The sequence below is a fragment of the Xiphophorus maculatus genome, chromosome 18, assembly GCF_002775205.1.
Source record: "Xiphophorus maculatus strain JP 163 A chromosome 18, X_maculatus-5.0-male, whole genome shotgun sequence".
NCBI classification, from domain to species: Eukaryota; Metazoa; Chordata; class Actinopteri; order Cyprinodontiformes; family Poeciliidae; genus Xiphophorus; species Xiphophorus maculatus.
This window is the reverse complement of record NC_036460.1, coordinates 266,646-337,677: the sequence shown is the minus strand read 5'-3', so window position 1 is coordinate 337,677 and position 71,032 is coordinate 266,646. Positions and strand designations below refer to the sequence as shown.

Here is a 71,032-nt window from a genome sequence, read left to right as displayed (position 1 = left end):
AGCTTAGGTTTTCTTCATTGAACTTATCATCACTTAGTCAAACTTATCTCAGACTTTATTTAGTAATTTGTTGATTTTACTTTATATTTGCCCTAAATTAGGAAAGACGAAGCTTCTTCAGGTAACCGGCTGTACGAACTGACTGTGATTCTGTTGTGATAAAATGAAACTTTTCCTAAACATTCAGCTCTGATTCGTGTTTTCCCAGAGATTTGACATCAGACACCATTTTCTGGATGACAAACATTTTGATGTGAACCAAAGGAATCAGACTTCCTGTTAAAATCATTTTCTGTCTCTACAGGCTTCACAGTCAGAAATAAACTGGAAGGAAAGTTTGATTCCTGCAGCGGAAAATGATTAAAACCTCTTTAAAGCAAGATGGCAGCCGTCCGTAATGTGAGCTGAAGTAGGAGTGACAGACCTGCATGGAGTCTTCAAGTCCCAAAAACACAGCAGGGCCTCCGGGCAGCGAGCTGTGGATGCCATTATGAGGTGGAATTTCCCTTTAAACACAGACTTTGAGGAGGAGAGATTCCTGCGTGTGATTACAGTAATCAGAGAGCTGCTCCTGGCTGTCGGCAGCCGTTTGACTGAAACGTTTCAGAAGAAGCGTCTGATGGAGAACGTTTCATCTCCTGGTGTTTCCCTCCAGCCTGACAGGCGTCGTCTTCAACCGTTAAAACTTTTATTTCTGCTTCTGAAAACCAGAAACTCTGCAGCACAGCAACAACAAACACCATCAAAAGCTGATGTATTGATTCATGTGTTTGTTTTTATCTCCTCTGACGTTATGACAAACATTCATGCTTGGTTTTCATTTTCATATTTTCAGCTCTTCTTACTCCGTTTGCTTAAAACGAAACTAAAGATTTATTTGTTGCATCCAATGACAGAAAACTGTGAATTTGACTGAACTTTATAACGAGAGGTGAGTCTGCAGACCAATCATGTTGGATGTTTACTGAAAAAATGAAGAATACAACTAAGAAAACCCACAGGGAGCCAGAGCAGAACAAAAACAGGGAAAATACGAGATCTAACAGGATGAGGCGGGAGGAACCAGCAGGAGAAGAGATTAAAAATGGAGAGGTGAACAAAACAGCTGATCTGATTGGCTAACGGGTCGCAGGTGGAGGAGAGAGAGAAAATGGCACAGGGGGCGAGGGAGAGCACACAGGAGACAAAGAAATGAAGAATAACTAGAAACATAATTAATCCAGAGTAACAAGGAACAAACATAACTAGAAACACCAAGAAGAACTGAACTAAAGACACGGCAGACTGGCCTAATCAAAGTAACAGACTAAAAGACACAGAATACTCAAACTAGAAATACTGAAAGCAACCAAAGACGCCGACATCGACATTTCCTCTGACTGTGAACTAAACCCTGGTTCACCTGGATCAACCTGGGCAGAGCGCCTCACCCAGGAGAACGCTGGAACTGAACCTGCAACCCGCTGAGCCTCAGTCAGTTCTTCACCATCAAACTGGGGCTCACTGCTCCAAATCGACCAGCAGGATTTCAACCAGCAACCTCTGCCGTCGCAGAGTCACGCTGAAGCTTTCAGGTAAATGAACTTTGACCTCAGGCGCTTTCAGACAGACTGAAGGTCGTCTGAAGGGAATTGAACCGTTTCTCCGTCTGATGAAGTTCAGACTGCTGACACAAAACTGATGAACCAAACACTCGAGTGAACTGAAGCATGGCAGGAGAATACCAGAAAATATGAAACCAGAAAATATTAAAACAAAAAATATAAAAACTAAAAATATTAAAACAAAAAATATAAAACGAGACTTCAGGAGAAACACAGGATCATCAAACAACTTTATGACCTCCAGAAAACAGCTGGACATGTCAGCCTGCATAGTGTCTATGTGTGTGTGTGTGTGTGTGTGTGTGGGTGTGTGTGTGTGTGTGTGTGTGGGGGGGTGGGTGTGTGTGTGTGTGTGTGGGGGGGGGGGTGTCTGCATGTTTCTCCAGATAAACTCTCCACACACACAAAGACAGGAAGTCGCTCCTCTCACATCATCATTTATGAGCCAAAGTACTGAAGTAACGGCAAACTCTCGTGACCTTTGACCCCACACACGCACCAAGGTTCCTTCTGTTCACTTTCATTCCTGAAGCGATAAGCAAACTCCCCTCAACAGCTTGTGAAGATGGATGACCTTTGAACTTTACATTCCTGGCTCTTATTTGCCCTCGGCGTCTCGACAGCAAAAACGTCGGTTCTGACCTGAAACCGGATCGATTGATCAATAAGAATCAGCCGATGAACCGATCAGCGTATCGTCTCAGCTGGTCCGCTGGACTCACGCAGATCAACCCAACCGAACATCCCACTGCTACAGCTGAGGTCAGAGGTCAACAGAAAAGAAGAGCGATGATGGCTTCCATTTCAGAGGTCCGGACCAGAACCAGTACGGACCCAAAACAAACCAAGAATTTCTCCTCTTAAGGGGAACGATGATCCACAGAAACCAACAGAATGGAGGGTTTGGAATGGCCTAGTCAAAGTTTGAGCCCAGCTGAGATGCTGTGAAATTAGTTCAGACGGGTCGTTTATACTTCAGTTTGATGATCTGACCATTCTGACCCATTCCTCTGGTTCGGTTCTGCCTGGTTCTGTCCGGTTCTGCCCGATTCTGTTCGGTTCTGCTTGGTACTGCCCAGTTCTGCCTGGTTCTGCTCCTTCTGTCCTTTGGTTATAATCAGAGTTCTGCTGCAGCCGCTCATGGCGATCCGGTCGGAGCATTTGTCACAGCAGAAACATTGTTCTGAACTTTATCACCACAAACCAGGCAGCTTCCTGCACACACACACACACACACACACACACACACACACACACGCACACACACACACACACACACACACACACACACACACACACACACCGTTGTGTTCGTGAACACTGCCCTCATGTTAATTGCAGCCTAAGGTCAGAAATTTTGCTGCTTTCGAGGTGTGTGTGTGTGTGTGTGTGTGTGTGTGTGTGTGTGAATGGTAACTCTGAAAGTCAATATAACAGCATGGTGCTGTGTGTAATTACACCTCATTACTCTGTGTGTGCGTGTGTGTGTGTGTGTGTGCTGTGTGTGTGTGTGTGTGTGTGTGGGGGGGGGGGGGGTGTGTGTGTGTGTGTGTTGGTCATGCTGACAGGAAGTCACAGCTCACATAGAAACAGATCCAGACTGAAATAAATCCACTGACAGGCGGCAGCAGCTTCATGGGAAAAAACTCTGCTGTGTTTTCAGTCTGACAAGTGAAGCAGAGGAACGTCCAGCATCAGGAACCGTTCGGCAGCGTCAGGAACCGTTCGGCAGCATCAGGAACCGTTCGGCAGCGTCAGGAACCGTTCGGCAGCGTCAGGATCAGCTGCTGGGTCAGGAATGACGCTGTGACGGTTCGGGTCTCAGGCAGAGCAGCTCTGATTGCAGCTTTCTGGCTGATCGCCGACCTTTAAAAAGCCTGATCTGATCATTCTGACCTTTTGTTTGAAAAGTTGCTAAATGTGGCGTCAGAGTGGCTGAGTTGGTGGCGGTGGGGGTGAGTGTCGTAAACCGCGTGGGTCTGTCAGTTAGCAGCTGGTTTTCAGATACGATCAGAGGGTGAGATCAGCTTCACATGTAGCAATAAGACCAGACAGCTAACGTTACCTAGCTAGTGTTGCTAACATCACTGGCTGACCTTTTCCTGTGCATCATTTCCAAGTGACAATAAAAGTTTGAAGTACAACCTCCCGACCTTTACAAGCCGCTGTACGCTTCCTAATGGATGTTGTTTTTCAGACATTTTCTTTGATTCATGTAACTAAATGATATGAGTGAAGATTTAGCAAACATCTTCTCCTGCTCCCAGACAACCAGAGCTAGCTGCTGTGGACAATTGTCCGTCTCCATGATAAGTTCTGGATGTATGAGGATGAAGAAAAGTCAGTGACCCGAATTCATGAATTCCATTTATTAATACCAGAACACAGCTGGTCCATAGTTCATGCTCTCCTTAAAGGCTGGCAGAACAAAATGGCTTCTCATTCTGTTTGTTAGCCTCTAGCTAAGCTTAAGAGGGCGTTTCCTAACATGTCATGTCCTTTAGCTTTAGCTTTGCAACTAGCTAAAAGAGATAGAAGAAAAACACTGAATTATTTATTTCCAACATTTTTACGTTATTAGTTTAAATGAAGACGGAGTGAGGACATCCGTCTTCCTAACAGAGCTGAGTGGACCAAACTTCAAGACGATGGTTGGACTCGAACAGGAACACTGTAACTGCTAAGCATGGTGGTGTCCCAGTCCCAGTCCCAATTCCAGTCCCAATCCCAATCCCAGTCCCAGTCCCAGTCCCAATTCCAGTCCCAGTCCCAATCCCAATCCCAGTCCCAGTCCCAGTCCCAGTTTACCTGAGTTACTGGGCGATCTCTGGCTGCCGCGCCGCGCCCCCTCAGGCATGGTGTGAGGATTTGGAAAGGAGCAGAAACCTGGAGAGAAGCAGGACAGAAACGGCGTTAGAGCCAGCGGACGGCGTCTTCATCGTTCTTCATCGCAAACAGGAAACCAGAGGAAGCAGAAACCCTGAAAACGCCGCTGGCTCCACCGCCATGGACGCTCTCGCTCTGCCTTTGTGTGAAAAATGTGAGCACAGATGTAATGTTTGGCTGGAAGACAAGAATTCACTGTCTTCATATTACCCAGTGTGTGTGTGTGTGCGTGTGTGTGTGGAGGGGTGTGTGTGTGTAACGGCCTCCTACAAACTCATTAATACAGTTACAGTGTGACCCAGTTTGTCCACTGGACACAAACAAGTGTTCCTGCAGCTGTCTGCCTCGGTACCAGGGTTAAGGGTCATAGTGGGGGGGCGGTCCGGGCGGTCCAGGCCCGGATCCCAGATCGGCAGGTTGCTGGTTGAAATCCCTTCGTAAGCCTGGGATCTCTGCTGCAGCAGATTTCTGATCCTCAGAAAAACAGAAAAGACTAAAACCAACACGAAGGTTCGGTTCAGTCCGTCCCCTGGGTTGATCTGGACCCGGCAGACGGTTCGTTCCACAGAACGTTACCAAAAAATCAGATCCAGCTTTGAATCTTCTGTATCTTTTGAAGCAGAGTAAACTTTAATCGGTCTGATAAAGGAGGTGAGGCCACCCAGGAAAGGCCAAGGACCAGAACGTAGCGGAAGAATTTAAAGCATTTGGCATTCAAATTCAACCAGCCTCATCTCATGGCCTATCATCTGAGCTCCCACAATGCATTGCGTCTAAAGGTCTTTGTTCAGATCCAAATCCGACTCAAACCAGAAACCAGAACTTCAAGGTTTTCATCTCGCTTCGTTGGTTTTCCAACATTGACCCAGCAGGACCAGAACCAGAACCAGGACCAGAACCAGGACCAGGACTAGAACCAGAACCAGAACCAGTACTAGAACCAGAACCAGGACTAGAACCAGAACCAGCCTCTCCTCCCTTCGATCAGCTCTGGGCCCGGTGATTCTGCTTCATGGGAGCTGCTGGCAGTTTGTCATGTGACTTTCTTTGACCAATCAGCAGTGAAGCTGCAGAGGCCACCCCCAGCGTCTCCATGGCAACGGTTGCCTTCACAAACTGGACTCAAACATGCAGGATGGAAACTTGGAGGCAGAAACAGAGACTGATCAGAGTAACGCTGCTGATTATTATGGGATGGAGCGGGTTCTGTGAAGCGGGTCATCAGAACCAGAACACAGAGCTGGGAAGTTCCAACAAATCTGAGTTTAACTGATGAATTAAAAATGAGTAAAAAAGCACAAACAATCAGACAAAATGTTAAAATAATGGACAACAACCCAACTGTGACTGTAGATAAAGGCTCATTGTTCATCAGCAGCAACAAAAAGCAGAGATGACGTCATAAGAGGCCCAGTTGGCCCGGGTTCTGAGAGAACACAATGTGAGGAGGCATCTGTGACCCAGTAACACACTGACACAGTGAAGCATGCTGGGATATCCACCACTGCCATCCATGTTTGGTTCCAGAAAAGACAGGAGGTTTAATAACGCAGAACGAACACAAAGACACATACAAACCGAGACAAAAAACACCAGAAATAAAATACTAAACCTGAAGGAATTAACCTGTATGGTAACTCCCACAGGTGAGCAGCGCTAGCTACGCTAAGTGCGCTAACCGTTTCGAAGTTAGGAAAAATAGGGCTAAACAAAAAGAAGGCTCTGCTATACCATAAGCATGCTAAAAAGGAGCTGCTAACCCATAAACATTAGCTCTGCTAACGTTAAACCAACATTCTATTTAGTGGAAGCTAATGGTAAAGCGCTAAATTCAAGCTACGTGAGTATGTCGCCCTCATGAGGTTAAATCTGTTATTACCTGTACGGTTTGCGCTTCAGGAACTCAGTTCTACAGCAGCTGATTTCTGCTATGCATGCAGGACATCCGGAGGTCTAAAACCGCTTACTGTGGAACAACAGAGATGCATTCTGGGTACAGAATAACTGTCACTCACTGCAATGCATCATGGGTGGAGAACCTGAGGGGAGCAAGAGGAACTGCTGCGTAAACAGAATTCAAAATAAGAGCATGAAAAAAAGGTCTGAGGATCTCTAAACAGTCGATAACCAAAACCTCGACACAGATGCTGAACTTTAACTGAAATTTACAAAACATTAAAACAAGAAAATTTGAGTTTTAGAATTTATCTGGAAAAATGAATTGAGTGCTAAATGTTTTTAAAGCTAGCAAAATGTTAGCTATTAGCAGGTTAGCAGAAGTGCTCACTGTTACACAGAAAATAAGAACTAAAGCTAAAGGAATGAACCTGTATGGCAACACATTTTAATCAATAATAAAGAACATGATCAAAACAGCAACTTGTTCTGATTCGTCTCGTAAAGCTTCATGGTTCTGATCGAATCGGACCTCAGGCGGGTTATCTGGTTTATGTTCCTTCAGGGTTTTAAAGTGACAGATTTACAGTGAGACATGCTGTACTGAGCTCGGTCCAGAACCCAATAAAACCCCTGATCCGCATCACTTCCTCCTGTTCCCCGCCAAGCAGCCAGAACTTCCTGCTATCATCTGAGCCTGATCAGAACCAGAACCAACACTGACTGGGTTTCATGGCTCTAAAGTTCTGTTCGGGTTCCTGAACTGAAAAACAACCAATATGAGAAGCTAACATGTAGCTTCAGGGCTAAGTACTTCCTGTCTGAATCAGAACCAACTGATCGGGTCTTTATGAAGTTCTGCATTTATTTCATCTGAGCTGAGGTGAGAGCGTGATGGGTGATCGATTTATCGAGCCTCCCCGCTCCAGAACCGGAACCACAGAAAAGTGCTGCTCATGTTTGTCCCAGAACCCAGCAGGACTTCCTGTTTGACCCGTTTCAGAACCGTTGAGGTGAAGAACTGAAGGCGCCTCCGTCGTTTCTGTGTAAGCTGAGGGGAGAAGTTGCTCGTTTAGAGTCGCGGGTCGGTTCTGTGGTCTGGGTTCAGAACCGGGCCGAGAGAAAGTGCTCCTCCAGCCTAAACACAAGGCTGACGCTCCGACACCCGTCCTCCTGACAGACGTGGGCCGGGCTGCTGTGTGTGGTCCAGAACCAGAACTGCTGAGCGTTCTGATGCGACCCAGAACTTGGAGCTTTCTGTGACAGATCGGACCTGAAATCTGAAGCCGGGTTCTACAGGAAGCGTTTCAGGGGTTCCTCTGGGGTCCGAACTCCAACCCTAACCCATCCATCGCTCTCTGACCCAAACAGGAAGAAGCAGACCCGTCACAAATACTCACATTCTCCACAGCAGAAGTACTGACAGCTGTCTGAAAAAATACTTTAGTAAAAGTACTTTAGTACTAGTAAAAGTACAGGCTGGACTGCTTAGTAAAAAAGTTTTGAAATGTACTTAAATGCAGAAAGTAAAAAGTATTTTCACCTTCAGACTTATCGAAATGACTTTTGGTAAGTCTAAAGTACTTTAAAAAGTTCTAGTTGTACAAAATACATTATTTTATTCTTTTGCTGACGACATGCTGTTGTGTAGAAATGAAAATTAATATCGATACGGTTCAGTTCTTCAAATCTCAGATCATTTGAACAAAACTTCACATCACTGTCTGTAATAACTCTTATGAGACTTCGTGAGTTACAGCCGGACTGAAAAACCTTTGAGACCAACATCTACGCTTCCTCTCACCAGCCTCATGACATAAAACAGCAAATTCAACTCTGTTGACTTATTTTACATGCAAACACACATCAGTTACAGCAGAAATATTAAAGTGATAGAAAACCTGATGCAGGTTCTTCCTCTGTGAGATTCTGACACTGGGAGCAGGTTACTGGTTTCCAGTCAGCAGCTGGTTACAAACCTGAGACCAGCAGGTATCAGTCAGTTATGACAGATCTGAACTTTGACCTCAATATGAGAAACTTCAGACTGATAAGAGGAACCAAAGGTAAAATAACCTGAACAGGTGATCAACTCTAAACCACTCTACCTTTTTACTCTCTATGTTATTTAAACACACCTGTTGCCGTGGCAACCGCCTGCGCTCCACAAGCCGATCAGAGATGACGTTAAAACGTTCGGTCCGTTAGGATATCAGGTTTTCAGGCTGGATGATTATTAATCCGGCTCCCTGATCAGCTGATTCAACTGCTGCTCTGATAGTCAGTCGGCCTTTGAGTCCATTTTTTATTTTCTTTAATGGAACCAAAACACACAGAATTGCACCAACACCTAGTTGAAACAATAATTACTGAGATTAATATTTTTGTTGGGTTAATAATTTAAAGACGTTTTGTTGATTTTTGTATTCTTTAGTTACAAACGTTTTGTTCTCAGTGAATATTTTGATAAGTGCGTCAGAAGAGGTCGGCTGGTTTCTGACCGCTGAGATCCACGTGTTGAGCAAAACCTGAGTTACGACGACATTGACGACATTTAATTTCCCTTTGGGATCAATGAATATTTGTAATCTGAATTCTGAACTCACTCTTTGCTAATCGTTGTCTGAGTAACAACATGGAAGGATTTTTAAAAACGAGGCTCCGGCGTCTCTGAGTGACTTCCTGTTACTCAGATTACAGTAACAAAGTACTTTTACTTTTTTCCTCTACATCTCTGGCTGAGAGTCCGTCAGATGCGAGTTGTGCAACTTTCCTCAGAGGGGAGCCATGAAGCACGACCTTTGACCTCCCTGCGCTCAGCCTGGACGTCTCCTCAGTTTGTTTTCAGTTCTTTACACATTCTGGTTTGTTCTGTGTGAGAAACCAAAGCAGGACGGAAACTGAATTTACAACCTTGACCTGTGACCTCTGTGACCGCAGGAAGGTTACAGACGCTCAGAAATATGAAAACAGGCAAGATGAACCTCATATTCATCGTTAGTAAGGGAGAGCAGGCTAACCCTAAAGTGCTACACCAATACGCTATTTAGCTAAAACTAATGCTAAAGCATTACACCAATACGCTATTTAGCTAAAGCTAATGCTGAAGCGCTACACCAATACGCTATTTAGCTAAAGCTAATGCTAAAGCATTACACCAATACGCTATTTAGCTAAAGCTAATGCTGAAGCGCTACACCAATACGCTATTTAGCTAAAGCTAATGCTGAAGTGCTACACCAATACGCTATTTAGCTAAAGCTGAAGCGCTACACCAATACACTATTTAGCTAAAGCTAATGCTGAAGTGCTACACCAATACGCTATTTAGCTAAAGCTAATGCTAAAGCGCTACACCAGCATGGTACTTAAGCGAGCTCTTATACATTTTAACTACATGCTGTTTAGCAGACGCTAATCAAGGAGGATGTCTAACTTTCTCCACACAGGACGGGATTTGAACCAAAGACCTTCTTGCTGTGAAGCAACAATGCTAACCATATTAGAGTTTATAAACCCAACAGAACTACAAATCCCATTTAGTACCATGATGAATGCATTTATTTTTCCACTGAGTAAAAGGAACTACAGTAAAGGTGAGATTGTTTTAGACATCTTCTCCACTTTCTCAATAACAAACCCGGTTCTGCCCGAGGTACCAGCAGAACCGGAACCGTTCATTCAGTTGGCGGGCAGGAAACTGAGGCTGAAACATGTCAGACAGAATGTTCTAGAAATCCAGCTGAGAAAATGAAGGAGATTTCCACAGAGAGCTTCAACACAATAAGAGACAAAAATAGATCAGCCTTCAGTCTGCTCTGTTTGCTTTAGCTCTATTGTCCTGTGATGAATTCTGGGAAACGGAGTCGTCTCAGCGGACAGTCGGACATCAAGATGAGACTCCATAAATGTGTCAGCAGGACACATTTATGTGTGTGTGTGTCAGACACACACAGCTGTTTCCGGCACACACACATCACAGCGTCAGTATTTCTGCTTCACTCTGACAAGTTAAAGCCTGTTTTCTCCGTCATTCTGGTCATAAAGTTTCTCTGCTTCCTGGTGCAACATGTAGTGATGTTGTAACGATTCTGTCGCTGCAGGGACTGAAACATAAATCTGTGTTTGAGTGACTTCACATTACCCTCACCTGGTTACGATCCAAGAGCTTTTTTTCATTTTTCCTGAAGCATTGACTCTGTCGGGACTCAAACCCACAACCTTTGACTCTCTTCTACATAGCTAAAAGTCCAAGGCGCTGTCCGCTGCGCCACAGAGCCTGCAGAAATATTTCCATGTGAAAACGTGGGAATTTTTGCGTCATGTTCCAGGAACAAAGAAACGTTTTGTTCCTTCAGATGATCATCCAGAGAACTGACTCGTTATCATACCTGATATTTATTTCTGACTCAAGCTTGACGTCTATTTTAGATTTTATTAAAGATGCTTTGGCCTGTTTGGGATTGAAACCATCAACCTCCTGACCTCCACAGGTCAAACTCTTATATAGGAGTTTAAAACAAACGTTGGTCTAATTTTAAACCAGCTTTTTTCAGTTGCTGTGGAGCGAAGGAGCATGTTTGCTGCGTGTTTCTGTGCATTTTGCTGCCATGTTGTGTATGTTATTTATGTTGTTTACCGAGCGGCTCTGGGCCAGAGTCGCTGTGGTATCCAGCTGTCGCCGGACTCACACACACTCACACACTGTGCGTCACAGCAGAGCCTGTGTCTAACCTCAGAAGATGCTAAATTGTTGGACTAATTATTATAAACGGCAAACAGTGGTAACCCAGGAAACTACCCTCCCACATCCCATAATTAGAGGCTAAATATTAAAAGAGCTTCCAAATAGTTGAGATGGTTGGGGTGTGTTTGGTTCTGCTTGGCTCCTGGAGTCTGGGTCGGAGCGGACCGCTCAGAGGAACCAGAAACACCGACACAGCTTTAGCTCCAGATATCAGGATTTACCGGAACACCGGAGGACAACGGCGCTGCTGGGATTTGAACACGCAACCTATGAATCACATCGTCCAACAAGTTTCCACTGAGCTACAGGAAATGTTGGAATTTGGGTTCTGAATTTCTGACAATCAACAACATGGCAGCAAATTAACCAGCATCCAACTCAGAGGAAAATGAAACTGATGTTAAATATTCTGATGAACATGAAACCTAAAGTCCAGCTGCGGTCACTCAACAGGATAATCTGATTTCATCTCATCGTCTGAACGAACAGATTCTGATCTTTTCACCCAAAAAATCAATTTGTGTCACTTCCACTAAATCTGATCTGATCTGAACGGTCATGTGGCATTTTATCCAATTTTACATGCAGAATTATGACATGAGCCATAATTCTGCAACAGATGGTAAATCAGGACAATGGCTGAAGCAATTGTTGCCGATACTTTGGATGGAGCTAATCAACGTTAGCTCCCGTTGCTCAGCAGCGTAAAATTCAGTAAACTTTCAAACTTAGCACCGCTGTTCACCTTATCTTTCTCTTACACCGTCTGACTCCAGTCACATTTAATTATGCAAAAAAAAATCAGATTTCAGGAACAAATCCGTGACGATAAAGAGCCTCGTGGAGCTCAGCTCACCTTTTTCTGTCCAACTCGTTTATGGACCAGAGCAGAGATCCAGCTCTCTCTCATTTCTCTGAATGGTTAAGTACGCTGCTGTTTTCAGTAGTAAATAAAAGTGGATGTGTTTTGCTTTGCCACCGCGTGTCACTTCCTGTTTCACTCTCAACGTTTCCATCAAAATGCTGAGTCAGCGTGGCAGAGGATCGCCAGCGGTTGCCAGGTCTCATCGGCCGTTTTCTGTCTGATCGAATGATAAATCACATCCTGTGTTTTGGGCTTTGAATTTATTTGATCAAATTACTGAAACATTTAATGATCATAAGTTAAACTGGATTCTGGAGAACGACATCATTTCCCTTGGATTGTGTTTTGGTGTATAATGGACGCGTACCGACCTAAAACAGAACCAGAACCCAAGCAGAAGGAGACGACACCAACGTTCAAAGTTTGTGTCAAACAGCATCAAGTGCAGAAGTGGAAGTGCCAGATTTCATTGATGTCTAAATATGGAAACACTGCAGTGAAAAGTGCAGTGAGAGCAGAAATCATGTCCCGGTTTGCAGCTCTAACATCTGGCTGTGATTGAGTTTAGAGAGTAACGTCTGGATCTCTGCTCAGATTCACCAAACAGCAGGAGAAACTGCTTCCTGTTTATCATAAAAATTCTCCTCACGTTCCTCATCCTTCATCCGTCGGAGCCGCATGACTTTGGTCAAAGTTGCTCTCATGATTCCTGGAACGGCTGGTTGCTTCCAGTGAAGTCAGAGATGAGGAGGTGATAAGGAGGATTTGGCCTTTTAAGGACAAGAGAACCAAACGCCTCATTAATTTATGATGTGATCATTATACTCTGATATTCCACTTTCTGTTTGATGGCAGATCAGGTGGACGCGTCCAGCAGAGACGGCGATGGACAACAATCCAAGCACCTCATTGGCCAGAGCCCAGGAAGCAGAATCAGAAGAAAATCAGCTTCTATCGCCTGAGGCTGCAGGCCTTTGGTTAGGAGACGATGAAAACGCAGAGTCCCTCTGCACATGGAAGCATGAGGAGGGGTCAGAGGTCACAGACACTTGGCATTCTGGGACGTGATGATGTGATTACTGACCTCATGATTGAAATGCGGGACGTTTCTTCTGAGTTAATACAGAAAGGGGAAGGAGAACCTGAACACACCGACACAGTTGCGTCCCGATACGATGCGTTCACTGACCTTCGTTCTGTTACTGCATGAAGGAACATCAGTTGTTTTTATGAACAGTTCTCAGCTGACTTATTCACTTGTCTCTATTCTCTATGAATCATTCAGACATAAAAAGCAGCGCTGTGAAGCAAACAGCAGAACAAACTTTAAATCGATTCTTAGAAAACGTTACAGAAAAATCTCAGGGTTGGTTCCTAATGACAACGACTTCAACACGTTTCTGGTTTCTTCCAGTCAAACTTTGCTCTAAAACAGACATCAACAACAAACAGAATTAGAAATCTTTCCAAATATGTCCAGGCAACCAAAGTTGCCTCCTATTGCCCTACAGCAGCGTTTCTCAATGCCGGTCCTCAGGCCTCCCTGCCCTGCATGTTTTAGGTGTTTCCCTTCTGCTACACACCTGGATTGAATCTATGGGTGATCAACAGGTTTCTGCAGCACTTGATGTTCATGCAATCATTTGAATCAGCTGTTCAGGAATAGAGGCACATTTAAAACATGCAGAGCAGGGGGGCCTGAGGACTAGAATTGAGAAGCGCTGGGCTACAGTCAGGGATGGCAACTCCAGACCTGGAGGGCCGATTCCTGCAGCTTTTAGATGCATCTCCACTTCAACACACCTGAGTCAAATAATGAGGTTGTTAGCAGGACTCTGGAGAACCTGACTGCACTGAGGAGGAGATTCAGCTGTTGGATTCAAGTGTGTTGGACCAGAGAGACGTCTAAGAGTTACAGGACACCAGGACTGCCCCCCCGGGCCCCCCGGCCCTGCAGGAGGATGAAGCTTTAGGACAGTTTGGGATGAACAGCAGGCTCTGTGGCGCATTGGACTGACCGCAGCAGCAAGACATTGAAAGGTTGTGGGTTCGAGTCCCACCAGAGTCGATGTTTATGACTCCAGTCAAAAGCTTTTTTAAAAATAATGTTCAAATTTAACAAAAGCCCAAAAGTGACGAACCAAATTCAGATCCTTACGGCCGTCAAACGAAACACATGACAGCATTTTTTAAAGGACATGCAGAAGTAAAGATGAGGATAAAGAGTTGAATTATGGCTCAAATCCTAAATGTTTGTTTGTGTCAAAAGGTCCAGAACAGCAAAGTGATGAGTCACAGAACCAGCTCTGTGGTCAGGCTGCATTAAAACCTTAAAATATAAAAACATTAAAATATACATTAAACATAAAACATTAAAATATAAAAACAAGCTCCATTAAAACAATAAAATATTCTTCATACAGCAGAAACAAACTACACGTTCCATCAAACCTCAACACTAAAAAGCTTTAAAAAATAGACACCGCTAGGTTACCTTAGCCTAGCTGATTTTAGCCTAAGTAAGCTAAATTTACCATAGCTTAGCTTAGCTTTCCCTAGCTTACCTTGGTTATGTTTATCTGACCTTAGTTTAGTTTACCTTAACTTTACTTAGCAAACTTTATTTCAAGGGAAATAAAGGGCGGGAAGTCTGGGCCTCCCTTGAAGCTGCTAGCCCCGCGACCCGACCTCGGATAAAGCAAAGAAAATGGATGGATGGACTTTATTTCAATCTAAATTAATTTAGTTTAGCTAATGTTAGATTATTTTAGCTAAACCTACCTGATTTTAATTAATCGTACTATACTTTAGAATAGCCACCTTATTTTAGCTTCCTAGTTTAACTTACTTAGTTTACGTTAGCTTAGTTTAGCGTAACTTCTCCTGGCATAATTTAGTTTATTTTAGAATAGTTTAGTTTATTTAATATAATGCCAGCTTATTTTACCATAATTCAGCTGACTTTATATTTGGTTTAATTTATCTCTGCTACCATATTTTAGCTTCTTAATTCATCTTATCTAAGTGAAGCTGATCTTAGCTTGGTTTGGTTTAGCATAGCTTAGCTTATTTTGGATTAGTTTAGTTTACTCTAGGGAAGGTTAGTTTATTGTAGCATAATTTCGCTGACTTTGATTTAGCTTAGTTATTTCAGTTTATCTTTAGCGTATCTGATCTTAGCTTAGCTGAATTCAGTTAATCTAAGTTATGATTAGTTCATTTCTGCTTCATGTAATCAAAGAATAAATCTATAAACTCTTTTTATGACAGATCTAATCTTTAGTTCTTTTATATGTTTTCCCTTCTGATAAGTTGGAGGCATTTTTGTGCTAAGCTAACGGTAGCGCTGCTGTTTCCTCTGTATGAATGAATGTTGATCCGTGTGAACATTAAACTCTCAGTTGGACAAATGTCGTCGTTCCTCCTGGGAGTCTGTTCTATAAAAATCTTTGTTTTCCTTCATCATGCAGATAAAATCGTCACATTTTCTGATTTTGGACGTTTTTATTTCTTAAACAGCGTCTGAGAGGATTTCAGGCCTGAAACTTCCCTGTTTTGCTGACAGATGTTTGCTCAGTGTTGGAAGTTCCCTGTCATGTTTTTGTTTTAATAACTCCCACTTCAGTCGGTTTCTGCAAACAGGAGAATTTTTTATTATTTTGACCAAAAGCAGTCGCCGTTCCTCTGAGGAAGACTTTGGATCTTCGTCTCATGTTGTTTTCTGTCTCAGTCCTGCTGACATTCCTGGATTCTTCGTCTGTGTGGGAACTTTTGTTTTTAAAAGAAATGTTTGAAAGATGAGCCGGAGAGGCCAAACAGGATGACGGTCAGATGAGACCCCCCCAACACACACACACACACCCACATACGCCCCTCCACACACACACACACACACGCACACACACACACACACACACACACACACACACACACACACACACACACACACACACACACACACACACACACACACACACACACACACACACACACACAGCGACATGAGGAGTGAAAACTTCCTGACAGAAACAGCCATGAAAGTAGAACTGAGGCCCTAAAGAGGAAAACGTCACGGATTCACCTGATCTGAAACTCTTCAGTTGAGTTTTAAAGCAGCAGAAAGCGCTCAGCGCGCCCCCTACAGGCGCTGAAACACATTACAAGTAAAGAACTGTTGGTTTAAAATCTGAAATGATCAAACTTTTTAATCTGCAAGACATCTTTCAGGAGGATGACCTGAGGTCTGACCGGAAGTCAGAATGCATCATCATCATCATCATCATCATCATCATCATCATCATCATCATCATCATCATCATCATCATCATCATCCAGAACAAACTTTTCATTATTTTATGTCATATTTAAATCAGGGTCATATTTAATAAATAATACTCTGGAGTATGAAAGTTTCCTGTGTGGGAAGCAGCGGATAAAACCAGGTTCGGATGGGACCTCACCTCGGAGCCGGACCGGACCGGACCGGAGACATGGACCGCCCTGCTGCTCGGTTCTCCCGGTATTCCTGCGGATCCACAGGTCGCTCCAGGAAAAAACGCGATCCCGAACCAGTCACAGCCCCAGTCCGTCCAGTCAACTGGGCCAGCTGTTACCCAGCAAAGGCAAACAAAGAATCCATCCGAAACCAGTCCAGCTCACGAAACCAGACGGGCAGGAGTTCGGTGAACCGGCGGAGGAACGGAACCAGAACCAGCGGGCTGGAGATGAACGGAACCAGCGGGCTGGAGATGAGGAGCTGCGAGCGGCGAACAGACGGAGGGGAGGGGGGGGTGGACCCGTTAGGAGCGGGGGGGTCGGGGGGGAGGTCCAAACTCTGGCTGGGAGAAAGGAGAGACGGTTCTGACAAACTTCCAGCCAGAACTCCTCAAGAATCTGCAGATTTTACAAGTTTACAAAAAATGGAGCAAGAAAAACTGATGCATGGATCCATCGGATCCACCGGATCCATCGGATCCATTCATGCTGCAGAGGAGTAGAGATCCAGTCAGGAGGTTGAATCTGCAGAAAAATGAATCTACTGGATCAGAAAGAGTCAAAATCAGACAGACAGACAGACAGACTGATGTGTTTCATTTCCAGGTTTTTCCTCTGACTCAGCGGCTGCAGGAGCATCAAACTGCAGCTGCTGAACAACATGGAGGTCGTCATGGCAACCAGGTGTGCAGCCAAAAAGCAGGAAGTGGGACGCTGCTGTCCCTTCGTCTTCATTGGAGGTCAGAGGTCAAGTGGGGTTTCTCAGAGTCAGAACCGAAATAATGGAGCACATCTCCATGGCAACGCCTTGACTGGTCCTTGGATTCCAGGAAGTTTCCAGGCGGTTCAGTGGAAGATAAACCAGTTTTATTTAAAAAAAAAAAAAAAAAAACAGACGAGGAAATATGAAAAATTAAAAATTACATGAAAGAATATTTTTAAAATAAACATTGAAGTGGAACATATAAAAGATCCACAAACTTTATTAATTAAAAAAAAATACAAAACAAGACAGGAAATAAATATATGACAATTTAGATTTTATCCGTAAAATGAAATAAAATAGTAGAAAAAAAACTTTTTAATTGAAACATTTAGATTTGTATATAGAAATAAAATAAATATGGAAAATAAAAGGAAGATCAACAAGATTTTCATATGTATATATACATTGGCTCTAGTTGCCTTTGTTTTACAGTAGATTAACAGAATGTGCACCAAAGGTCGAAGGTCAACAGGCCAGGACTTGAAGTCATGACCGCCGCATGGAGGAATTATTACCTAGTAGAAAAAAATATTTAATAAAAACATAAGAAAAAAGATTCAGAACCTTTTAGTACTTTTTTAGATTCATGTAAAAAATAATAAAAAACACAAAGAAATTAAAAATGAGAAAATCCACAAAAAAACAAAAGTTTCAACATGTGGAAAATGTTTGTCACTACAGAAAACATCTGCAGACCTGATCTGATTAAAAAGCTGCATGAATGTAGATGAAATGTTTTATTTTATTTATTCGATCGTTTTGATTCATGTCTGCAGGCCGACTGAGAAAAACTTCAAACAGAAACACCAGTCAGAGCTTTATACTGGACACACACGCACACACACACCCGCGCGCACACACACACAGATGGAGAAAGTGTGAAACAGCGCGGGTCAACGGAGCCGGCTGGCACCATCCGCTCAGTGTTTTTCCAAACTCAGACATTCCTCAGCTCACTTTCCTCCCAACAATTACCCTCCAGACTGTCGCTGTGTTTGTGTTGCCTCTCCAGAGGTCAGGGGTCATCAGGAAACAAAAGGGAAACCGTGGCAGCTTTACATTCTGGACACAAAGTCTTGGAGTGGATCGGCTGTACGACAGTCAGAGAGGTTTGTCTTTCAGATCCAAACCTCAGACTGAACACAGGAACCGGGTCCTTCGCCGCCATGTTTTATTGTCAAACTGCAGTTGGAAAACACACAGCTTCATTCAGTCTCCCAGCAACCAGCACAGCCAAGCATAGGTGCAGTTTGGAGGTGTGTGCTCCGACCTGCAGTCCATTTCTGTTCCCTGAAGAACGAACCATTAACACACTTTCACACACTGACGGTGGCGAGCTGCTGGGTAGTAGCCACAGCTGCCCTGGGCCAGTCCGACAGAGCAGAGGCTGCCATGAAGAGCGCCCCCTAGCCCTCAGACCAACACCAGCAGGCATGGCGAGTTAGTGCCTTGCTCAAGGACACAACTACAGAGACAGACAGTGTCTCAAACCGGAGACAAACTCCTACCTCCATCACTACAACGCTAAACAATGCTAAACGCTAAACTAGAACGGCTGTTAGTGGAAGCTAATGCTAAAGCGCTAAAGTGCTAGTTCAGTTGAAAACAATCCGCCCGCCTTGACAGACTACGGCATGTTCTCTAACGAACGTAGATATTGTGTTTATGTTTATATCTTATCTACTGTCTGGTTTTTTGGATGGAAAGAAAGAGAATGCAAGGACAGGAAATGGAACTGCTGCCCAAACAGCCTTCAGAATAAGAGCATAAATATAAAATTCTAACTACTTGAAAAATTTGTAAAAGCCAAATCACCAAAACTTCAACACACATGTTGAACTTTGTTAAGCTTACCAAACTGGAAAGTAAGTTAGCGCTTTAGATTTTATCCATAAAATTAACAAAGGGGAAGCTAACAGTGCTAAATGTTTTCAACATTAGCAAAAGAGCAAAACGCTGAATGAAAAATTAGCTCCACTATTAGCACATTAGCAGAAGTGTGCCCACCACAGGTGACCATGCTGAGTCATTGGATGAAATGTTGCTTAGAGGGAACATGAACGAGTTTATTTCTTTGTTAGGATTAAATTTAGGCTCAATAAGTAAAGAAATTCTGAAAACACATTTTCCCTCGGTGGATCTCTGCCTCGGCCTGATCATCGCTCAGCTGATAAACCCCATGAGTTTATCATCATTATTCTTGTGGGAGAAGACTGGTCCTGTTTGCTCTGGTCGGGTTTGCTGCTGTGAAACCTGACGTCTGTTTTCTTCTCCTCCAGCCTGGACGGGCTCTCAGCTGGATCAGAACCTCAGTCAGAACCTCAGTCAGAACCTCAGCCTGGACCTGCAGAGCAGCAGCTTCGCCAGCAGGTTTCCCCGCTGATATTCCATCTCCAACGGCCGACCACATTTCCACTGCTAATGACATGGCGGCAGCCATGTTGGCTTGGCCAGCGTCTCATTAGTGGATATCTGAGAAACGGCGGCGGCCCGGCGGACCGGAGCGTCTCCGTCTCCGCTGGTGTCTTCTCTGCAGACGGCTGCTAGAAATCAATATTTACTGTTTAATGGAGAAGACTCTAAGAGAATAATCAAAGTTCCTCCTCATGTTTCAGATCCCAAATGGGAAAATTTCAACAACCAAGCAGCTTCTGTTCGCCTAAAACCAGTTTGGGTTCCCAGCAGCCGGTAAACGGCTCCAGTTAAAGTCAGGTTCACCATCTTATCAGTTCTTTTATGTCACAATTTTAACCTAAATATTTAATTGGCAAGCTAAAAATTTAGCTTCAAACTAAATATTTTTTGCTAAACTAAATATATCTTAGCTTTAGCATTAGCTTCTGCTAATTGCTGTATTTGGATGGTGCTTCATCATTAGCAGAGCTAAATTCATGATTAGTGTTTTAGGGCTAGCACCAAGTAGCTAGCAGCATTTTTATTCTCAGGCTTTTATAGATTTTTATTTGTGTTTTTGTAAACCATGCAGCTGTAACTGAAATGTGATTTTTCTGGTGACTTCCCTTCCTATTCTGCAGGCGCACACAGCGCCACCTACAGCTTATCTCCATGGTTACTGCATCATTGCAATAACCATTGCTTATTATTGTAAGCAATAATAAACCACTGTTTATGATGAACCCTTTTCATAATAAGGGTTCAAATTGTTTTATGTTGCTACTTTCTGAAGGAGTTACGACCAGGCCTGTGGCTGAGTTTCTGGTTTGGGTCAGGCCGCTTCATTCTCAGCGTTTCTGTGGTTTTCAGTCTTAATGAGTTTAAACGTTTAGATGCTGCAAACAGCTGATTGGTCGAACATCTGCAGCTCACCTGCACACACAGCTGAGGAGCCCGTCTTTACGGAGCGCTTGGCTCGGATCGGTCGGTAAAAAGCTGCAGATTTTCTTCATTAAATCTGAATTCTGCGTGCGTCGTTTTACGGTCTTTAATTAGGCCGCCGAGCCGAGCTTCAGGCCCTGCTGCTTATTACAGACTGAGCTCCAGTCTGGCCTAATCTCTCCCCATCTCTGCCAATAAGCACTTACAGCTGTGGTATGTGTGTGCGTGTATGTGTGTAGGGGGGTGAGTGTGTGTGTGTGTGTGTGTGTGTGCGTGTGTGTGTGTGTGTGTGCGTGTGCGTGTGTGTGTGTGTGTGTGTGTGTGTGTGTGTGTGTGTGTGTGTGTGTGTGTGTGTGTGTGACTCCATCAGGACCTCCAGGGTGAGGACTCTCAGTCCGGTCCTTCCTTTGGGTTCGCAGCTCATCGGAGCTCCTTGCAGCCAGAGTTCAGGTTCTGGTTCTGGTTTCTCACAGGTCAGGCTCTGGGGTGGGTGTGTGAGTGCGTGTGTGTGTGTTGGTTTCATTGTGGTTTCTGGACCTGGACCAGAGCAGCGAGCCTCAGAACCACAAACATCACGCTGGCCAGCAGAGAGAGAGACGCTGAAGGAGGAATTCAGTTTCTGAGGAATCATGGAGGAGAAGGACGGAGCAGGAAGACCCAGAAAAACAGAACAACTGGAACAGAGAGAGAAAAACCCAAAAAATACAAAACAAAATGACACAAATTCTGCTGCTGAAGGGAGGATCTACATGTAGGGGGCGCTGTAAACCAGGTGACCAAGAAACTCTGTCATCAAACTTTATTTATCTGCAGCTCTTCACCTCATTTCTCAAGTCTTCCACAGATTCTCAGTCAGATTCAGGCCTGGACTTTGACTAGGCCATATGAATGTGTTTTAATATAACCTGTCCCATAATAACTGCAGCTCAGTCTTAGGCCTTCAACTCTACCTGTCCTCCCACAGCATGATGCTGCCACCACTGAATAGAACCAATCAGAACCAGAGGTTTTGTCTTTAGATGGTCCGTTCCTAATCATCGATTTTTAAAGAGTCTGTAAATAAATAAATCCTTCGGAGCGACCGTCGTCCTGGTTTTATCGTCTCCTCTCGCTTCCTCGTCTCTTCTTCTTATCGTCTCCAGGAAGTGAGCCGCTTCACTTCCTGTTGTCTCTCCGTTCCTCCTCTGGTCCAGAGGCCGTCCATCCTGCAGCTCTGACCAGGAAGTCAGCAGGAAGTGACCTAGGCCTCCAGGCGACGATTCCACAGGAAGAAACCTCAACAAGAACATTTACAAAAAAAGCAAAAGGCAGAAAATGGACCAGAACCAGAACCAGAACCGCTTCCGTCTGAAACTAATCATCTCTCAAGCACGGCGGTGGCAGCATCATGGTTCAGACCAAAGCCATGTTTCTGAACCGACATTTTAACTTTTCCATATTAGTCTAAACATTTTCTTAAAGAATAGTTGAGAAATTGTGAGGCGGGGTTTTGTGGAGAGGCTGTAAGAGGTCAGTATCCGACTGAACTACAGTGAACAGTCCTGAAATCTCATCATGTTGATTCATTTACTGAAGCTGCTGAGTTTGATCCCTTATTCACAGGACAACAGTTCATCAGTTCATGTTTCAGCTATTTAATTCTGGATTAGTAATTATTAGTCCTCATATATTTAATAAATCAGGGACCATTTGAGGTGGTTTTAATCCAACTTGTCAGTAGTAAATAATATAAATAATCTGATTTATTCCAACTAAGCCAAATTAATAAAATCTGACAACCTGATTGTTCATGGTACAGCTGTAGTTCACACTCTGACCACTAGAGGGTGGAGAAAGGCTTTAATGTGGGGCACATGCATGCAGTAACAGTGTACATGCAGGAGGAAGGCTGAATTCAGGCTGGACCCAGTTTGATGCAAATTCACGACAACCGTCCAAAACGGGTTAAGAACCCTGGAGACGACAAAACGCTTTCTGATTTTATTTTAGTCTTCTTCCTCTGACTTCCAGCAGCTGAAGCTCAATCAGGCTGGATGATGATGAAGAGGACAATCATAAAAAACTAATTAACCAATGAGAGCTCGGCTGCAGAGCTAATATACTGATCCTGTGGGACGGCGGCTGCATGAGCTCATCCCAGAGGATTGATCCAGAGCAGCAGCTTGGTTTGGTATCTAAACAAAGTCAGGAGACGTCAGATCTGATGATGGGTTAGGGTTAGGGTAGTTGTTTGTTGTTGTTGGAAAGTGTTTCTGTTGAGGTAAACGTTTAAACTGTGGGACGTGAGAAGGTGAAACTTCCTGTGGTGTCCGATCTGCAGACAGATTGGTAGAGTCTGAACGACGTGTTGAGTGTGAGAGTCGGCATTCCTTCCAGACATGTCAGCACAGTTTCTGCTTCCTGGCAGTGCTCTTATAACGCAGGCATGCTAACTGCGGCAGGATGACTTCATGGATCCGGTTCTGTTGAGTCAGCCTGATCAGAGTAACGTCTGCATCCACAGAAACCTGAACCAGGAGGCTCCAGAGCAAAGAGAGTCTTTATGATACAAACGGGTCGTTTGGGATCAGAGGCGCCTCCTCGGGTACGGCCTCGGCTCCGTTTGGTTCAACAGGAAGTGAAGAGGATAAATCAGAGGCTGGGCTGAAGGAAGGTCTCACCGTGTCGCCTCTCAGGCGTCTTCGTCAGCTCTTCACTCTTCACTCATGTCTGCTGCAGGTCGGCTCTCCCTGCTCTCCTCCTCACAGTCCAGTACGGCCAGACTTTTCCCATCAGCGCTAAGCGCAACGAATTCAGAAACTAAAATTTATTTTAAAAGCAGCTTTCAAAGACAGAAGATGCATCACATTTCAGCTGCAGGTTTATAAAAACGAACAAAACGCCAATAAAGTCGTGACATAAAAATCTGGGACAAGAAAATGCAGATGTTGGCACCGCTAACATTAGCGACGCTAGCCCTAAGGATTTAATTCTAAACATTAGTTTAGAGCCAAAGTGCTAAACCAACACGGTAGTTAGCAGAGGCTAATGCTAAAGCTCTAAACCAACATGGTAGTCAGCAGAAGCTAATGCTAAAGCACTAAACCAACATGGTAGTTAGCAGAAGCTAATGCTAAAGCTCTAAACCAACATGGTAGTCAGCAGAAGCTAATGCTAAAGCACTAAACCAACATGGTAGTTAGCAGAAGCTAATGCTAAAGCTCTAAACCAACATGGTAGTCAGCAGAAGCTAATGCTAAAGCACTAAACCAACACGGTAGTTAGCAGAAGCTAATGCTAAAGCACTAAAAAACATGGTAGTCAGCAGAAGCTAATGCTAAAGTGCTAAACCAACACAGAATTATTATTGGGCTAATCATTTTCAAAGTTAGCAAAAGTAATAAGATCCACATTAGCCCTGCCTTTGCTAGTGGAGCTAATCTTTAGCCTAAGTAACCTGAAAATGGAATGTGAGGGAGCAGCGAGAGTTTGGTTCAAATCATCTGGAGCCCGGACATTCAGAGCTTCAACCGGACCGTAAACCACCGAGTCGTGTCCTTTTGTTCACAGGTTGCCATGGAAACGCCAGACTGTTAGAGAACCAAATGCAAATCTAGAGGTTGTTGGGCCGAGTCCCGGAACCAGAACCAGAGTCTCAGTCGCATTTCAGAGACAATTCAGAACATGAAGGCTGGAGGAGATGGATGGATCCATCCATCCATCCATCCATCCATCCATCCATCCATCCATCCATCCATCCATCCATCCATCCATCCATCCATCCATCCATCCATCCATCCATCCTGCTCTCTTCCTCTCTCTAGTAATTCTAACTCTGAGTTGAGGATCATTAGATCATCAGTTAAACTGGAAGCTCCAGTCGTTCCTTCGTTTCTCCTCCCACTGATGGAAAGTCTGAGATATGAAGGTGGAGGAGGAGGTTGCCTCATCCCAGACGGCTAAAAATACCTTCATGACGTTATCATCATAAACCGTCATAAATGTCTCAATATCCTAAAAACAGAACGCTCAGGAAACCAAGACGTAACCAATCAGGAAACATCCGAGACTTTGGGTTAGAGGCAATGATGAGGAGTGAGACGTTGGGTGATAATGTGATGAGGAGTGAGACGTTGGGTGATAATGTGATGAGGAGTGAGACGTTGGGTGATAATGTGATGAGGAGTGAGACGTTGGGTGATAATGTGATGAGGAGTGAGACGTTGGGTGATAATGTGATGAGGAGTGAGACGTTGGTGTCGGGGTGATCTGGACTGGTGCTGGAAGTGAAGCGGCTGAAGCTGAAGCTGAGCGGTTCTGTCGCTGCGTGTTTGTGATGTGACGTCTGTTCCCACGGCACCAAACGACCTCGAGCCGCGACTCTCTGCCTATAAATGGCTCGTCTGGTGGCGTTTTGGTGACCGGTCAGGCCGTATAAGGACAGAGAGAGAAACGGACTGAAGGAGGTGAAAGAAGAACAGAAATATCCAGGAAGCCGGAGTCGGTGGAGGAAAAGCCTTTGAAAGGTTTCAGTAACTCTCATGGCGGTTTTCTGTCAGACTTTATGGTTCTGGAGGAATTCTGGTTCCCTCTTTGTTCCGCTGCAGCTCCAGTTCACTGAGGTTTGCAAACATTTGTTTCTGCTCAGCTTTCTGAACACAGCATTCAACCAGGGTTAGGCCTGAGCTTTGACTAGGACGTTTGTTCTTTTTCAGCCGTTCGGAACAGAAACACTGAGCCAGCTGGAGCTTCGATAGAAATAAATGCAGTGATGATAATGAATGATTGGAGAGTAGTAGGAAAAGGTAGCACACCTCACAACTTTACATGGACTAGTTTAGTCAACACTGACGACGTTTTTATATTAACTTCACTTAGCTTAGCATTTCTAAGTTAACTTAAGTTGTCAGAGCTTAGCTTACTGCAGCTTAGCTTCAGTGTTCTTAGCCATTTTTACTTCAGTTAGCTTAGTTTATGTAGCTTAGCATAAGTTACCCAGCTCATCTCATCTTCCTCCTGTTAGAGAACAAACCAGACGTCAGAAATATTCAGTTTATGTTGCTGCAGTCTGGTGTGTGTGTGTGTGTGGGGGGGGGGGGGGGTTTCACGCGTGTGGGTGTGTGTGTGTGTGTGTGTGAGCTCTAACTAAGTTACAACCCTCAGTGAGTCATGGACCTGGTTTCAACATCCCTAATTTAATCCTGAACATCTTCAATCAAATTAAATGTAATCTTCATCTGGAGTTTGCTTTAAATCGACGGATGTAGCAGAACACTAGCAGGTCTGTCATCGCTGATTTAAATGATTTATTTCATTTTAAAACATTTTACAATATCAACAGAATTCATTATAACATTCAAAGTAAAGATTTTTTTCTCATTTCTGCAGGTTTAAATTTCCTGAAAACACATTAAAAGTCAGACCTGTTAGTTTTATTCTGACAGGATCTACAGAGAGACAGCAGCTGTTTAACCTTTGACCTTCAGCTCCTCATCATGTGTGATTGGTCAGATCAGGAGATGATGAGAAGGAGAAAACGAGGCCTTGGTTCTGATTAATTGATCTCAGGAACAAAACGCAGAAAACCTGAGAAAACCTGAGGAGTTTTAGTTTGAATGTTAAACCCAGAGCTGCTTCCCGACCCAGAATTGCGACTCGGACCGGGCCGCCGGCTGTCAGGATATATCTGTCTGCGTCCTCACATACCGCCGCACCTCACACAGCTGTTACCCTCCAGTACGACCCGGCAGAGCGCCTCGCATTCTGCAGCAGGCAGCAACTTCAGGGTAGAGGCAGCATCCTGGCAGGGTGGGTTCACCTGCAGCCGGGTGGGCTCACCTGCAGCCGGGTGGGTTCACCTGCAGCCGGGTGGGTTCACCTGCAGCCGGGTGGGTTCACCTGCAGCCGGGTGGGCTCACCTGCAGCCGGGTGGGTTCACCTGCAGCCGGGTGGGTTCACCTGCAGCCGGGTGGGTTCACCTGCAGCCGGGTGGGCTCACCTGCAGCCGGGTGGGTTCACCTGCAGCCGGGTGGGTTCACCTGCAGCCGGGTGGGTTCACCTGCAGCCGGGTGGGTTCACCTGCAGCCGGGTGGGCTCACCTGCAGCCGGGTGGGCTCACCTGCAGCCGGCTCGCCTGCAGCCAGGTGAAGACACCCAGCAGAAGTTGGACCAAAACCTAGAGGAACAGTTTCTTTACTCTGATTCATCTGTTAACACAAACAGGAGATTTCTTTGGGGGGCAAAGTTACAGTGAAATGTCACGTAAAATGAGGCTTAAAAAGTTTGAATGTGTTCAATCTTCAGGACCAGTAATGACTGACTAGTAAAATGCTCATCAAACATGTTTTCCTCTTTAAACAGACGGTTGAGACAAAGAGGAGGAAAACAAAATTTAAATGTTCAGATATCAGTTTGGTTCAGAGGCACCGATCTAATATCTGCTCTTTACATTTAAGGCTCTAAATAAAAACAAGCTTTATTGAGTAATCCCAGTTAATAAAATTCCTCATAAATATTCATTTATTGTAGAGACTCTCCATACAAGTTATGCATTATGTAAATTATAACTTAAATTTGGTTTTTCCGTGTCCTGGATCCTTCAACAGGCAGAAATAATGAATATCTGGGAAGCATCATAACTTAAACTAAGCGCTCAAAGTGCCAGGGTTTTATAGAAACATATTCAGATTTTATTTTGTGATTTTAAAGGCAAGAAGTAAAGACTTCTTTCTTTTTTTTTACCATCAGCCGCTCTGCTCTCGGCTCCCACACGCTGAGCTGTCAGCCACTCGCAGCGCTCAGCCACTTTCTCCTGTTTCAAATTTAATATAATTATTTAAATATGATTAAGATATTTGCTACATTCGACAAACAAGCCTAGGTCTATCAAAGCAATGCAGTCAGTTTTTCTAGTTTTGAGGCAGTTTATCATGATTCAGCCAAAGTAATGAAATAATAAACTACAGTCTGATTTTTACTGTTAATGTGTTTCTTACTTTTGAGCAGTGAAAGGAAATAAAAGGTTTACATGTCTGTTACTTACTGGAAGGTTTATTGTTTGTGCTGCAGAGCAACAGCTAACAGCTAACAGCTAGCCGGTACCGGTCCTGCTGTTGCTCCGCCCACACATCGGACCGGACCATTGTTCTGATAATGAGGGGGGCGAAAAATAAATTTTAATTTCTTTCTTTGATGAATAGCAGATTCATTACTTTCTTTGTTTCTTTTGCCTGTTCATATTCATAATTTTTTAAATACTAAGGTTCCTTTAAGGATTTTTAAATCTACGTTTTCCGAGATTCGGACGCTCCTGACTGCCGACCTCTCCGGGATTTCCGTCACATTTTGGTTCTGGACCGGTCCAGCAGCTCGTCAACAGAACCACCAGCGGTCAGAGTCTCTGACAGACAGCATTCAGCTGAGCTATGATACTTCATCTGTTCAGTTAACACAACCGAACCGAGTGTCACTCGGTTGATCAGAGGCTGTTAGCTGTTAGCTGGAAGCTAAGAGTCAAAGTACATGTGCGTTTCAAAGTCATGTTGAAATCACAGCGCCATCTAGTGGCCTGGCATACAGCGGGTTGAAGGTGACTTGTTGATCTCATCTAAACGTGGAACTTCAGATGAGATGTTGGATGTTGATTGAACTTTTCTTCCGTCAACATCTGGAAACACGGCCAGCTTCACAGCAGCTGTGTCACTAAATTTAGCCTGGGACAGAGGAACTCTGGGAACCTTTGAGGAAACGGCTCTGGACCTTAAGGACGTCTCCAGATAATCTTCCACTTTATTCTGCAGAATCTCTTCATGCTCATCCTGTTTGGATTTTTCTGCGACCTGAATGAACCAACGTTCTTGTTGTTCTGGTTTCCATCTAAAGCTCCAATAGAATAAATAAAGTCAAACTCAGACCAAAGGACAGTTTCCATCTGAAATCTGCCCAGGCTGAGGTTTAATCTTTTCTGTTGCAGAGATTAACAGAGATTAACGAGGTTCTCAGAGGATCATCTCCAGATCTTCCTCAGTGACCGTCTGAGCTACAGCCGCCATCAACCAGTTGATATCATTTCTGTGGATTTAAAGCAACATTGTCAGCAGTTTGACCTTTGCTCTGGTTGTGTCCATGTTTCTGCTGTGGTTCCTCGGAGCCTTCTGGGTTTTCCGCTCTAATCCAATTGACCAGTTTAATCAGATTATCTTGTTTGGAGCGTATTTCAGCTCAGATGAGATTCTTCTTGCAGATAAAAGCTGAGTTTGGATTTCTGCAGCGTCATTTCCAGGCTGGAGAACTAATTAGCCCTCTGCTGCCCTCTGCTGCCCGCTGCTGCCCGCTGCTGCCCGCTGCTGCCCGCTGCTGCCCCCTGCTGCCCTCTGCTGCCCTCTGCACAACGCGACAGCTTCTGAACAACCAAACTGTCTCAGATTTCCCTTTTAACGCCTAAAACCAGACGAGTTTTGTGTTGTCCATCATTTTGTTCCGACCAATCATCAGTTATTAAAATAATAATTATGACATTCACTTGCATTTAATTTAGTTTAATATTCAACAAGCCATCACACATCAAGCAGATGAATGCATTTAACTGTTTCTTCACCGCTGACTGCAGCTCCAGGAACTACATAAAAACAATGAAATTAAATGATTGCACTTAAATTATGAACGATTCACTGAACAGTCTCACAATCTCCTGAATTGTTCACCAGTAATCACGTCTCAGGGTTGTGATGTTGATCTGGAGGGTGAATCCATTCTCTGCTGATATTCTGTCACTTAACATTCCTCCAAAGTCATAAAGAGTCAGCTCCAAAGGCAGTGCAGACAGTGCAAGAAAAACAATATAAATACAGGATCGTCTTTATTACCAGTTAAGTCCTGGTAGTATTCCAGTTCAACCATCTTAAACCTGTTGAGAAGATAAAAGGGGGGGGGGGGTGTTGTTTTGTTTTTATAAATTTTGGCACTACTAGCATTCATCCAGCAGTAATCTGACAGCAAATGGCGGATAGGCAAAGGAAGTGAGGACTCGAACTCAAGACGGCCATGTTGAGGTCCGAGGCGTCTGAATACGAACTGCAGCTCTAACCACTATGCCACACAATGCCCCAAAAGTCGCTCTTTGTTCTTGAATTACCAAAAACATCCAGTTTCTTGAACATCTGCTGCAGCATCTGCAATGTTGCTCATCGTCTTTGTAGACCTGTGATTAGACCGCAGTATCCTCCTCTGCATGAACTTTTGGCAGCATCACTTCCTGCACAACCTGCTGATCTGCTTCAACGGCCTGGTTTCTGCTGCGGCGAAGGAGCCTCCTGACTGTTTCTCTGAACGCAGCATCCAGGTTGAAGAAGAGAAGCGGGTCGAGGCAGACGTGGAGCAGGCTCAGGAACAGCGTGGACTCCTTCCCCAGAAACAGCTGCCTCTTGGTCTGGCAGTTCTTGATGACCTCGGCCTGGGCCAGAGTGTACGGCGTCCGCACCACATGGTAGGGAACGAAGCTGAGGGTGTAGGCCAGCGCCATTGCCGTCACACTCAGCACCACCCTCCTGGCATCCAGCCACAGTTTGGGGTCGCTGTGACTGTGCAGGAGTCTTTTGAGGGCCAGGGCGCTGGAGATGAGCACGGCTGCAGAGGCGTTGAGGAAGAGGGCTGTGTTGAGAAACACGGTCAGAGTGTGCCAGTGGAGGCTGATTTTCTCCTTCAAAGATGAACAGCTGAGGTACTTTGTCACCTGAACAGAGAAAGCAGAAACACTTTCAGTTAGAGGCCATGGAAAATCTAAAGGACCTTTGGGACCCTTCACATCAGCCCTGTTTAGTCTGCCTTAATTGAACTCTGGTTCACTTGTCTTGCAAGTCTGGTTCTTTGTGGGAGGTGAATGCACACTTGGTCTCCGATGTAGAACAAAAGAATGAATTCTGGTCCATGTACAAACTTAGATCTTGGGTCAGTTGAAGTGAACTTTGGTTCTTCTGAGACCAAGACTGGTCCAGAACCCTCCATTCCTGGAGGGCTAGGCATTTGGGTTTAATTTTTTTCATCCACCCAAACTGTCCACTGCATTGCTACAGCATAACTATAACTTCCTCAGCCAAAACCTTTTCAGTGTCACGTTTTACTGAGCTGGATTTCCTCTCCCATTGAAAACACCTGGTGTTCACTTCTCCTGTGGTCAGGGTGGAAATTTGTTTGGTCTGTTGTTATAAGACCGAAGTCAGACTCAGAAAACTTTGCTGCTGTTACAGGCGATAAGACCTCACTTCTATCATACATCTGATATCAGTAGAAGTTGTGGTACCTTGTAGTCCTTTGTGGGAAGCACCATATTGGGCACCATGATAAGCAGCAGCAAGATCCAGACCACCATTGTCAACAGCCAGGCGAAGCTGGACTCCTGCAGCCGCAGAGAGCGCGCCGTGTGGTGGTCCTGCAGCAGAACAGAGTCATGAAACCACAGTCACAGACACAGATGGTCCTCACTGAATGTCCTGCTCTACCTTCAGGTAGCGGTCTACAATGATGAAGGCAAGGAAGGCAATGGATGCGTAAAGGCTGATGTATATGATGACGCCGCTGGCCTGGCAGTGGAACACCATGAGATTCCATGATGCTGAGCCAAGGTCCTTAAGGATCTTAAATGGGAGGGCAAAGAGCAGCAGGATGTCGGCCACAAGCAGGTTGACCAGGTAGACGTAGGTGCTGTGCTTCTGCTGAGACACAACCAAGACATCCAGAATGTCAAACATCAAATTAAGTCAAACTATACCAGAGAGTAAGCCAGGGATCTGTGAAACACTCAGCTACTTCATCCCTCCATAAGCAACCATGGCTTACTCCCAGGTACTTCACTTCGTGGAGGTCCACACCTGCTGAAAGTGGACGTCCGCTGGACACATCTGCGCAAAGGTACATCTTTATGATTGTATACTGTGTCGCACAGTAATCTCCTCAGCGTGTTCACATCTAACTCTTTTTTTTGTGTGACGGCGAACCGATAAGGTTAACACTCTTTAGCTGGACTACCACTACAGTGACCGCACTTACAGGTGTAGAGACTACCTTGGTGAGAAGACAGAGGGCTAGGAGCAAAACTAGCTCATCAAACTTGTTAGTATCTACTTGAATTGTGGAAAATACAGAAATTTCAATATGCTCAACCATGAAATCTCAACCGTCAGCAGAGAATGTACAAGGCTACATACTCAGGCCAGCATGCCTGAGTATGTTGGTGAGGTGAGATTTGTTTTCACAGTGAAATGTTTCAGGCCATCAAACAAATCTAAAAACAGAAATCACTTGTCAAATAAATGCATGATTATTGTCAGATTGTAGAATTGTGGCATTTCTTTAAAAGTAACTGACAACATGAAGTAGGTAAAAGATCCCAAGCATCACATCGTATCCCAATCTAAAGAAAAAGTCATTGACATAAAATTTGAGGCTTTAGAAATGCAGTGGAACATGGAGAGAACCTAAATACAACCAAAACAAATGTGCTAGCCTAGCTTTAGCAGGAGAAATGGCTCAAGGCCTTTAGTCAAAGACTAAAGAGAAGAAGAGGCCTCAGTTAAGGTCCAATGTCATGATTTATCAATTAGAAACAGAGAAAAATGGCCTCCATGTGGGAGGTCAAGACCAGAACCACTACTGACCCAGAAGAAAACAAAGCTGATCCCACATTTACCAGAAAACATCTTGATGATCATCAAGTCTTCTGGAAGAATGTTCTGAGGACTTTCCAGGAAGGCTTTGGTCTCAGAACCATAACACAAAATGATCCTATTTCTGAATACTGACCAAATATTTGTCCATTGTGATCAATAAAATCTGTCAAACTGGTTCTAGTTGGTAATCAGTGTTTATAGAGACACAGCAGGAATATCACTGAGAGAAATGGAAATCACAGCTTCAAGACGAGATCTGCTGTCCCACCTGAGACCTGCGGCTTTGGATGAACCCCCAGACAGACAGCAGGCTCCCAGGCAGGCCCAAGGTGAAGATGAGGATGTAGAGGACGATGAAGGGACCCATCTGGTCGTTGACGATGCATGGGTTCTCTGCAGGTCCTCCTGTAGGGGTGATGTTGGAGGAGTGGAGCACCGTGATCAGCTCCATCTGACTCTAGAACACACAGGTTCCTGTTTGCTTCAGCACACAAAGAGGAAGAGGAAGCAGACGTCTTGTGGGTTTGTTGGCTGCTTACCGTCGTGATTGTAGGTTGGTCTTCTTCTGCTCAGCTACATGCAGCTTCACTTTCTGCTGGAAGAGATCACAGCTCTTACACATTTACAGATGATGAAGGCTTGATGACGCCACATCAACAACCGTTAACAACTGAATGAAAACGGCTGGGATAACTTATTATCAACGACTGATTACATGGATCTGGGTATAAATCCGACTTGAGGTTTCTGGTGAATCATCTCTAAATGAATAAAGTGAATTAAATCCAGCTTGATGTTGGTTCTGCTGGATCATGGATTGGATCAACAGCAGCAGATCTAATCCTTTGGTTCTGTTGAGGTGACTCTGATTACGAAGCTGATGAAACTGTTTCAGCTAACAGGAACATTGCAGCCTTCAGATAACGCAGGGACTTCCTGAAACCTGATGGGTTGATTGGTCATGGTTTCCGATTAGTGGTGTCAGTAATGGTGTCATCACCAGTAATGGTGTCATCACCAGTAATGGTCGCCCGCTCTAACAGTTTGTTCGCCCTGTTCCTGAGTGATGGTGGCGTTCTGCTGCCAATGTTTTTAAAGGTCATAATCCTCCTGAAGGCTTTGCAGCTTTTTCTGCTTAAACCATGAGATGGCCTTTGCAGATTGAGCCTAATAACATGTTTAGAGCTGCCGGCCAGCTGAAGAAGAGTTGATCTGAAGCAACCTGATAAACTCAGTTCACAGCAGAATCAGCCGCTTGATCATCACACCTCTGCAGGCCTCAGACTCCTCCTACCTTCATGTTTTCCACTTTCTAAGGTAAATCAGGTCAAACATGCTGCGGATAAATGAAGGTGTTTACAGTGTCTGGATAAAGTCTTCACCACCTTACATGTTTTACCTTTTTTATTGCCTTTACAAATCAGTCAATGTCACCAAAATGTGGCTTTTTAAGAAAAAGATTTTTTTTAAATGTCAAGGTGATAAAATAGTCCAGTCAGTTAGAGCTAGCAGTGTCTCGGCGAGTGGAATCACCTGAGTGCAGTGGTAAGTTGTGCTAACCCTAAATCACAAGTATTTAGCTAAAGCTAATGCTAAAGTGCTATGCCAACACGGTATTTAGCAGAAGCTGGTGTTGAAGCGCAATGTTCAGTTCAAATTAATAAATGCTGTAGAAAGACTGTGACCCTCAAGCATCAATTTAATTTTGACATTTATTTGCTTTACATGTTTTAGGATATTATGTTTATACTGTCTGTCTAATTTTGTCCGTGTTACTTGCTTGACATGAAGATATTTGGTCAAATAAAAGTTAATTAATTAAAGAATTTTCAACAGTTAAAAACCAAAACTTCAAACTTTATTCCACTGAAAGTTTAGAAAACAGCCAAGAAAATTAGATTTGATCCTGAAAAGTTAATTTAAGGGAAACGAAGTGAACCAAACGTTTTCAAGGTTAGCAAAAGCATTAAAGTGTTGAGCTAAAAATTAGGTTTGCTAGTAGAGGAAGTGTGCTCACCACTGCTGGATCAAGGCTGGACTAGAGTTTGCCCAAAGGCACGCGGGAAGAGACTGCTTGGTGAAACAAAATAAAGTTTATGTCTGGAGTACATATTTATGAAATCACTTATCTTATACTACACACTTTTATTTAATTGTCAAAACAGTTTTCACTCTGACACCAGAGTTTATCATGATTGACTTTAAAAGGCAATGAAAAGATAAAACTCTTTCTATAGGCGCTGCAGATGATGAACGTGTGATCAGATCGGTTTCTGCTGACAGGAGAAGAAGAAGTGAGCTGAGAGTCTGACAGGATGCAGATGAAGCCTCTGTGGTCTCAAACGAGCTTTTCGGCACGTCGAGGTGAAACAGAGCGTCTCTTCCTTACGTTCTGTAAAACCCTTAAATATGCCACTGAACACAACGATCAGCGATTTTCCACCAGTGGCGCGTTCCAGACAGCCGTGGGTTAAAGGTAAAGAAAACACTCATTCTGCCCGATTTCTCATCACTGTCCCACTCGCTCAGACGGACGCACATGTCAGGAAGCCGTCGGCTGCTATGTGTCAGACGGGGAAACTTTGTTAAAAACAGCAAATGATCTGAGGTGACGAATCAGGTTTAAACTCATCAGAGCAAAATGAATCACTCAGACTGGAAGGAAGTGCAGGAAGTTTTCTAAATCTGAAACTCTCCAAATTAAAGTTTTATTTAGGAAAATTCATTAAAACTCCCTCAAAGAGACAAACTGAGGTTCACAGCTGCAGAGAAGACACAGAGTCTTCAGGTTAAAACCAGCAGAGGTTCTGCTTCGGCCACAGAATGACGCTAAAAATGACCCAGAATTACCGTAAACAGAGAAATGAGGACTTGATGGCTGCTGCAGGTGAGACGACGGCTCCATCTTCATCCCTCTGCACGCTACTCTGCATATTCCTTCATTTGGACGTTTTTATCTCTTCATCACTTCTCTCTGTACAAACACATCTTCACACACCTCCTAATTTATGCTCAATTTCCCAGTAACACATCATTGACTTCCAGTCAGTGAGCTGAAGTCCAGTTTGGTGAAACATCCCCATTAAACCAGTAAACTCCTGAACTGGTTCAGTGATCTGATTGGTTGAATGTTTGTGGTTTAATGTTTCTTCTTCCTGGACCTTCCAGGTTCCTCTGCCATGTTTTTCCATCATTTATTTGCATGTGGAAATTAACCTTCAGAAACATGTTAAAATAATCACCAGAGTGAAACATCTGTCAGAACAAACTGCCCCTCCGTTCTCCTTTAGACTCCGAGCCCCTCCTCGTTATCCGATCTATTTCTGATCTCAGCAGAGTCAAGTTAGACCTTCTTTACCTGCTGATCCGTACCGTCTCTGGCTCTCAGACCCCGCGTTGGGCCCCTGGGAACGTGGCCCGGTTCTCCTGGACTCCGCGGGTGCGTTGGATTCGGTTGCTGCTGCAGATTGGCTGCTGCAGCATTAAACTGTGGAAGGTGTTTTCCTGTATGAGAGAAAGCTGCTGTCGTCAGTGTGACCACAGACCCTGCCTCCTAAAACACACGCGCGAAAACACGTGCGCGCGAGCACTCGCACACACACACACACACACACACACACACACACACACACACACACACACACACACACACACGCACACACACACACACACACACACACACACACACACACACACGTACATTCTGAGTTTTTCCCTGATGATGAATATTTAGTTTCATGTTGATTCTCTTAAATGTCAGGAGATGTTTGGATGATGATGTCATCATATTTATCAGAAACTGATTAATATGAGTTTCATTGAATGAGCAGGAAATCTGTTGTCTTGTTGTTCCGCTCATGGTCACTAGGGGTCCTCAGTGCTTTTTGCTCTAAACTCCTTTTTCAGGTCACCTGTGATCCACCAGCCAATCACCATCCAGTATAAACTCTTTAATCTTCACAGTAATTCTCTGTTCTTGAATTATTTTGGATTTTCTGCTGTAATAAACGGTTTGGTTCTCCAGCTGCATCTCATCTTCTTTCATGACCTGAACTGAAATAATGAATGAATGAAACTGAACTGCATCTTCCAGAATGTGGTAAAACTTGAAGTTTTTATTAACAATCTAAGTGATGAAAACACAAAAACGTTGTAAAGACTTTTGAAATCCCATCAAAGTATTCCTGATAAACAGACTAAGTATAGATAAATATAACATATTGCACACAGATATGAATTTTCCAGAGATTAAGAATCTTAATTACAGAAATCAAAGTTTGAAAAAAGCTTTTTATGTTTTCTCAGGTTATCTTTATTTGAGATTAACAATAATCTGACAATCTGACATTTACTTAATGCAAGAGCAGAAGACAACAATAAGGGTATAAATACTTTTTCCCGGCGCTACATTCGCTCCTGTTTAGTCGACCAATCAGACGTGAAGTTTGACTCTTCACATTTAAAGGAACCAGTGCAACTAAAACTCTGGAAAACGGGATTATTAGGTGATTATTGGGAGATTATGAACGAGATGAGGAGGTTTGAACTGTTACATTCACAACTGGAGCTTCTTCTCAGGAACTGAAACTACCTGCAGGAACTAAACAGAACCACGTCTGGAGGTTTTTCTTGATGTTCTGGTCCAGTTCCTGTTCAGGACTTTCATCAGAAAAACTGTTTTTGTTGAAGCCACAGATTTTCATGGACAAACCAGAGACCTGGAAAAGAACCAGCTGGTTCTGTAACAAAGTGATTCCCAAAGAGATGTTTGATGAAACCGGCCGTGCAGATGATCAGCTTGTTGTGAAAAACTGTTATTTTATCGGAGAAGCAGCGGCTCCTCCACCAGATTCCCACACATGTCCAAGCAAAGTCAACTTCTAGATCCTCTGGTCCAGGTTTCATGACCGTCACTGAGGGTCAGAACGTAGACGGCCCGGTAAATCAACAGCTTTTCACTTTGACTCAGCTGTTGTGTTTCTGCACATAATTCACATCAACTTGAAGCTAAGCTAACTAGCCTGCATGTGACATTCACTGATCTCTGTGTTCACATCGTAGAACCTTTGATCAGGGACGGCCAGTGAGAGAATCCCATCGTTTCATTTCATTTAAAGACACACCTTGGCCTTCTCACAGCTGCTACCTGAGCTGCTAACGGTGCTAACGGTGCTGTAGCTCCATCCAGTGGTGATGTGAATTTTAAGCAAACTTTTAAAATGTTGCTAAAAAGAAAGGATTCGAATGTGAAATAAGCATCTCCATCGTCTGGTTTGGAGTGAATTAATCAGAGTGTGATTTCATCAGACGCTACGCATGGCCGTAATAAACAGGAAGTAGGGGTTGCTAGCTAACATGGACCACACATCTCAGATTAGTGAAAAGTCTTCCCCTCCAAGCTGGAGGCTTGGACTTTGAGATATTCCTGAGTTTTGTGTTTCTGGTAAGGCACACCAGACCAGTGGATGGGAAAATTAGACCTTATTCTGCAAAATGTGTTTCCATCTCCCTTCTAGCACATTGACTCAAAAACCACATCAAGCCAGCAGAAAAATGATGTTGGGAAATTGAGGATTTTGGATTTTGCTGGTCCAACCACCTTTTCTGCTGTGATACTTAAAAATGTGCAGAAATGAAACGGTGACGGAAACATGGACCTCTAATGGACTGACTTTCAGACTCGCTTCATTTGAACCTGAAGCACGAGTGAAAAAGCTGAAGCTTTAGAAAGATTCTGGGAGATGTTTGTAAAACCTTGAAAATCATTGGTCAACACCAAGGAAGGTGAACCAAACAGTCAGGATGACTCTACTGTCAATTTCAGTCAAATAACTGAATAAAGTCCCAAAAATGCGTTGACCTTGATGCTTGTGAGATTATATGATGCAACTTATGTAACTGTTTGAGAAAATCTCTGTGTTCTTCCTGTTCAGAAGAGGATTTTCAAGTTAAACTATTAAAGGTGAAGATCAACAACTTCCCTCCACTGGTGTCAGGTTCAGGATCTGTTGGTGATTCGGTTCCTTCAATAACTCTAAGATGGATTTACAGGGTTTCCTTGAACTTCCAGTCTGGATTTTCTGACATTGGTAAAAGATCGGTTCAGGAGCGTGTGAAGTCTACACCACGGTGGTTTGCTTAGTCAGTGAGACGACTGACAACTTCCTGAGGTTCCTGAGGGAGTTCATCCATCCGTCGCTGCTCCGCCTGTCGGTGGTGTCCACCTGCGTCGGACTGTCCGTGTTGTTGATGCTCCTTGAAGACCTCATGCTCATCTGGGCCCGGAACGCCTTGCAGAAGATGAAGTAGATGAGAGGGTCCAAGCAGACGTTGAGGACCGACACCAGGACGGTCAGCTCCTTCAGGTACCAGAACCACCCATTCCAGGAGCAGACCAGCGTCTTCATGAAGGCGTAGGGAAGGCGAATCAGGTGGTAGGGGACAAAGCAGATGCAGAAGACCGTGACCAGAACCAGCATGTTCCGCCGGGACTTAGCGAGCTTCTTGGAGTTGCTGGTAATCGACTGATTCTTCTGTGCCTGCGCCAGCCTGCGGGAGGTGCTGTAGTAGAACCAGATGAGGCTGATGAGGACGGCCAAGAAGATGGCGGCGGAGCAGGCGTGGATGACCTTGTAGAGCAGTCTGAGCTGAACGCTGTGCAGGACGTCACAGCTGACCGTACCGGGTAGATTCTCCTGAGACTTCTGGGTGAGGAGGGAGAGGATCACGTAGGTGCTGGTCATCGTCAGGAGGAAACCCCACGTCAAGATGGAGATGATGTAAGCGGCTCGGGCCTTGTGGATGAAGTGATTTCCCAAAGGATGGACGATCTTCATGTACCTGCAGGAAAAAGAGCCGTCATAAAGGAAAAACCCAGTAAAACTGATTCCAGCTGTGGTTTGGGTAAAAACTAGGCTGACATGTTCAGGATGTGAAGTTTCCCTCAACAGACTGATTATAGTTAAATCATTGTCACTGTTTAATGGGGGTTTTGTGGTTGTTTAGGACCAGGACTTCCTGTTACAGACAAAAACCAGTTTAATCAAAACAGAAAGCAGTGACTCTGGAGACCGACTCACCTTCACGTGTCAAAGGTTTGGTTTGTGTTAATTATTCTTAAAAGTCTGGTTTAAACTACGTTTGATCTACAAAAACTATTCACAGTACCTTTATATGAAACTAGCAGATGAAGCAGCAAGAAACATTAAAATTAGACACAGAAAAGATAAGAGATAAAAACCAGCCTAAGAATTACATCAATGACAAAAAGAACCAAACAAATAAACAGTAATTTATATTAAAATCCATTTTTAAGGTTCTTCTTAAGTTTGGAGCAAATGAATTATATTTGTGTTGTAATTCCACTAGAGGGCAGTAGAGTAGAGCCAGTTTCATGTTGAAACTCAGAACTCTGACATAGTTGGTGTCGGACCATTTAAAAGAGGAAAATAAATGTATTTAAAGGAGCTGCTGAGGTTCAGGGATCATAGATGCTTTCTGGACTCGTTCCTGGATAAGACGCTCCAGCCAGAATTATAATTTGGGAGATTATCTTACACCAGCTGAAGGAGGATTAGTCTCCACCACCTGGTTTCAGGTGAGGAGTGGGAGAAGACAGATGGCTGGACGGATATAAAGCGATACGTAGCATCAAAGTTTAATCACAACATCACTGAACATCCAAAACCGAAACCTTAGCCGCCTCAACCGTACATTTACCCACTTCTACAAGTCCAGACTGTCACACCAATCCAGCAATCCCAGCACAGTGATTCTGTGTTTTTGGCCAGAACTGACACAAACAAACAATCTAAGGATTTACTCAGTCAAACCAGCAGCTGCCAGTAAAAAAATTCAGAAAAGAACAAAACCTTCAAAACAGAGAAGATTGTTTGGTTCTGTAGATGAAACGTTTCAGACTCTGAATGTAAAATACTCTCAGGCCCTAAAGGTTCGAGCAGCAAAGTCCAAAGGTTTCAAGATGGAGATAAAAAAGGAAAGAAAAGAAGTAAAATACGATCCGAAACAGGCAACAAGAGCCAAGTCTGTCCACAGTTCGTACAACGTGGCAGGCAGGTAACTTCACAGGCCGAGTTTGAAAGCAGCTGTAGAGATGAAAATAGATATCAGATTATTATACCTATTTGGATTCATGTTCAGAAAAAGCCAGATTCTCAGCTGGGTCGACTGAGTCTGAGCTAACGGCGCTTTACACATCAGTTAGTTGGAGTATTTTTCTGTTAGAGTGTAACCTCTCAGTTTTCATGGTTAACATTTTAAAATGTGAACAAGTCGCCTTGTAGAAAGGTGCTGGTAGTAAAGCATCTTGGTTCGATCTTAAATTCACTTCTTTATGTTTTGACTAAACTGAGATTAGGAGGCTTCATATTCCTGAATGGTTCAAACAAAAACAGGGCTGGACTGAAAATGAGTGGAAAAGAAAAACCTCCAGGAAACTAGAAGCACTTAAAAAAAACTTTCCATTGATCCTAGTTATCAAGCTCAGCTTTTCAAATTAAGAGTTTTCTATGGGAAACCCAGCAGAGCCTGGAGCCGTCTCTCCTCCTGGACCATCAGGACACTGACTGACTGACTGACTGACGGACTGACTGACGGACTGACGGACTGACTGACGGACTGACTGACTGACTGACTGACTGACTGACTGACTGACTGACGGACGGACGGACGGACTGACTGACGGACTGACTGACGCTCGCATTGTGTCGTTGACTTTGCAGCAACCCCTCATGCATATGGCAACAGCAGAGAGGAAAAACAGGAAGCTGGATCTGGTTCTGCTGGGTTCTGGTCCAGCAGAACCACAACCGGGCTCAGTGCATGCAGCCATTTCACAGCACAGCTCTGAGTTTTCAGAACAAAAGACATTTCAGCTCTAGTGCTGAGCAGCAAACATCAGGAAGTTAGCATGAAGCTTCGTCTGCGTTCGCTAAACCACATCCTTAAACCCTCTTCTCGACTTTCAGCGTGTGAATCTCATGTTAATGTGCTCACATGAAGACCTGATCTGGTATCTGATCTGCAGCTCCTGAGACTCTGACCACACAGATACATGCAAAACTGTGCAAATTTAGCACAAGATGCTCCGATTAGCATTAGAGGAGGGAGGCAGGCCACGCCCACAAGAAACAGGAAGTAAACAGACCGAACCAGCCGTCGGGCTCAGACACGTCCGGCTCTGTTTTAATATTTTCTTGTTGTTCTTTACATAGCAGTGATCTTGTTGCCCTGGCAACAATCAGATATAAAATGAACTTGTGCAAACAGGGAAGTGGAAAAATCCCAGCTGAAGCTCTGGGTCTGTTTGGTCTGTAATTCCTGCTTCAGCTCTAATGAATCACAGCCTGGATGATCTTAAACAAGTCAAGACCAATAAAGACGCAGTCTGAGCTCAAAACGCTGACCGGATAGATTTTAAACACACTTATTTTTTTTGTTAGATGATAACGCCTCATATTTCACCCAACCTGAGCCAGAAGGATGTCGAACAACCTGCCCACATTTTCCTGGAATCCAGATGTTTGAGTTACAGAACCGTCACATGCGCTGCCAAACACTCAGAGTATAAAATGACTCACATTACTTTCCACTCATCATAAAACAGCAGCGGCTCAGTGGGAGCATGAAAACAACAGGATTCCCCTCTGCATAACTTCAGGGAGTGGACTGAGAAAATCAGACTGAGGGAGTTGAATGGCCAAGTCCCTTTTCCCATCGAAAGCTTTAGAAAAAATAAAACATAAGAATTTTTTTAACTGTCTGGAGTAAAACCAAAACTTTTCACTGTAAGATTATGTAAGCAATTTAACTTAACATTTTAACATTAAAAAAAATACAAAAAATTATTTTCTGCCTGACGTTGATCCAACAGGTCATAACATTGTTATTGTGAAGAGAGATCATAAAAAGTTATAATCCAGACCATAATAATCAATACTGCTGATTATCTACAGTAGCTCTAATGTAACTTGGTTCTCGGTGTTTCAACAGTTTTGCAGTTTTCTGGATGTTTGTTCCAGATTAGAACAGAAACAGAATTTTATTCAAAGTGCAGTAGCTTAAATTTTGTGCTAATTTTTGCTAAATTATCAGTGAGATCAAATGTTATATCAGCCATTATCAGTTATATCCTCCGTCTGTCAGACAGAAGAGACAAGGAAAAGAATAAAACATGCAAACGTGTAAAAATTCATGCCTGAGAAAAGTATTTAATAAATGCTATCTTGCTTTTATTTCACCACTTGCTGTAGTTCTTGTTTCCGTCAGCAGGTGGAGCTGTTCCTCTGTACTAAGCTCTAAAGTTCCAGGAAGTGGGAACATCGTTGTTTATGTGCTGTGGCGCCTTCTGACGGGAAAAGACAAACGAGAGGACATGGAGCCGAGGCCGGAGGGAGAAGACAGAGTTTAGACGAGATTCGGGATGTTCGGTAACTAATCTCTGAAACAGATGATCTACCATCTACGAACGAAGCTAAGCTAACGACGCTAATAACGTTAGCATCGTTAAGGTAACGATGTTTATCTGCCTTGTCTTTGAGCTGTTGTTGTTTGTACAGTTTTATTTCAGCGTTTCTCTTTGTTTTTTCAGTCCTGTTAAAGCTGCTCTATGCAACTTTTATATAAAATATATTTTCACACGTTTCAAGCTGTCTGCAGTCGTGACAACTTGCTATGAGACAAATAATGTGTGAAAAAAAATCAAGCTCTTTTGCCTTCTCCCAATGATAAAAGCAACCAGTCAGAACCAGGAGGCGGGTCTTAGCGCTGTTAATCACCTCTCCATGTAGTGCTGCTCATTTGATCTAAATCCTTTGCTCAGTTCTGCTACAGCTTTTTCCATCTGCAGATCCTGTCGTGATGCTAAGACTAGTTAGCATAGCCTTCGATGACGGTGGATAAACGCTTTTCCTGGAACCATAAGCTGTTTCTCCACCAGCAGCACATTTAGCAGCACATTCACAAGGTTGAGTGACAGCATTAAGACCCTCCTCCTGGCTCTGATTGGTTGTTTTTGATTCATTTCTTCATCTGTCCCAACCAACACGACATGGTGACAGTTTTATCAAATATGTAAAAAACCATATTCTTTATAAAACAAATGCAGCTGTACAGCAGATTTTATTGGCCAGGAGCGTTAAAGTTGTTTTATACTGACAAGTCAAGTAACAAAATGCTACTTAAAACTTTATCTTCTTTCTTTTTTGCCACTCAGAGAAGATTGTTCCTTTTGAGAATAAATAACCTCATTTATTTGCGCTGCTGTCAGTGTATTCGTCTCTCGAATGAGAACTAAACCAGATGGTGAGGCTTCCTGAAAGGCCAGAGGTCAGAGGTCAGATGGTCTGGAAGCAAAATTCACTCTAGCTGGTTTATATCTCACTGTATAGTATTTTATTTGTCAATTTAGCAACATTTGTAATATCTATTCATATTCAACTATTTTATTTTTGTTTTGGTTGTTAATAATAAGAATATTGTTCCTTATTCTAGATTTTATTATTATTTTTGTTTGTTATGTATAATCTTAACTTCTATGGATTTTATCAACTCATTTCAGTTTTCTACTAATACAACATCCATACTTATGTCCAGTGTTTCCTTTCTAATCTAATCCACAGTGGTGGGAACATTTCTGCTAAATATTGGAGCTAATTTTTCATTTAATGTTGTAGTTTTTGATCTTTTCATCATGTTATTCCCTCATCTAAATCAAACATGGAGTGTTGCTTTGGTTATTTCATGTTTGAGAAATCCTTTCATCTCCATGGCAACCATTCAGCTGGGAAATGCGTGGCTGGACTTAGCCCCGCCTTCCAGGCGCAGCTCCTCCTCTGAGCTGATATAAACAACATTTCTATTACAGCAGAAGGTAACATAGATGATTGTGCTATAAAATGATACTATATGCATAACTCTGCCCCTGCAGCACACTTAGCTTCCCCTAAGTAAATTATTTCTTAATGCAGCTAATTTAACCCAAGACTCTGCAGAGGACTCCGGCTTCCTGTTGCTTTCCCTTGGAGACTTTCTTCTACTTAAAATAAAAATTAAATCAGATTTCTTGTAAAGCTGCGTCATTCTGGGCTTCAAACTGCTGAGTAAAGGTTCCAGATTCTGCAGCAAGAAGGAAACTAACAAACTGAAGTTCTGAAAGGAAAAGCAGAAGAAACCAATAAAAACTGAAAATAAAGGTTTTTCACCGGCAGCGGAAATCCCCGGGGAACTCAGGTTGTCAGCCGTACAGACAGAAGAGAAGCTACAGTATGTTCTGATTTTAAATCTATTTCTGCATTTCTAGAATGCATAATTTGTCATCTGTCAGCCGAAGAACGTCATAATTTTTATATCTTTACATAATCTCTATGCAGAGGATCCAGGACATAAATAGTGTTTTATTCTGTTTCTGTATAACTTTGGCAGATAATATGCAAATGAAAGATTGAATGAATTTTTGGGTTGCTTTCTTCTTGTAATGTGTTGGAATGAGCTGAAAATAATCTGGGATGCTTTCAGTTGGTTGTTTCTGGTCGATGCTGGTGATAGCTCAGGCCTACCTGTTGGCGGCGATGTAGCCCATGAACAGGATGCTGGCGTACATGTTGAGGTAAAACGCGGAGGCGCCGAAGTTGCAGTAGACCTGTCGGATGAGGGTGGAGTTGGTGGCGAAGTTTATGATGCGCAGCGGGAGGCAGAGGCTGATGAGGAAGTCGGAGGCCGCCAGGTTCTTCAGGAAGACGGTGACGCTGCTGGACGCCCGGCGCTGCGACACGCAGAAATAAACCCGCAGCGTGAATCCGTTCAGGATCAAACCCACCTGAGGACGACAGGAACCGAGTCACACTGCAGCGCCAACAACGAACAACGAAGCTCCAACCAAACACTCACCAGAAAAATAAGACTGTAGATCACCATGAAGAAGGTGTTGGTCGATTTGTGAACTGGTTCACATTCGGTGGAGTTACTGTTATTCATCGTCTCTGGGAGGACAGACGGCGAGTCTGGACCCATTCCTTCAAAGTGACTCACCAAACGAAGTGTGAACCGGATTTATCAGAACCAGAGAGGACAGAGCAGGATGAGGGACTGGTGCTCAGTCCGCTGGGTTCTGTACATAGAAAACATTCATCAGTTAGCGCGGTAAACAGGAATGACAGCATTGTCCTCTAAAAACGACTGAATTGGAATAATGAACCTCAGGGAGGCTGAGCTGCTCATCACTGGATACAAATAGGATCTTTCTGCTTTCCAAGTGTTTTCAGACGACAGTTGTTGTTCTAAAATAAACTAAAGTGAAGGTAGAATAAATGTTTTAGCGCCAACAAGGTGATTAAAATCTCAGCGTACAGTAGCTCACATTATTCTGGCTTCCTTAGTTTCATGGAGCTGATTTAGCTAAACTTATTTTAGTCTACCGTTTTATCCTTCGTTTTTAGCTGAGTGTGGTTTAGTTATCAGTTTTGCTTGGTTTAGTTCAGATTTATTGTTGGCTTAGTTTAGCTAAGCTCATGTCGGTGTCGGCGTGCTCCAATTTATTTCAGCTTAAATTTCCACGTACTAGCTAACCTTGACTTATTTTTTATCTAATATTAGCTTGTGTTTAGCTTCAGTTAGCTAGTACTGAAACTAGCTAACTGAAGCTAGTTATGTTTATCTTATGTTTATCTTATTTATCTCATAAATAAGATAAATATGTTTATCTTATTTATGTTTATGTTTATCTTATTTATCTTAGCTTTGTTTAGCTTTTCCTCAGCCTACCCTTATTTATCTTAGAGTGCCTTTGCTTTGGTTAATGTATATTAAAATTAATTTCATTTTTAAACGGGTCACTGTTAAGATTTACAGCTTGTCTCTCAGAGCTTTACTTGATAAAAAAGAAGAAGCTTTAACTCATATTTTATCTCAGTTTACCTGAACACAGGATTCTTTGTTGGTTCATTTTAGCCAACCTCAACTCATAGACCGTTTTACCATCACTTAGCTTAGTTTACAACTTAGCTTAGCATATTTAACACGACTTAAATTAATGATGTTTCGCCTAATTTACTTTGATTTAACAGCTCTTAACCTTTTCTAAGACTTTAGATATTTTAGTTTAGTTAGTTTAATTGTTCTTAGCGCTTTAAAGCTTAGCTTGGTGTATGACAACTTAGGTTAGCATATCTAAGTTAAATTGACTTAAATTAATGACAATTAGCCTACCTTAGCTTAGTTTAACACATCTTATCTATTATTAGCATCTCCTATCTTAGTTTAACTGAACTCAGATTAATTTAGGTTAACTTTGGTCATAATTTAGCATAATAAAGTTAAATATTGAATTTCAGATTTGGTTTATTGGTTGAATGTCTAAATAATCAGTTAAGTTAACCAGATTTTACTGTATTGATGAACATCACATCTAATTAAATACATAAGGAATCTATTCCAGTATTTACGGTAGCTCCTCCATCAGAGACGTTGGTTCACATGTAAAATAAAACGTGATCATATTTATTTGAACCTGAAACATTCTGGGCCAGACTGAGGTCGGGTTCTGAACCTCCGAAAGTGAGAAGCAGCTTAGCTTATCGAAACATCGAACATCTGCAGTCAGCCACAGAGAAAAAAGCAACAATAACATCATAAGAACACGCTGAGGCAGATTTCTGCTCAGTTTATTAAAATGTTGAAGGAAATATCTGCTTATGTGTCGGCATGCATGAAAAAAACCGAACAACAAGTTGTTTGTGGCAAAGTTATTCATGTTTGGCTTCACAGCTCGACCTTGATCTTTTGTCAGGCAGGAACTTTACAAACCACCAGTTCATCAGAACAGCAGACATTTTTATTTATTATGGGTGTGAAGAGTTTCCCCCAGTAAACCTGCTGAGCCCGGCGGTCGGGGCGCCGAGGCGTCCGCCATGTTTTTATATTAAAAGATGTTAAGTTGACAGGAAACGTAAAATATTACTGATTATATGTTACAGGAAAACTTTGACAGTGAAACGATATTTAAACCCACAGCTAGTAGAAGCAGATCTACTAGAGCAGCTTCAGATGGAGATTATAACTTTCTCTTTCTAAGAACCACTTTTCCTCAAAGTCTGTCTGAGAGAATCTGCAGTTTTTAACTCACTTCCTGTAGATTTAAAGTCTGTAACCAGTTTTACTACATTCAGGAAACAGAACTGAACCCATTTTTAATGTTTCATGTTTTACTGTTTGTTTGTAGATGTGGTCAACATTATGCTGTGCTATTTTAAATGATTATTATTTTCACTTTTAGAGGTACTTTTTAAAAGCCCATCTAGGGACAAGTGCTGTGAATTAGCTGTTGCTATGGCACTATGACACAAACATGGACTGCTGTTTTATTCAGTTTGTTTATGTCCATGTGTGTCTGTCCCTACAAAATAAACTCAGATAAATAAATAAATTAGTCTTAAAAACAACAAATCAAAATTAAAATGAATATCAATTATTTTCACTTCTGTTTAATCCAAATGAAGTCGGCAGCTCCATCGGGCCCCCAGGGCTTCAGGGGCCATAAATGATGATATTTTAGCACAGATACATAAATGTAACATTTATTTATTGAGATGATCAAAGCTGCTGAATTTGATTTAATGGTTTCAGCATAAATTAAAAGATTTTAAATTGTTTAACATTTAAATGTAAGATTTTAAGGAGCTGGCAGGTTTACTTTGTAAAAGATCAAACAATCTTCATAGTTAGATTGTCTTGTTACCATAGCAACAATCTGATGCTGTGAGTTTGAGCTGTTTGTTCACAAATACAAATGAATAAACTGTAATTATAACTGATTGTTTTCAGGTTGGCCAGTTAATCTACTCTCTCTCTCCCAGATTAAATCCAACCCAGAAGCTGTTAGAGGTGCTGATGGTTTTAGCAGCAAGAGGGGCCCCTAGGTCAGATTCTGCCCCAGGCCTCATGCAGCCTTGGACCGGCCCTGCAGGATGAGTTCAATCTGCTGCACTGAGCAGAGATGAGCAATAAACTGAGATTCAATTTAATGCTGCTAATGTGGCTTTAGCAGCTCTAACATTTCTGTCTGTTGAGTTTTAATAAGAGACACAGAAACTGTTTTGGTTGCTTCAGTTTCTCAGATCTCCGCCCTCATTAACTCTGACTAAGTGGACAAAACATTTGTTATGGGTTGGTGCTTCGTGTAACCAGAAAAATTATATAAAAATAATAATAAAATAATATAAAACCAGCATGATGCGTGACTACGAGGCGAGCGCGAAAGCTCCGGCCGACCGGGAACACAGTCAGGAACTTTATCAGCGCAGACACAGAGCCACTTGCTCTGTGAGCCACGGGAAGTTTTGATAAGAAAGACATGAAGTCCTGCTTTCAAAATTAAAATGTGCGCTCTTCGATTATGGCAGAAAAATTCCCTCATATTCATTCAGTAAAACTGAAAGAGCAACTGGGGTTGTGAAATGTTACTTAAACGTCTAAGAAATAATCCAGATTAGGCCACACTGGCTGGTTTAGGTCAATTTAAGAAACGTACTTCCTCTTACAGATCGCCTTCTGCTTTCCTCTGGTTCATTAATGTTGGCCCAAACCTCACGAGAAACAAGATTTATGTTGTAGTGATATTTCTTAAAAAGTGTTTAACTTTGAGCTAAATATTTAGCTAGCTAACCAAATAATCCATTTGAAACTTAAATAACCCAGATTATTGCTGCTAATCTTTGACTGTGTAACATCACAAATTGCTTCCTCTTCTGATATTTTATTTAGTTCATGGATTATTGGATAAGGACGTGTTAATGCTTCTTCTATCAAACGTTGATGAGACACCAGTTTCTGCTGAAACTCAGAGTCTGGATTTCTGGCCTCATTGTTTATTGTTGGATCTCGATTTGTTGATTTTAACAGATAAATGCTTTTCTCCTGTTTTCATGATATCAAGAAGTAAAAACCAACATCAGGTCGGAGGTCAGCGTGATAAACTAATCCCTTCACATGCAGACCGTTTTTTACCGGGGCGCATCGACTCTCAGCCCAGGGCGTCATTCCATCAGGGGGCGGCTAATGTTTTTGTTCTCAAACGAAAACATTAGCCGTCAGTTTTTTCTCACGTTTTGGATGTTTATCCAATGAGAAGTTGGCAATGGATGAACGTGTGAACGCTCATGACACTGAAGTTGGTATCTGACTGACAGACTCTCGTTCAGTCCCATATTTAAAGGGCAAGCATGCGCTAACAGCATGCTAACTGCTGGTGGTCGTCTCTAAAACAGCGGAGAAGCAAACTGTGTGAACAAAGATGGTTTCAGTTCCTGCTTTGATCAGTTAATTATCACAGCAGATCAACAAAACAAAATAAACTTCAGAGAAATGAGTAGGAGCTCCTGTGTTGACATGAAAATAGGCTTTGATGCCGTTGACCGCATGATTTTATTAGTCAAATTGAGTCATTTTTATGTCTCACTGGAAGTGGAGGGATTCATGCGATGTAAAAACTAACAAACTGACTAACATGGTGTCAGTAACACTAAATGTGCAGAACGCCGTGGAGTCCCTCAGGGCTCCTCGCTCGAACCCGTCCTGTTCTCCTCGGCATCATTACTGTGATCTGGCTGCAGATGATGCAACGATATTAACACCAGGCAGAAACGCCGCAGAATAAATGGATTTCATTCAGAGCTGCTTCTAAAGTTCAGTCTGGATTTCAAGGCGTCGCTTTTCCAGAATTACAGGAAAGTGACGTCAAAACGTGATCAGACAGCGAGAACAGATCACTGAGCCAAACCTGCCAGCTGAACAGAAACTGAAGCTTCAACTAAAGAGGGACGATCTAGAGTTGTAGATCTAGAGCTTCAGTTCTTCCAGCTGGAAACCAGAGATCAGGCTGACCTCTGACCCGAACCTTCAGAGCCACTTAAAGAAGGTTCCAAAGTCGGCCTTGAGAGGACTAGTGTCAGTTTTGATGCTAATCTACCAAAACACAGAGTTTCTTTAAACTTAGAGATTATTAACAACTGGAACATCATAAATTTTAGTTTGGGTTCAAACTTTTCAACTCTTTCCTTTTCTGTAATGTTGTTTTATTTTCTTTTTACATCCTGTTGCTGAAATGGGTTTTATGAATAACTTTGCTGCACAAATCCGATCCCTGAACACGTTTGATTACTCGTATTGATCCATAATCTGTGGGAGGATTTCTGGTTTTTATGGACATGTAGGAGCATCTGCGTCTGATTTATTGGTTTAGTAGCTGCAGGTTTGGTGTCTGAAATGTTTGGGACTACAGATTTAAATTAGTTTCAGCAGAAATCAGGAATATTTAAATTTAACTTATCATGTTTAATTTCTGCTGAATAAAAGTCACAGATTTGATGAATGTAAGGATCTCTAACCTAAACTGTAAAACATCAGACCTTAAATGGATTATTTATTATGTTATTTATACTACAGAAGTTTACAGGAAACTTTAAAAGATCCAAACTTTTTTTCTCATTGACATTAAATCAGACTGAAGTTTTCCTGCTTCAGGTCTGTAAGCATTAAATTATTTCTGTTCGGCAAATGGCAGAAAAATGAGATGGAAGTTTTTTATTTTAGAGAATCTGATTAAATCTTTTTTTAACAGAAAGATTTAAATCCTGAAATAATTATCGTGGCCCAAACAAATCCAAAACAGGAACGGTTAAAATCAGATTCAATATCAAACAGAATAATCTTTTCTATAAATGTATGGTGGACTGGACAGTCAGGAATCAGTCCTAAACCTAAAACACAGATCAGCTTTAAAACGTGTAGAGAAAATGGAAAAGCGAGAGTTTAGAAAGCAGAACAGAACCTCGTGATCCAGGTAGAAAGCTGCTCCCACTTCTCTATCGTCTGCTTTGAAGGTAGACCCATCAAAATATCAACCTATAAATACCTAAAACCTCTAATATTCTGTCTGTCTGATGGATATTTATCCCTCTGGGAGGCAGAACACCTGAGATCCTTCACCTGCGCCTCTGGGAAACGCGTTCTGGGGTTATTTACAGCCAATCTGCAGATTTCTTTTCTCCACACCAAGAAGCTGTTGCAGAAACCGCTGAACCACATCAGAGAGAAAAAGTGAACCGAAGGAAGCAGCTGCTTCCCAGCCTGCTTCCAGGTGTGAAACCGCTGCAGCTTTACCAACGATTCGATAAACGGAAGTCCTCTCTGGTGGACATGATCGATCTGAAGCAGATCTAAACGTGAAGTTAATCAATCCGACTCCAAGTCTTGTTACTGAGCGAATCACCTGATGACCTCCAACCCTCCAGAGCCAAATCAGCAGCAGAGTTAAAGCTGGAAATGATCAGATTTACCTGCTGGACTCACCTGTGTGCGTCTGCCAGCCTGAACCTGCAGAGTACTGCTCTGACTTCCTCCCTCTGTGAGCTGCGCTGCGATCGCAGCGTTTCCCTCCTCGCTGTGCTGGGGGGAGGAGGAAGAGAAAAACGGAAACCTGTCTGCAGTGCTGCTCATTTGCAAACCAAAAAAACTCAGTTTTCAGTTTTCCTGGTCAGCTGTTTTCCAGAGAAAACCCGTTTGCAGGAGGAAGCAGCTCATAATGAAGCTTGTGTTGCTCTGCTGAAGGAAACGCTGTTTATCAGGGAAACTGCAGATAAACAAGCAGAGCTGCAGCTGGAGGCGTCTGGTTCTCTGGGGTTTCCAGAGCAGACAAACGGCTTTATTAGAAGGTCTGCATAAGACTGGATGACACTTCAGGAGTCAAACATGCATAAAGACTCCTCAAATAAAGTGTTCCCATCATTTCTATCCAGAACCATCAGCAGATCAAATCTCTCAGTCAGGGTTGGTTTAGTGTTCGTCCTTCAGGTGGAGTCCCACTGGGCTCCGTACTCGTCCCCCATTGTTTTCACTTCCTGCTGCTGTTTGGAGCGATTCTAACTCGGTACCAGGTATCCATCACTATCCATCTCCTCTACTGATCTGCTGGCTGACAGCAGCTATGCTTCCATCAAGTTATGTGAAATTTTAGCAAACTCTCAAAAAAGAAAGAAAATTGGAATTAAGCGTATTTCCATCTACTAGTGTGAAGCGAGTCAGCCAGACAAAGCAGACGTTGACGCTACGCATAATAAACAGGAAGTATCGCTAACTAGCATGGACCACACATGCCTCTGGTAAGGCACAGATCTATAATGTCTTTCCATCTTTTTAAATTTTTTTTCCTGGAAAAGCCAAGAACTGCCTTAAGCAAGGGTAAAAACTTTTTTGTGAAACTAGGAAACTATTTCTAATTTTTCCATAAAAAATGTTGATGGAAACACGACTAGTGGCAGAACGAACAGAAGATTGAATGTAACCCATTTGGTGGCCATCACAGAAGTCAGTGAACTCACCTTAAATCAGAAACAGAGTGAAATATTGAACATTTTTAAAATGATCAAAACATTCAGACGTCTGTTACTCCAGACTTGACTGTTAAAAACAAACTAATGGCTCATCTGAGCCCGGTTCTGGTTCTGCTGGAGGTTTCTTCCTGTTAAAGGGGAGTTTTTCCTCTCCACTGTCGCTACTTGCTAACTTTACTAATAAACTGAACTCGATGCACTGGTTCTCTGATGAATCCTCTGGACGTCCTGAGAGGAAAAGCCTGGAGTCGCCATGACTTCTGGGTGTTCTGGTTAAATCTGAGGCCTGATGTGAACTGGACCCGATCCTGAAGCCACCTTTGGGCCGGTTGATTCAAATTCTGGTTCTGTGTTGCTTCAGGTCACACTTTGACCCATTTTACTCAGAAACTTTAAGTTGGCAGCCAAAAAGTTGATCAAATACACAATCTGATGTTTTAATACACCCGGATATTCTACCGCCGTTTTCTCTCTACCTGGACCCAAACTGCTGACCGGACTGTGGGAACCCTGCGGTTCTGTCTGAGGTTCTAATGACCCTGCAGGGGTCCAGGCATTAGAGGTTATGTGAAGATGCTTTACGTTATTAAAAATGGGTCTAAAACTGGAGGAGCCACTAGAGGGCAGCAGGGGGATGGAGGTGGCCGGCAGTTACCAAAGCAACCAACAGTCACATGCAGACTCCATGCAGAAAGAGGCTGGGATTTGAACCCACAACCCAGCAGTGCCACCAGTTTAGCTTAAAGTAGCTCCCTCCTAACATTTTTAACAGATTGTTTCTCAGAAAACCGGTTGAGGTTTATTTTCTTTCCTTATCGGTCCGATCTGAGGAGCCGGTTGTGAGGCAGCATTCCTGCTACCAGGAAGTCTGCAGGGATTCTCCCTGAAGAGAGAAAAACATCAAGATTAGACAAACCGCAGCAGGAAGAGGAGCAGCTGTTTGGCTCCTGCTGGGAAAGTCAACAGTTCTGGTTCAGACCAGGAGTCCAACCAGCTGAATGAACCAAACCGGACCGCCCCGACTTTATTCTCTGAGATTCATTTTCATTACAATCTAAACTTAACAAACAGAACAAAACTTAACGTGATTTTTACTTCATTTCTGGTAAAAATTAAAATAACTTTAAAATGAATCAGAGCCAATGAATCTTATGAAACAGTAAATGTGTTTGAAACCGGTTTAATACAGGGAAGATTTTTATCCCCAACAACTTCACTGCTCTTGGTTCTCATCAGAATAGATCCTGTGTGTTTTATGTTGCAGTTATTGGGAGCAAAACTGACTTCCTGTCAAGGACATTAAGTGATTCTATCGGATTGATTATTTAAGCAGAAATAAATGGAATCTGTTGGATTCTCACCTGATATTCAAAGATTTTTAAAAAGGAGAAAAAACGGGAAAATGTACCAGTCTGTGCTGCCCTCTGGTGGTTATGAACATTACTGCACCACTGTGTGGCTAAATGAGGAAAAAAGTTAAAGATAAAAACAAGACAGTGACAAATATAATAATAATAATAATAATAGTTCTGGCTAACAGTTAGAATGTCTGTGTTTATTTTATTATTGTTTGTTTAGAAGTTGATTTGTAAGATTTTATTACACAAAACCAGTAAAATGCATATGAACAACAATATCCCAACAATAAAGCTGTTTGTCTCATACAGACTAATGAAGATGTCAATTCATGGGGAAGGAAAACTTCAGGGTAGAATCGTTTCTGCATGCAGGTTTATGTTGTTACACACTTTAAACACTAGATGGCAGCAAAGACATTAAAAATTAGAGGTTCGTGCGTCAATGCAGCCATTCTGGACTTTAATTCAACAAAATAATCCTGATAAAATCACTGTTTGCACAATTACTGGCACCCCCAATATTTTTGTTAGATAAATACAAGTGATATTTTTTGTAAATACTTTACTTTTCCAGGAGTTTTTAATAAGCTATCCATAACTTCCTGTTTTAATGGGATATAAATACATGTATGATATAAAAATGAGGCCTATTTCTTTGTGCTACTGTTCAAAACAGGAAAAACCAGAGAATCTGCAGCTAAAACAGAGAAATGTTGACCTTTATAAGTCAGAAAAAGCCTTAAAGAAAATATACAGTCAGCAGTCATTTAAAGTTTAGATCCACTGAAACTTGAACCTCTGTGATGCTGTTTCTTTTCCAAAGACTTCTTGATGTCTTGCTAGAGTGCAGAACATCAAGTTTCCACCTGCTGGAGGAAACCTGCAGGTTGAGGTAAAGACACAAAACATCACCTTCACCAGGTTCTCCATCAAGGAGGATCTGCAGTGTCTCCAACAACCAGATGACAAAATATCCACTTTTTAGTTTTCTGCTACTTCAAATCCTGACATGAAACCTCTGAGGATGATCCTCCTCCTTTCCTCAGAGAATCTTCTGATCTGGATCTCCTGCATGTCATAAACTTTTCAGGCCTCCAAGAGCCGTTTGGTGCTTTTTCTGATCATCTCAACAAACTTAAAGCCAAACAAGACAGAAAGAAGGCTCTGAAGTTAGGCAGTTTTTTATTACCAGCTTATTATTTCACATACAGAACTCATATAGTCACGACAAAGACAACAAAAACTCATTGTGTGAAACCTTTATGGTGACTAATATCTTCAGAGTCACCACTTACACAAAGTCTCTCTGTGTCCTGATTTGGTTGGTATTTTCTTGTCTCAGTGCAACAAGAGAATCTTTTAAGGACACGGAGAGCACCAACTTTCCCCTAAATAGAGGTTCCTACCATCCATAATGTTTTTTGGACCACAACTTTGGCCTCACAAATGTTCTCGATTTGAAGATTCCTCGCCAGTTTCTTTCTCCATTGGTGCACAAAAATGTTCATCCTTCTGTCTCCTGTTGGCCAAGATGTTGCCCAGACTCTTTTTGGGCATCAAGGATCTGCTGTGCTCTGATTGCCTCCTCTTCCAGGATCTACTCTGTCCTTGTCTTCTCTTTCAGTGTCTCCTCCTGCTTTGCATCCATTCCTCCATCCCCCCCTCTGCATGTTGCTCAGACTCTGATTGGTTGGCGGAGGCTTCCTCCTTTTTTTACTGGACAGTTTTCTTATAAGCGACTTTCTGAAGTTTCGACACATTAGGAAGTAGATCAGGGGGTCTAGGCAGACATTCGTCACCAACAGGAATAGAGTTCCCTCTTTGATCTGGTGAAGCAGGATACTGGTATCTTCGCTGAAGCTTGATGATGACATCTGACTCATGGTGTAAGGCACGCGGCAGACGTGATACGGCACAAAGCAGACAAAGAAAACTGCCAGAATGCTGAAGATGTTGCGGTTGGAGTTCCGGTAGATGCCCCTGCTGTCGCGCCGCATGCAGCGGTACGTCTTGTAGACCTGGTAAGCTATGAAGGTGTAGGAGAAGCCTACGATAAGTAGTGTTACCGAGAATAGAGACATGTTAATAAGGACGGATACTCTGTGCCACTGGGCACCAAGTGGCGTCTTCAGCTGCATGCATTTTGTGAAGTTATGGTCTTTGGCTGGCCAGGTTGCCAGCATGGCGTTGGGTGCAGAGTATAAGAAGAGAAGACCCCAGGTGAGGACCGCCAGAACCTGTGCAAAGGTGGTATTCTGCATAAGATTTAGATCAGACACTCCACTACATTTCATCTTGAATGAGGAGGTGCTTGTGGAGGAAGATGCATGTTGGAAAATCTTGACATAGCGCTCAAGGCTGATGTAGCCTATGAAGAGCATTCCTACATACATGGACATATAGAAGAGCACGGCATTGAATTGGCAGTTAAAAATCCAAAGGTGGCAGCAGTTGAAGCCCATTTTCACCGCCACCCTGACGGGAAAGGAGAGCAGCATGAGCAGGTCAGCCACCACCATGTTCTTCAGGTAGACCACCAGAGCAGAATCTGCTGGGACTCTGAAGAAGATCCAGGCGGCCATGCCATTTAGCACCACACCCACAACGAAGAGGACGATGTAGAACGACGGGAGGACCTGGTTGGTGAAGACAGTGCTACTGCTGGTTTTGTTGGTGGAGAGCTTGGAGCAGTTAAAGAGGTCCATACCTGGAAAAGATCAATAACACATGATGCAAATATGTTTAATAAAACTTCAAAGCAATTTTTATTCAAGACTGAAGTCCTCTTACAGAATTGGTATGCTTAGATTAACTGAGTTACATTTTTAAATGATTGCCTGATCGTTAAGTTCCCGGGATCTGCTGAGCCTAAAACCTCGGCAATAATAGCAGTAAAGGTTAGGAAGTTGTTCAATTAACTCAGGTTTTTTTGTAAAGGTTTTGTTGTTTCTATTGGCCTTTATTTGAAAGTAGTTCGACAGGAAAGAGGGCAACGAGAGAAGGGAAAGATCGCCAGGCCAGGAGTCGAACCTGCGACCACCACATGAAAACATTTAAGTCCATTTCTATCTGTTGCTTGTGACTGCTGTCATCAGCTGCCAGTTTGACGTCAGATATCAAAACCAGTCAGTGGGAAAACAACAGATCATCAAACTGGTTTTATGCATCGCATGCAAATCTCCAATTCCACTTAATGGTGCTGAAATGCCACATATGCTGTTTTTGGTTGCCAGTTAAAACACGGTAGTGATCTTCCCAGCTGCTTCAGTAGAAGTGATCTTTGTGCACAGTGGGACAACTTTTGCATGAGTCATTTGTTAGGCAAATCTGCCTCTGTGTGCAGCTCTGTGTGTCCGGCCAGAAAACCAGACTGTTGTTCTGGTCGTGGTCCAGTTGATCAGACTGGAAGATGCCGTCTGATGATTCCCAGATTGTCCTCGACCATGTTAACGTCAGTGTGGGCAGAGACGGAGACACCTGGAGTAACCTCCGTTACCAGCCTCCCTCACCTGAATCCAGGTGTGGTGGAAGCACTGAGGTCTCTGTTACCATGTTAGAGGAAGAGCCGTTCCGTCAGTTTCCTCTCTGCACATCACCACAGGCCAGGGCTGGCCAAACCTTTAACTAGCCAACGTGAACAGAGACAAATACATTGTTGCTTAGCGAGGCACCATCTTGTTTTTCATCAGATACAAACCTGGAGTTTTGCTTTGATTCTTTCATGGATGTTTGAGAAATCCTTTAATCTCCATGGCAACCATTCAGCTGCATAACACTGGGATGACCCTAGCCCCGCCTTCAAGGAGCAGCTCCTCCCCCCTCAGATCCTTCAGACTAGCCAGTAGCAATTAGCAAACACCTGGTGGACCTGCTGAGCTCGTCATAGGAGCTACTGCTCAGAGTAGCGCTGGTAAAAACGTTAACGTGTTAATAGAGGAGAATGTTTTGATGACTTCCTGGAGACAGGGCTTCAGAAAGCTTCAAACTTTCAAATTGATTTTAAATACATGTCTCAGAACCATCAGAATCCCAGAACGGACAGATCCCCCTGACCTCTGACCCCCACTCCCAAACAGTGTTGCATGACTGAGTAGTTATATCATCTTTGTACAGAAATTAGGAGTCATCCTTCATTTTATTTGTTTTTGTCCAGCATTCTGAGTTTGAGGGAACAATATCTCACCACTTGTTAATTGAGTGACTATTTGGAGGAAAACATACATTTATTTATAACATACATACTTTTTACTTTTACATGATTAATGTTGTTTTGAAGTAAACTTCCTGTATACTTTACACACTGTGAGTAATCTGACTGAATGGAAAGGAAACATGCACCAAACTCTGACACCTCCAGTTTGTGTTGAAGTGAGACCTCCTGTCCTTACACCAGCTTTGTTGTTTTAACTTTCTACCTGCCAGCCATGATGAGGCCGACTGAACATACAGTAAACACCGTAGAGTCATCGGAAGTAACAATTCAATCCATAAATACTTTATTAATCCCAAAAGGGAAATTAAATAAAAAGTTTTCCAAGTTTTATACAGTAAATAAAATTTTCTTATGCCCCAATCTGATATTTATTTATTAGTATTTAAAATACTAGAATATACACATAACTTTAAAAATGTCATCAAGGTGACTTCACTGAAGTCTGCTTCTTTTGGTACTTTTACCAAGTATTTGTTAAACGTATTTTACCAAATATACCTCCAGTCTTACCTGAGTAACTTAACGGACCCGGGTTTTAGGAAAACATGATGGAGTGCTACTCTTACTTGAATCCAGTGTTTGGGTTGCGCCACCCACCTCTGGCTGCGTGTGAGAGGGTTGGAATTGGACCTTCCCCCCTGCCGTTGTCTCTCTGGCTCTCAGACCCGGAGTCCTGGTTCTGCTCGGCTCCGACCCGTTGACTTAATTCTCTGTGTTGCTGCAGAGAATCTGCTTTCCTGTCCATTCGCAGCATGTTGCTGCAATCGTCAGTGTGACCACAAACCACACCTTCCTGAAACAAACACTCATTTCAGACATTTCCATGATGGTGCTGAGCTGGTGTCAGACTCTTAACTGGTTAGGATGAAAAAAACAAACCTGAAGAGAGCAGCACCGAGGAAACCCGATCCGGTTAACAAACATCTAAAAACAAATTATGAAAATCGGATGCAAAACTGAATAAACACGACTGACACTCATGATGAACATTAGTTAACCGGGTAACAGCGTTGATGGCCGGAGGCCAAGGAATCAGCAACAAGATCAGAACCAGCTTTATTGGTCCAGTTTCATATAAATACAGATTCAGGGTTTTTACAGGACAGGGAGCATCTGGAGCTGATCACAGATTACCAGCAATAATTTGGCTTATTTAGCCTATTTAGAAATAAACTGGTTTCTTTCTTCAGTCACATCTTCAGCCTGCTTTTCATGTTGGAGTTTTAAGCTAAACAGCTAGCCTCCTATCTAAGTTAAGCTAAAGATTTAGTTTAATTCTAAATATTTTCCTTGCTGACTAAATTTAGCTATGAAACTAAATACTTAGCTTGGTACATATTTAGTAGCAAGCTAAAGATTTAGTTTGAGGCTAAATATATATCCCGCTAATTAAAATGAGTTTAAAACTGTAACATTTAGATATGAATAACTGATGATGGTTGTGCTGTGGTGGCGCCGGGGTTGAGCAGAGACCTTCGTCCTCGATGTGGCCGTCGCAGGTTCGATTCCCGGTCTGGCGGCCTTTGCCGCATGTCTTCTCATTACCCACTTTCCTGTCAATTAATGATCAAATAAAGGCCACTAGAGCCAATAAAATTAAAAAATGATGACAATGCAATTTTTCTTTTGTCAGCGTAAAAGTTCCCACATATCTGAAGTGCCAGATTCTTGTTTGTGTTCTTTAAAGAAGAAACCGGGCCAGAATCTGGGTTAATTCTGCTCTCTTTTACTTCTCCAAGTCCACTTCAGGAGAAAATGTCAAAGTAGAAGAAGATGTGAAGATGGCTCATCCTGCTGAAGCAGGTGAAAAGCGGAGGGTGAGACAGTCGAGTCTGTGGCTTCATAACAGAAGGTGCGACCAAAACATCAGGAAGTGGTTTCCTGATGGTTCCGTCTGTTTGCTTTGTCTTGACGATGATCACCCTCAAGTTGTGATTGTACAGAAAGTCGAGTATCGGTATCAGTCAGAAGCTGATAATCAGATGTATTGATCAGACAGATGGGAAAACCTTCACAATAGCAGCTAAATGTTTACATGGTAGTTAAATATCTAGTTGGCAAACTAAATGTTTAGTTAGAAAGATAAAGATTGAAATAGAGGCTAAATATTTAGCTACCAAGCTGAATGTTTAGTTAGCAAGATAAATACTTATTTTTACGCTAAATAATTAGCCAGCTAAACGATACGTTAGCATGCTAAATATTGAGGCCTGGATCCGTTCAAAGTTCTCAAACAAAACTTTTGAACTGAGTGAAAATATGTTTTTGAACCATGAAGGAAGATGGAGTCTGCAGGTTTCCTGAACTTCTCCGTAGTCGAGCTCTTTGGAACAGGAAACAAATAAACTTAACTTATAGGAGATGACGCCTTTAAAAATGTAAATCTCTTTAAACTCCAACATGTTCTACAACATTCCCTCTGGTACCAGATTCATTTCTGAGGATTTAAAACCAACAAACACTTTTAATGCCAAAAGCCCATTTTACTCAAAGAACTTTGTTCACCAGTTTCCTTCACTCTGTAAAAACTCAAATCTTTTTTTAGGATTTTCATTTACTAATGCAATATTTTTAATGTGAAACAGTCTTGCAATAAAATGAAGATGCACAGTTAGAAGTTATACTCTTTAAAAGTAACTCAACATTATGGTTTAGTCTTATTTACTCATTTGTTTTCAGGATTATTTTCAGTGATTTCCTAAAGAAAGGTTTCAACCAGATGTTTTGTAACAGTTTAAAACTAAAAATCCTTATCAAGTTATTTAACTTTAACCTCAGATTAACATGCACCATAACTTATCGTTGTTTATTTAACTCAATTAGATGATTAAAGTGAGTTTGTTCCCAAAGTAAGTCCTAAATGTTTTGTTCCCAGTAATCAGATTTTTAACTCTATTTTGGTCTCATAAAATATTTGTTTTTCTTACATACAGGTTTGTGTGTATAAATATCAGGGATTTGAACCCGGGACCTTCTTGATGCAAGGCATGTGCTACTGCTAATCATCTATACACATCTAACTGGATAAAAGCCAAACTTTACCTCCACACCGACCGCCTCCTGTGCAGAAATCCTGCTATTATAGATTTTGGCCACCAGATGGCAGCAGAGAAAAAGTGAAATTAAAAACAGACGTCACCGTTCCCCCATGAAATGGGCCAAATCAAAACAGTTCAACACAAGTTAATGCTTTATTGAATATAAAAGTGACATAGATAAATAAAAGGCATGTTTGCTGGTTTTGCAAGCTAAGCAAAAAGACAGCTGGTCTGAGTTTTTCAGAGCCTGCTGATCTACGAGGATTTCAACCCACAACCATCTCTCAGATTAAGAGAGAATGTTCTGAGAATGTTCTGAAAAAGAGAAAAGATCTAGTGAGTAGCAGGTTATCGGATCATGAGTAGTTATTGATGTCAAATGAGTTTCCCGGTCCAGAAAGTCTCAGGTTCAGCTGGTTGTTCAGTATTTCAGTAAACATGAAGGCCTGGATCCGTTCTGCTTTGGTTCAGGCTGCTGGTGTTGGTCTAATGGTAGGGAGGAATATTTTCTTGGAACCAACTGAGCAGCACTGAAACTTTAAGGCCCATCTGAGTATTGTTGTGGACCATAATCAGTCCTTAATGGCCACAATGGACCCATCTTCTGATCTCCCAGGAGCATTATGGACTCTGTTCCAAAGCTCAGATCATCTCAGATTTCTTTCTGGACAGCTTGGCACGTTTGCAGGTCCACACGGCACTATAGTCAAACTACGTAATTTCAGCAACAATGTCCATCATTGCGGCTTCTGCACAGTTCAAGTTTTACGCACCTTTGAAGCTTAATGGATGCTAATATCTGGAGCTGATGATCTGGAAGATTATCAGTTGATTCCGGTGTGGTGGAGAAGTGAAAGATCTAAAAGATACCAGCCCATAAGGACTGGTTTTGGTCTCCATATAGTCCAGTTTGGGTAGTCGCCAAGGATTTCGTCACTGCTCACCGCCTTCTTTCTTTTGCTTCCCTTTTTTTTAGCTGCTAAATATTTCTTTGTCCTCTGACTCCTTGTCCTCTTCTCCTAGATGTTGCTAAGACTCTGAGCAGTGGTAAGCGACTTCCTCCTTGCTCTCACTGACAGTTTCCTCAGCAGGGACTTTCTGAAAGTCCTACACATCAGGAAGTAGATTACAGGGTCGAGACAGACATTCATCGCCGACAAGAAGAGCGTTCCCTCCTTAATCTGGAAAAGCCAAAATTGGACATCTGAGGTGAAGCCTGAATGGCTGAACTGACTCAGAGTGAACGGCACGCGGCAGACGTGGTATGGCACAAAGCAGATGAAGAACACCACCAGGATGCTGAAGATGCTGCGGTTGGACTTGCGGCAGATGTCGATGGTGTCGCGGCGCATGCGGCGGTACGTCTTGCACACCTGGCGAGCGATTGATGTGTAGCAGAAAGTCACAACAACAAGTGTCATCCAGAACAAGGACACGCTGATATAGCTTGAGACTTTGTGCCACTCCTTGCCTAGTGGTGTCTTCAAATCCACACATTTCCCAGACTGTTTTTCTTCAAGATTGCTTGTCAGTATGACATTGGGGGCACAGCACAGGAAGAGCAGGCTCCATGTGAGGACCGCCAGAACCCGGGCAAAAGTGGCCCTCTGTATATGCTGTAGCACAGACACAACACCGAATCTGGACCTGGAAGAAGGGATGGTGGAGGAGGAAGGGGAGAGGCAAACAACCTTGACGTAGCGCTCAAGGCTGATGAAGCCGATGAAGAGGATTCCAACATACATGGAGAAGTAGAAGAGTACGGCTGTGTAGCGACACCTGATGACATCGAGGTCGAAACTCTCATAACCCAAGTAATCAACCACCTTGAAGGGGAAGGAGAGCAGCATGAGCAGGTCAGCCACCACCATGTTCTTCAGGTAGACCACCAGACCAGAGTCTGCTGGGACTCTGAAGAAGATCCAGGCAGCCACAACATTTAGACACAGGCCCAGAACAAAGATGGCGATGTAGAAAGGGGGAAGGACCTGCTTGGTGAAGATGCTGTGAATGTCGGACTGGTTGTTGGTGTTAGACGAATTAAGGGTCTCCATTCCTGGCAACAAAAAAGACAAGATGGCTTTAATAAATGGTAACTGGTTAATGGCCTATACTTGTATAGAGTGTTATCAAGTCCAGAGGATCTCAACTACATTCATTCACCCATTCACACACTGATGATGACAGGCTGCTGGACTGTAGCCACAGCTGCCCTGGGCCAGTTTTATGAAATACATTCTGTTTATGCTAATTTACATGTATATCCATAGTAATACCACATATCCATGTAAAATCAAGAGCTGTTCATCAAAGTGAGAGCGAATTTCTCCAAGGTCATTTCTTTGGTTGCCAGTGATAAATACGGCATTTCAGAGTTTCACTAGTGTTACATGTCACTAAGTTGGACACCAAGTCAAGACATTTCCACAGTTTTCATCCAACTCCAACCTCAGATCATCTGGTCTTTAAGTCAACAGATTACACTTTTCAAGCCTGTGCCACATTTTTTTACATTTTACCAAAGGTTTTATTCCTGCCTTCAGCTTGTGATGCAGGTCTAAGATCATCTTCTATCTTTTCCATCCTCAATGCAGGAAGGTTTCTTCCAATTTTCACACTTGAACACCTGTTTGAACACTTGCTTCAACTGTTTGGACCAATGGGATCTTTAGTAACATCTTGTCTTGTTCATCGTTTTTCAGTTGACAGTCTTACTATTTATGCACATCAGCTTAAAGTCTTGCTATTCTAATGTTTCTGCCACTTTATTACATTTCAGCAGTTTTTCTGCTGTTGAGTTAAAATCTTTACCAGTTTTTGTCGCATAAACATTAATTTGTAATTTGTCTTAACCTGAAGCTACAGCTGGTTGGGTCTCACTTCAGAATCCTCCATATTGGTAAGATCAGTCAAAACAAAGCTAACAGTTGAGCGTTGTCAGCAGCGTTCTGCACAACATTTTATACTTTTGAACTCGAGTGTTGACACTGTCTTCAACTTGTCAAAAGTTTTAACTGAAAGTTTTACTCTGTAGGAAATTTGGAGATTGTTTTGCTTTTTTTATTACATTTCAGAAAGTTACAGGAGTTGATTTCAAATATCTCATCAGTTTTCAGCAAACAGACTCAACTTCCTATTTTTGTTTTCCTAAAGCCAGACAGACGTTTGGCTGATTGACTGAGTTTGAAGAAATGACCATCGCCCCCTGCAGGCAGTCAGCTCCTACAGGAGAAACGGGCGGTTAAATCATCTCAGTGGTTCTGGATCCGTCTGGGCCGGCATCAGAATCCAGCCATAAAAGCCTCCCATCGGCAGGTTAAATCAGTCGCACTGTGACACGGTTTGCAGATCATCCTCCAGATGTTCTGCGCATGTAAACAACTAAATCTGTGCAGCTGCTTCCTTCTGATCTTCTCCTTTTAAGTCCAGCAGCCTTCAGCGCCGCGTTCTGTTTGCTCTGAACCACGTCTGCAAATAACGAGCATCTTTGACTCCGGGTTGCAACTTCCTGTTCCGATTGATCCCGATCCAACGGCGCTCCTTCATCCACTCCTGTGAAAACAGGATGACGGACGGAGGCCTTCCTGTCCTCGCTCGGGTATTTTAGGGTTAAATCCTGACTGCTGTTTGTCTAAAGATTATTTTTCTGCTGTTTGTAAAAACATGACAGCATAAACGGCTTCACATCAATAATAACACTAACGAATGCAGCAACGTTTCTCAGTATTTTTCATTAGTATAATATTGCTGCCTCTCAGAGCAAACGCCTCTTCTCTTTCCTGCAGCTCAGTTTCACAATCACTGAACAAGATTAGCAGAAACAGAGAGGTGACAAAGATAGGAAGCATAAAAATACATTTCATCATGCTCATATTTTTGCTCTCTCTCATTCTGGTGAAGGCTATAAATACCACTTGAAGATCCAAGTTGTTCCTGTCAGTGAAAATTAAAACGTTGCAGCAGGACTGAAGCCATAATTAACGTCTATGTTTACAATTTCTCTGAGTTTCTCCTGTAAACAAAGCTGAGAGCAACTAAAAATGAGCTCAGAAACTGATTTTTTTAGACGGATTGTGGATGTTTTACTGCAGTTTCATCACCACAAACACAAATACAGCAGAACTCTGACAGGTATTCGTGCGACAGGCTGAGTCATTGTAACGTCCTCAGGGCTTCACACTCGTTATCTGATGCAGCGTTGATGTTTTCAGAAGATTCCTGTCGACCAGTTTTACAAACATCAGCTGAATTAATGCAAAACGCAGATTTTTAACCAGGATGTCATTATTTAAATGACAATCCTTCTCTACCTCATGAATTAACTGAGAGTGAAACATTTCTGGTTAAATCTCACAAGCTGCACTCAGACCTGTAAACAGAACAGAACCGTCTGGAAGCTGAAGAAGACGAAAAGCAGCGAATCGGTTTGTGGATGAGGCACGGCGGAGGCAGAGTGATGATCTGGGCTGTTTCTGGCTAAGCTGAAGCTCACTTAGCTTCTTGTTTTAATATTTACAATAAAAATGTAAAAAATATAAGAAATAAAATTAAACAATAATTAAAATGTTAAAAATTAAATGTAAAAAACATAAATAGATATAAGACAAAGGGTTTTAAAATCCATTGCAGATTTTTAAAATAATTAAAAATAAAAATAAGATGTAACTAATGAAAAATAACCAACATAAAAAAGAAAAATAATAATAATACTAACCTTTTAAAAATGATTTTGAGTCAGTTTGTTTCCTGGTCAGTTTCTAAGTTATATTTGAACATCGGATGAACTTTGATCTGCAGTTGTCTCATGATGCTCTCATGTAATGATGGACAGATTTACAGGAAAAGCAGAACCAGAACCAGAGTTTGAAACTGAAGCTGGAAACGGCCTGAACTTCGCTCAGCGATGAGCTTCAGTGTGAAACGGAGCCACATAAATAACCTAAAGTGAAACTTTTTCTAGCTCAGTTCCTTTGGCTCTGATCCACTTCTGCACAGAAACACTGGCTCCATCAAGCACTCAAATTATTTTTATACGTTTATCCAGAAAGCAGTGAGCAGCAGGCTGAGACTGGAGCGTCGCCTGAATATTGGCTTTATTCCTCTGTCTTCCTCTGTCTTGACATGGAAAAACGTCAAGACCAAAGTCTGAACTTGGATTATGGAGTTCAGGTCTAAAGCCCAGAGCATAACCCTCCACCACCGTGCCTGATGTCAGGGAGGAAGTGCTGATCTGACGTGTTTCTCTTTTCCAAATACAGAAATGTGAATTATTGACAAACGGATCAATTTGTCCAGAGGAGATTCCAGAAGTCCTGCCGCAATCATTTTTAGTTATTTTATTATAAATCTAATTTCTGTTGTTGGTTTTATTCATTTATTTTTGATTCATCTATTTTATTTATTTAAATAATTTTTAATTATTTTCTATTTCAGGTTTTTAATTAATTAATTGATTTATTATTTGCTTATTTTATATCAATGTATTCTAGTTTTTTTTCTTATTTGTATTTTTATTTTTTGCTCTTTTTTTCTTGCCATCCTGTCATGAACTTTAACCTTTAGTGTGTAGCTGGAGCGTCAGGCGGCTGAAAACGTTTAACCTTCAGCAAAACGTTAGCTCCGCTGTTAGCGTGTTGTTCCCTGTCAGCGTGTTCCCTGGCTGTCAGCGTGTTCCCTGTTAGCGTGTTCCCTGTTAGCGTGTTGTTCCCTGTTAGCGTGTTCCCTGGCTGTCAGCGTGTTCCCTGTTAGCGTGTTCCCTGTTAGCGTGTTGTTCCCTGTTAGCGTGTTCCCTGTTAGCGTGTTGTTCCCTGTTAGCGTGTTCCCTGTCAGCGTGTTCCCTGGCTGTCAGCGTGTTCCCTGTCAGCGTGTTCCCTGTTAGCGTGTTCCCTGTTAGCGTGTTGTTCCCTGTTAGCGTGTTCCCTCCCCCGGTTTATTCTCCAGTGGTGGAGAAACATTCTCCCAGTTCCGTTGCTGCTTCTCCAGACTGAACGGAAAATGACAGAAATTTAAAACTTTCAAATCTTTCTCATAAAAATAGCAAAACAATCCCCAGTGTAAAAAGATGTTACTACATTTCATTCTTCCTGTCTACAGCTGTTCTGCCTTTCCAAAACAACTGTGTTTCTGTTTCTGAAAAGTGTGGCCAGGTCATCCTTTCTGGAGTTTCCTGTTTCCAATGCATTGTGGGAAGACGCAGCATGTGTGATTTTCCTGTGGTTTGGTCATCTGAGCTTCATGCAAACCAGAGTCATCCTCACCAGCCTTCATCAGATGCTTTTTATCTGGATGACTCTGACTGCTGTCAGGCGCTCAGGTAACTGCCAGGCAGCTCCTGCCCCCTTCTGTTCTGCCCCCTGGTGGACATGTGGGGTTAACTACACCTGAGTGGCTCTGGCAGAACGCGAGACTCGAAAAGCGTCGCTGAGCTTGAAAGGCCAGAGAAGGAGAAGTGATCAGCGGCCGGCGTGTCGCCGCTGTGATCAGGTTTCCTGGAGAAACGGCCGGAAGGGAAAGTCGAACCATGTAATTATAGCTCTGACTTCCACTTATGAAAAACTGAAACCACAGCTTTGCATTGTGATCATAGAGCAGCTCAACGTTCTAACGGTGAGGAAAACAAACCCACCAGGAATACGGCAGGTTATGATTCACATCAGGATGCAGAGAAGGCTTTCATTACATTTGTTTTTATTATTCCTTATCTTATTTTACCCTGTAGAGTTTAAATAAATCAGGCATTTTATTAATAACTCAGTATTAAACTTTTATCCAATCTTTTGGATCCTTTTCAACCTTTGGCTCCTCATTTGATTCAAAATTTGTCTCTTTTTTGTCACAAATTGACTTTTATTTTGTTTTACTTTATTTTATCTGTTCACATTTAAGAGAAAACTAACATTTGGAGCAATCTCTAGAATCAGCCTGACGATGTGACGAAACACAAAGTTATGAAATGCGATAAGAAGCGTTATCAGTTTCAGAAGCAGATGAATCAGAGAAACACAGAAAGTTCTGGACTTTTCTACCAGATCACCTTCAGTCTGATTAAATATTCCAACCTGCTCTGAGTGAATCCTCATTATTTCAGCTTTTAGAGCAGATTTGATCTGATCTCTGCTGGATCAGAGTTTTTCATCCATCTGGGACGTTGTAATCAGAAACGAAGCGAGTCGAGGCGTGAAAGTGTCAGATGTGCGGTGTGAGTCTCCAGCTGATGTCCTGCATGTGTGCGCTCACCTCCAGCAGAGCCAGCTGTGCGGCAGCCGTCCGTGCAGATGTTGCCTGTTCCTGCAGTCTGAGCTCCTCCTTGTGAACCGAGTCATATGAGGGCAGATGAGCTGCACTGGAGATAAACTTCCTGTGTGACGTTGCTTCCTCTGGTCATCCTCACGACTTCTCTCCGCTAATGACTCTACAAACCACATCACTGTGGCAAACACTGCATGCCCATATTACTGCTGTAGCGATGATTTCATGCAGACGTGTGCACACACGCTCACACCTAAAGGGTGTTTACACAGAAACCAGGGAACCAAACGGTGAGGATTTGGGCCGTCAGAGGAAGAGCGAACGAGGAATTCAGAAGCTTTTCAGTTGAATTCATGTTTGAAACATGAGGTGGAACAAAACGTTCGGTTTAAATCCAACAATAAATCAAATAGAAAACCGAGGAAGACGATGTGTGAACTCTGAACAACGATCTGCTGCAGTGAGCCTCTTAAACTGTTGTGCAACATCCAGCGTTGTGCAAGCCACTGAATTTATGCAAATATTTCAAAATAAATGACATTTTATAGCAGAAGGAGGAAGCTGCAGATTCACCTGCCCTTCAGCCTACAGGAGGAGAACTGGGAGAACTGGGAGAACTGGGGGTGATGGCGTGCTCTGCTGGGTCTGCCACAGCTGCTGCTTAAAATTCAAGTCAAACCAGCAACATGGAATCACAAATCAGGGTTTGATCTGGTTCCTAACAAACCGACTTCCTGTCTGTACTGATGAAGTGGGGGCTTGTCCGGGATCACCAGCTGCTTCTGACCTGCTTTCCACACATCCAGTTATATATTTCTTTTCATCTTAATAAAGTCTAAAAACTGCACATTTTACTTAACTGTCTGGATTCAATCAAGGACTGGATGACAAAGATTTATCCAACTAATGAAGAGAAAACTCAAGTAATCATCTTTGCACCATAAAAAATAACAGCAAAGATACAGCAGATGCTCGAGTCTCTGGCTGAATCCTTGTTCAGAAACTAAAGTTTCAGGAAAAATCACGTTAAATCTCTGGTTTGTTCCTGTTTATACCGTCTGAGGAATATTTCCAATGCTTTGGACGCCCTTCCTCCAACTCTTCCTTTAAGACGTAAAACACCAGTAGGCTGGATCACCAACCGCCCAGGACAATACAGATTCGGCCTGCTGGTCCGCAGCCAGGACATGAGCCAAACCGCTTGGAGACCAGTTTGGCTCATGTCTGAATCGGCCGCAAAGCGAGAAAGAAGGCAGGAAAACAGTTTGAAACACTTTCTAAACCTGCACATTAGCTTTTTGGTTCCAAGAAACTCACAGGAAATTGAAGTGAAATGTCAAAGAAGCTCTAGATTTTATCACCTCCTGCTCAACTGAGCGATCAGAGTTTAATAAAATTAGAGAGCAGCTGGTAGCCAGGAGGTTCTGGGTTCGAATCCCAGCCTGCTTGGGGTTTGTGCTTTCCCACGTACCGGTTTTCTCTCCGTGTATTTCGGCTTCCCTCCACAGTGTGTCTGTTTGTCCTGCGAAGGACCAGGCACATGTCCAGGGCGGACTCCGCCTCTCACCCAGAGACCAACGAGCAAGGCACCAGCAACCACTGCAACCCGGCAAGGACAAACAGCTGACTTAAGATTCAACAGAGAAGAGTTCAGACCTGAGGATGCTCTCAGCCTGAGAGCGCTGCAGTCGTTCTGACGGAATGTGAAGGCTGAGAAGGCTGTGCTGCTGTGAAGGCTGAGAATGATGTGAAGGCTGTGAATGATGTGAAGGCTGAGAATGATGTGAAGGCTGTGAATGATGTGAAGGCTGTGCTGCTGTGAAGGCTGTGAATGATGTGAAGGCTGTGCTGCTGTGAAGGCTGTGAATGATGTGAAGGCTGTGCTGCTGTCCTAAAGTCATTTTTTCTCGTCTCAGCAGATAACAGGAAGGGATTCAGATCAATTGTTTTCAGTTCTTCCCTCCCTTCGTTTTCTCTCTCTCACTTTAACCACCGAGAGTAAAAATATCCGCCGTCCTATTTCCATAAACTCAGGATAAATTAGAGGGTTTTTTAGTGCATCAATACATAAATGTTCACCTCAGAAAACATTTTAAATATTTCACTTTGACCAGCATTAGGATCAGCTGAGATAAATATGTGATCATTTTATAATAAATTATGTCCAAGTATAAAGAATAACCCTTAAATCTAAAATAAGACCTTGATTAAAACATTAATTATCAAATCCTGATTGAGTTTACAGAAATGCAGCATATTAAATATAATATATATAACAAAGCAAACCATAGAAGGGCATTACTGTTTGTTTCATGTTGTTGTCAAGGTAATTTCTTTATTAATTTGCTGTATTTTTAGCTTAATTACATTTTAGTTTGTTTATTTACTAAATGATATATTTTATTGTAATGTTTTTAAATATATATTTTTCAGATGCTGACTTTTCTCTCTTGGTTTCCTTGTTGTTGGTGTGACTGACATGTTGCTGTTTGGTGCTTTGGTTTGACCCTGAGACGTTTCCGTTTCTTTTTTTGTCA

The 71,032-nt window shown here is 42.7% G+C and overlaps 4 protein-coding genes and 1 pseudogene across 20 annotated transcripts in view; all 5 read right to left on the bottom strand.

The window, feature by feature from the left end:
- The window catches only part of plekhg2 (pleckstrin homology and RhoGEF domain containing G2), a 59,818-nt gene extending 43,065 nt beyond the window's left edge, over positions 1-16,753 (bottom strand). For 5 of the 8 annotated variants that reach the window (XM_023350890.1, XM_023350897.1, XM_023350896.1 and 2 more), the window contains exons 1-2: positions 16,459-16,753; positions 4,413-4,490 (exon numbers count right to left, since the gene is read on the bottom strand). In XM_023350890.1, coding sequence (XP_023206658.1) covers positions 4,413-4,461 — 49 coding nt within the window. In that variant the 5' untranslated portion in view covers positions 4,462-4,490; positions 16,459-16,753. Of the gene's footprint in view, positions 1-4,412; positions 5,361-6,369; positions 7,758-8,287; positions 8,372-16,458 lie in introns of those variants that run through there. The other 3 variants (XM_023350894.1, XM_023350893.1, XM_023350892.1) reach the window with 3 other exon arrangements.
- A 12,259-nt stretch (positions 16,754-29,012) lies between these two features.
- On the bottom strand, positions 29,013-35,753 carry LOC102225218 (probable G-protein coupled receptor 171). Of its 8 annotated transcripts, none has more exons than XM_023350805.1 (6): positions 35,595-35,753; positions 32,776-32,831; positions 32,505-32,693; positions 31,070-31,282; positions 30,871-30,999; positions 29,013-30,303 (listed from the first exon to the last, which is right to left on the bottom strand). In XM_023350805.1, the coding sequence occupies exons 3-6, from the start codon at positions 32,685-32,687 to the stop codon at positions 29,779-29,781; spliced, it is 1,050 nt and encodes a 349-aa protein (XP_023206573.1). In that variant the 5' UTR covers positions 32,688-32,693; positions 32,776-32,831; positions 35,595-35,753; the 3' UTR covers positions 29,013-29,778. The 8 variants fall into 8 exon arrangements, with proteins under 8 accessions (XP_023206573.1, XP_023206578.1, XP_023206572.1 ...); XM_023350810.1 differs by having other exon boundaries at positions 32,505-32,641; XM_023350804.1 differs by having other exon boundaries at positions 32,776-32,828.
- Positions 35,754-36,337: 584 nt separating this feature from the next.
- LOC102224958 lies at positions 36,338-51,745 on the bottom strand (annotated as a pseudogene).
- Positions 51,746-55,179: 3,434 nt separating this feature from the next.
- On the bottom strand, positions 55,180-58,943 carry LOC102224691 (P2Y purinoceptor 14-like). Of its 3 annotated transcripts, none has more exons than XM_023350992.1 (2): positions 58,720-58,943; positions 55,180-56,703 (listed from the first exon to the last, which is right to left on the bottom strand). In XM_023350992.1, the coding sequence occupies exon 2, from the start codon at positions 56,699-56,701 to the stop codon at positions 55,553-55,555; it is 1,149 nt and encodes a 382-aa protein (XP_023206760.1). In that variant the 5' UTR covers positions 56,702-56,703; positions 58,720-58,943; the 3' UTR covers positions 55,180-55,552. The 3 variants fall into 3 exon arrangements, with proteins under 3 accessions (XP_023206760.1, XP_005808341.1, XP_023206759.1); XM_005808284.2 differs by having other exon boundaries at positions 58,776-58,943; XM_023350991.1 differs by having other exon boundaries at positions 58,807-58,943.
- Positions 58,944-61,402: 2,459 nt separating this feature from the next.
- On the bottom strand, positions 61,403-68,932 carry LOC102224436 (P2Y purinoceptor 14-like). Its single transcript, XM_005808283.2, has 2 exons — positions 68,484-68,932; positions 61,403-63,303 (listed from the first exon to the last, which is right to left on the bottom strand). The coding sequence occupies exon 2, from the start codon at positions 63,299-63,301 to the stop codon at positions 62,267-62,269; it is 1,035 nt and encodes a 344-aa protein (XP_005808340.1). The 5' UTR covers positions 63,302-63,303; positions 68,484-68,932; the 3' UTR covers positions 61,403-62,266.
- Between the last annotated feature and the right edge of the window lie 2,100 nt (positions 68,933-71,032).

Coding starts and splice junctions, on each gene's coding strand:
- LOC102225218 (XM_023350805.1), bottom strand. CDS start 32,687: ATGGAGCTGATCACGGTGCTCCACTCCTCCAACATCACCCCTACAGGA. Junction 31,283..32,504: donor TCCAAAGCCGCAGGTCTCAG/GTGGGACAGCAG, acceptor GTTGTGTCTCAG/CAGAAGCACAGCACCTACGT. Junction 30,304..30,870: donor TTCCCACAAAGGACTACAAG/GTACCACAACTT, acceptor TTCTCTGTTCAG/GTGACAAAGTACCTCAGCTG.
- LOC102224691 (XM_023350992.1), bottom strand. CDS start 56,701: ATGGACCTCTTTAACTGCTCCAAGCTCTCCACCAACAAAACCAGCAGT.
- LOC102224436 (XM_005808283.2), bottom strand. CDS start 63,301: ATGGAGACCCTTAATTCGTCTAACACCAACAACCAGTCCGACATTCAC.